The 72,089-nt window shown below is 37.5% G+C and overlaps 3 protein-coding genes and 1 long non-coding RNA gene across 4 annotated transcripts; all 4 read left to right on the top strand.

Moving 5' to 3' along the window:
• Nucleotides 1-23,953: 23,953 nt before the first annotated feature.
• Nucleotides 23,954-24,744, top strand: LOC117278714 (uncharacterized). Its single transcript, XR_011412396.1, has 2 exons — nucleotides 23,954-24,079; nucleotides 24,399-24,744. It is a non-coding gene; the product is annotated as an uncharacterized lncRNA (long non-coding RNA).
• Nucleotides 24,745-38,715: 13,971 nt separating this feature from the next.
• LOC138901952 (protein PXR1-like) lies at nucleotides 38,716-39,587 on the top strand. Its single transcript, XM_070189753.1, has 2 exons — nucleotides 38,716-38,885; nucleotides 38,951-39,587. Exons 1-2 carry the CDS (start codon nucleotides 38,716-38,718, stop codon nucleotides 39,585-39,587), a joined length of 807 nt encoding a protein of 268 aa, XP_070045854.1.
• A 7,056-nt stretch (nucleotides 39,588-46,643) lies between these two features.
• LOC104104174 (alcohol-forming fatty acyl-CoA reductase-like) lies at nucleotides 46,644-51,310 on the top strand. The gene is made up of 10 exons (XM_009612178.4): nucleotides 46,644-46,824; nucleotides 46,996-47,099; nucleotides 48,087-48,289; nucleotides 48,410-48,510; nucleotides 48,717-48,909; nucleotides 49,117-49,278; nucleotides 49,383-49,464; nucleotides 49,978-50,250; nucleotides 50,726-50,856; nucleotides 50,989-51,310. Exons 1-10 carry the CDS (start codon nucleotides 46,746-46,748, stop codon nucleotides 51,134-51,136), a joined length of 1,476 nt encoding a protein of 491 aa, XP_009610473.1. The 5' UTR covers nucleotides 46,644-46,745; the 3' UTR covers nucleotides 51,137-51,310.
• Nucleotides 51,311-58,916: 7,606 nt separating this feature from the next.
• Nucleotides 58,917-59,318, top strand: LOC138901951 (uncharacterized). Its single transcript, XM_070189752.1, has one exon. It carries the CDS (start codon nucleotides 58,917-58,919, stop codon nucleotides 59,316-59,318), a length of 402 nt encoding a protein of 133 aa, XP_070045853.1.
• Nucleotides 59,319-72,089: the final 12,771 nt, after the last annotated feature.

Raw genomic sequence — 72,089 nt, 5'->3', positions numbered from 1 at the left:
CGAAGGCTTGGTCACGAACGCGAAGTGGTGGGGGATTTAACCTTCGCGAACGCAACAGGCTCATCGCGAATGCGAAGCACTTGGGTGCATGGGGGAGGGTTGGTCTTTCCTTCATCGTAAACGCGAGCAATATCTCACGAACACGAAGTCCGGGGGGGAGTAACCTTCTCGAACGCGAGCAAAGTCTCGCAAACGCAAAGGCTTGTCGCCCAGTGCATAAAACAAAATCAAAATGGGACTTAAGCCATTTCTTCAACATTTTCAAGAACCAAACGGTTAGAGGCGATTTTTCAAGAGTCATTTTCTTCCCCAAAGTATTGGTAAGTGATTCTAAACTATTTTCTTTCAATTACCCATTTCATTTCATAAATTTTCAACCTAAAATCTAGAGTTTTCATGGTAGAATTAGGGGTTTGGGTAGAAACTAAGGATTTTAGAAATTTGGGGATTTAGACCTCAATTTGAGGTCGGATTCCAAAACTAATTATATATCCGGGCTCGGGGGTGAATAGGTAAATGGATTTTGGTCCGAACTTTGGGTTTTCACCAAACGGGCCCAGGGTCGATTTTCGAGTTTTTGGAAGAAAATTTGGGAAATCTAAATTTATGTAATGTAATTGATTCCTTTCGCAATATTTGATATTATTGAGTCTTTTTGAATAGATACGAGTGGTTTGGAGGTGAATTCTAGAGGAAAAGTTGTGATTGATTATTGAGTGGCCTTCGGAACGAGGTAAGTATTGTGATTAACCCTGACTTGAAGGAAATAGGAACCTCAGATTATCTGCTATGTGAAATTCATGTGAGCGGCGTATATGTGAGGTGACGAGTACTTATGCGCTGCCAATTTACCTGTTTTCCCGTTTTTCTTATATTGTCTCCTTCCCATGCCTAATTGCTACATGTTTAGTCTAATATTGTTATATTAATCGTTCTTATCATATTTACAGATCTTCTGGTGATAATTGAGTATTTATTTCGAAGTTGAGATTGATATTGTTGAAATCAAATATTAAAGTAAATCTTGTACGTGTTATTCTATCTCCATGTTGTTATTTATTCATTGCATTATGGTAAGGGAGAGTGTTAATGAATGAAGGTGATGTCGTGCCATATTGTGAGTGTTAATGCACGAAGAGTGATGTCGTGCCATATTATGAGTGTTAATGCACGAAGGGTTATGCCGTGCCATATTGTGAGTGTTAATGCACGAAGGGTGATGTCGTGCCATATTGTGAGTGTTAATGCACAAAGGGTGATGTCGTGCCATATTGTGAGTGTTAATGCAAGAAGGGTGATTCCGTGCCATGTTATGAGAGTTAATACACGAAGGGTGATGTCGTGTCGTTTCTATTGTTTTTATGGTGAGATTGAAAGTAAAAGCACGAAGGGTGATGCAGTGTATTTTTCCTTTACTCTATTTGTTGTTTCTGTTGATAAATAGTATATTGGTTGTTCCAGTTATCATTCTGAAGTAGTTCCTTATCTCGTATTTCCCCCAGTATTATCCCCCTCCCGATATTTCCTGTCTAGCTCTTCATTACTGTTATTTGTATATATACTGTTAAATTGTACAGGTTGATTTGTAGGTGCCTTGCCTTAGCTTCTCCGGATAGCTTTCTGTGCAGATTTGGTACCGGCTCGGATTGATCGAGATTTTGCTATTGGACCGCTATCCGGAGGCTCAAGGTAGATCTGTCGGCGTTCACAGACCTTGAAGTCCCCGTCTATCTTTTCTGTTCTATTGTTTCTTTCATTCAGATATTTGTATTTCTTTCAGACTATTACTTATAGTGAATTCTAGAATGCTTGTGAATTATGACTCTAGATCCAGGTGGTAGAAATTAATGCAGTTTTTATATTATTTCGCACTCGCTATATTTCATCTTAGCTAATTGTTGTTATTTACTTAATGGAATAAGGATTGGTTTAATGATTCTCTTACATTTGCTTGCCTAGCAAGTGAAATGTTAGGCACCATCACGGACCCGATGTTGGGAAATTTGGGTCGTGACAAGTTGTTATTAGAGCACTAGGTTACCTAGGTCTCACAATTCACGAGCAAGCTTAGTAGAGTTTGGAGGATCGGTACGAAGAAATCTGTTCTTATCTTCCAGAGTCTATAAAGTTTAGGAACAAATTTCAATTCTATTCTTCTCTGTCGCGTGATTTTGTTTTCTCAATACTGATTGAACTCTTCTACTCTTATTCTCTCGCAGATGGCGAGAACACGTACCGCTTCCTCAGCTGAGCAGCAGCCAGAGCCCCCAGTGGCAGCTCCTACGAGGGGCAGAGGTCGAGGCCGAGGCCATGCCAGAGGCTGAGGCAGGAGCAGGGCTCAGCCTAGAGCTCGAGCAGCAGCCCCAGCAGTGGAGCCTCAGATAGAGCTTGACGAGGAGGTTCCAGCCCAGACTGTTCCTACCAGACCAGCTTAGGTTCCGGAGGGGTTCATTGCCACCCCAGTACTTCAGGATGCTTTGGTCTGTTTGGTGGTCCTTAAGGAGAGTGTGGCCTAGACTGGCACATTTTCCTTGGCACCAGCAGTCTCTCAAGCTGGAGGAAGAGCCCAGACTCCCACTACTCCTGCTCCGGAGAAGATAGCTCCATAGTATCAGGTTCCAGTAGCTCATCCAGTCGGAGTAGTTCAGCCGGTTGCTGTGCCACAGATTGGTGACAGGTCAGCTATGTCTTCTGAGGCTTTATGGAGGTTGGACAGGTTTACCAAGCTCTTCCCAGTTCACTTCAGTGGTGCTCCTTCAGAGGATCCCCTGGAGTATCTCGATAGCTGTCAAGAGGTTCTACAGAATATGGGTATAGTGGAGACCAATGGGGTCGATTTTGTTGCATTTCAGATGACTGGTTTCGCCAAGAAATGGTGAAGAGATTATTTGTTGACCAGATCAGCTGGGTCGCCTGCTCTTACTTAGGACCAGTTCTCTCAGCTCTTCCTAGAGAAGTTTCTGCCTATCACATTGAGAGAGGAGCGTCGCAATCAGTTCGAGACCCATTTTGTGGATTTGGCCCGCCATGCCATTCTTCTGCTTCCTATCGAGAGAGAGAGGGTGAGGAGGTTTATTGACGGACTTGCTCAGCCTATCAGATTGCAGATAGCTAAAAAGACTAGGAGTGAGATTTCTTTTCAGGTGGCTGCTAATGTCGCCAGACGAGTCGAGATGGTTCTTGCTTAGGGAGGTCAGGCGTCTGACAAGAGACCTCGTCATTCCAGTGAGTTAAGCGGTGCCGCATCTAGAGGTAGGGGTACTTTTGGTAGAGACCATCCTTCCATACCGTTTCATTCAGCACTCTAGGCATCTCACGGTGCCTCGGGTGGTCATGATCCTCATATGCCTTATTCCGACCAGCTAGCCTACAGTGCACCACCAGCTCCTATTAGTGCACCTCCACTCCAGAGTTATCAGGGTGGTTACTCAGGTCAGCAGGGTCATTTTCAAGGTCAGCAGTCACAGCAACCGAGGTCATGTTATACTTGTGGTGATCCGAGGCACATTGCTAGATTTTTCCCTCAGGCAACGGGCAACTCACAATATCATAGTTCTCGTGCCATGGTTCCGGCACTAGTTACTGCACCACCTGCTCAGGCAGCCAGAGGCAGGGGTCAGGCAGCCAGAGGTAAAGGCTAGACTGTTAGAGGTGGAGACCATCCAGTTAGAGGTCGTCCCATGGACGCAGTTCAGGGTGGTAGGGCCCAGCCCCTGTATTATACTTTCCCAGCCAGGCCTGAGGCTGAGTCATTTGACCCTGTTATCCCAGGTACTATTTCAATTTGCAGTAGAGATGCTTCAGTTCTATTTGATCCGCGATCTACTTACTCCTATGTGTCATCCTATTTTGCTTCATATTTGGTTGTGCCTCGTGATTCTTCGAGTGCTCCTGTTATGTGTCCACACCTGTGGGAGATGTTATTGTTGTAGATCGTGTTTATCATTTATATGTAGTCACCATTGGGAGTCTTGATACTCGTGTAGATCTTCTACTTCTTGATATGGTTAATTTTGATGTTATTCTAGGTATGGATTGGTTGTTACCTTATCATGCGATATTAGATTGTCATGCCAAGACGGTGACCTTAGTCTTGCCGGGGTTGCCTCGATTAGAGTGGAGAGGGACTCTTGGTCATTCTACCAGCAGGGTTATCTCTTATGTGAAGGCTCGGCATATGGTCGAGAAGGGGTGTCTGGCTTATTTGTCTTATGTCCGCGATTCTAGTGCGAAGGTTCCTTCCATGGAGTCAGTGCCGGTTGTTTGTGAGATTCCAGAGGTGTTTCCTGTAGATCTGTCGGGGATGCCACCCAACAGGGATTTGGATCCGGGCACTCAGCCTATTTCCATTCTGCCATACCACATGGCCCCGCCAGAGTTGAAAGAATTGAAGGAACAATTGCAAGGTTTGCTTGATAAGGGCTTTATTAGTCCTAGTGTCTCGCCCTGGGGTGCACCTGCGTTGTTTGTGAAGAAGAAAGATGGATCGATGAGGATGTGTATAGATTACCGGCAGTTGAACAAAGTCACCATCAAGAACAAGTATCCATTGCCGAGGATTGTGATTTATTTTATCAGCTTCAGGGTGTCCATGTGTTTTGGAAGATTGATTTGAGATCTGGCTACCATTAGTTGAGGATTAGGGCATCCGATGTCCCTAAGATAGTTTTTCGGACTCGGTGTGGGCATTATGAGTTTCTAGTGATGTCATTTGGGCTGACAAATGCCCCAACAACATTCATGGATTTGATGAACCGGGTGTTCAAGCCCAACTTGGATTTCTTTATGATTGTGTTTATTGATGATATCTTAATCTACTCTCACAGCCGAGAGGAGCATGAGCAGCACCTTCGGATTGTCCTTCAGACTCTGAGAGACAACCATTTATATGCTAAGTTCTCAAAATGCAAGTTTTGGTTGAGTTCACTTACTTTCTTGGGTCATGTTGTATCAACAGAGGGTATTCAGGTGGATCCTAGGAAGACTGAGGCAGTTAAGAACTGGCCTAGACCCACATTAGCTACAAAGATCCGTAGTTTTTTGGGTATGGCGGACTACTACCGTCAGTTCGCGGAGGGGTTTTCATCCATAGCAACCCCGTTGACCAGGTTGACCCAGAAGGGTGCCCCGTTCAATTGGTCTGACGAGTGTGAGGTGAGCTTCCAGAAGCTCAAGACAGCTTTGACAACGACACCGGTATTGGTGTTACCCACAGGTTCATGATCTTATACAGTATATTGTGACACATCTTTTATTGGTCCGGGTGCGGTTTTGATGCAGGGTGGCAAAGTTATTGCATATGCTTCACGGCAGCTGAAGATTCACGAGAAGAATTACCATGTTCATGATCTAGAGCTGGCATCCATTGTTCACACGTTGAAGATTTGGAAGTACTATCTTTACGGCGTGCCATGTAAGGTATTCATGGATCATCAGAGCTTGCAGTATTTGTTCAAGCAAAAAGAGCTCAATTTGAGGCAGAGGAGGTGGTTAGAGCTATTGAAAGACTATGATATCACCATACTGTATCATCCCGGGAAGGCCAATATGGTGGCCGATGCTTTGAGTAGAAAGTCATCTAGTATGGATAGCCTTGCTTATATTCCAGTTGGTGAGAGATCGCTTGCATTAGATGTTCAGGCCCTGGCAAATCAGTTCGCGAGGTTGGATGTTTCTGAGCCCAACCGTGTTCTAGCTTGTACAGTTGCTCAGTCTTCCTTGTTTGAGCGCATCGGAGATTGGAAGTATGACGATCCTCAATTGCTTGTCCTTAGAGACATAATGCGGCACGGTGGTGCCAAGCAGGTTACTGTTGGAGACGATGGAGTTTTGAGGATGCATGGTCGTATTTGTGTGCCTAATGTGGATGGACTTCATGACTTGATTCTTGGGGAGGCCCACAGTTCCCGGTATTCTATTCATCCGGGCGCCGCCAGGATGTATCAGGACGTGCGGCAGCATTATTGGTGGAGGAGGATGAAGAAGTACATAGTTGCATATGTAGCTCAGTGTCTAAATTGCCAGCAGGTAAAGTTTGAGCATTAGAGACCTGGTGGTTTGCTTTAGAAGATAGAGATTCCTGAGTGGAAGTAGGAGCGTATCACTATGGATTTTGTTGTTAGACTCCCATAGACTCAGAAGAAGTTCGATGCAGTTTGGGTCATTGTGGACAGGCTGACCAAGTCATCGCACTTCATTCCTATGGCAGTTGCCTATTCTTCGGAGCGGTTAGCAGAGATTTACATTCTTGAGATCATCCGTCTTCATGGTGTGCCCGTGTATATCATTTCTGATCGAGGTGCGCAGTTTACCTAGCACTTCTGGTGGGAAGTACAACGTGAGTTGGGTACGCGGGTTGAGTTGAGCAGAGCATTTCATCCTCAGACGGACGGGCAGTCCGAGCACACTATTCAAATCTTGGAGGATATGCTCCGCGCATGGGTTATAGACATCGAAGGATCGTGGGATCAGTTCTTTCCCCTTACAGAGTTCACCTATAACAACAGCTACCAGTCGAGCATTCAGATGGCTCCCTATGAGGCATTATATGGTAGGCGGTACAGGTCGCCAGTTGGGTGGTTCGAGCCGGGGGAGGCTCGGTTGTTGGGCAAACACTTAGTACAGGATGCCTTGGATAAGGTCAAAATTATTCAGGATCGACTTCATACAGCTCAGTCAAGGCAGAAGAGTTATGCCGGCCGCAGAGTTCGTGATGTTGCATTCATGGTCAGGGAGCGAGTGTTGCTTCGGGTATCACCCATGAAGGGTGTAATGAGGTTTGGAAAGAAGGACAAGTTGAGCCTTAGGTATATCGGACCTATTGAGATTCTAAAGAGGGTAGGAGAGGTGGCTTACAGGCTTGCATTGCCATCGGGGTTATCATCAGTTCATCCGGTGTTCCATGTGTCCATGCTTCGAAAGTATCACGGCGATCTGTCCCATGTGTTAGATTTCAGCTCAGTCCAGTTGGACAAGGATTTGACTTACGAGGAGGAGCCGGTGGCTATTCTAGCCCGGCAAGTATGCCAGTTGAGATCAAAGAGTTACCCTTTAGTTCGAGTGCAGAGGAGAGGTCAGCCTGTTGAGGCGGCTACTTGGGAGTCCGAGTCCGATATGCAGAGTAGATATCCCCACCTTTTAACCAGCTCAGGTACTTTTCTATGTCCGATCGAGGACGAACGGTTGTTTTAGAGGTGGAGAATTTGATGACCCAAAAAGTCATCTTATGTTTTAGAACTCGAATCTGCGCTCTTAAGCCTTAAAAATCTCATTTTTACCCTCCTCGATTTGCGTGCGCAGTCCGGTCGTGTTTTCGAAAAATATTTATGTTGAAAATTGATGAAAATAATATTTTTTTGCCTTAAAAGTTGATTTTAGTTTATTTCGGTCAACATTTTTGGTAAACGGGCCTGGGTCCGTATCGAATTATGGGACCTGAGCGTATGCCCGGAATCGAATTCGGAGGTCTCTAGCTAGAGTTATGAATTTTTGATGAAAATTAATTATTTTTAAGAATTGGTTGGTGTTTGGCCTTATTGATACCGGGTCCGTATTTTGGTTCTGGAGCCCGGTATAGGTCCAATATAATATTTATGACTAATCTATGAAATTTGGTGAGAAACGGAGTTGGTTTGATGTGATTCGGACGTACAGTGGAGAAGGTAGAAATTTTAAAGTGTCCTTGAGAATTTCATTTGATTTGGTGCTAAATTCATAGTTCTGGGTATTATTTTGGCGATTTGATCTCGCGAGCAAGTTCTTATGATTTTTTTAGACTTGTGTGCATGTTTGGTTTGGATCCCCGAGGGTTCGGGTGAGTTTCGGATAGGCCACGGGATGTTTTGGACTTGGAAAAATCTGGTATTTTGCTGCAGCAGGTGTTCTGGCATGTCCTTCTTCGCGTTCATGAGGGTACTCTCGTGAAAGCAAAGAGTAAACAGGTCAGTCTGAATTTCTTCTTCACGAACATGAAGGCCTGGTCGTGAACGCGAAGTGATGGGGGATTTACCCTTCGTGAACGCGACAGGCTCATCGCGAACGCGAAGCACTTGGGGACCTGGGGGAGGGTTGGTCTTTCCTTCATCGCAAACGCGAGCAATATCTCGCGAACGCGAAGTCCAGGGAGGAGTAACCTTCGTGAACGCGAGCAAGGTCTCACAAATGTGAAGGCTTGGCAGCTCTGCTCTTCGCGTACGCAACAGTGGCCTCGCGAACGCGATGCACACTGTTGCCCAGTGCATAAAACAGAATCAAAACGGGACTTAAGACATTTCTTCAATTTTTTCAAGAACCAAACGGTTAGAGGCGATTTTTCAAGAGTCATTTTCTTCCCCAAAGTATTGGTAAGTGATTCTAAACCATTTTCTTTCAATTACCCATTTCATTTCATAAATTTTCAACCTAAAATCTAGAGTTTTCATGGTAGAATTAGGGATCTGGGTAGAAACTCGGAATTTCGGAAAATTGGGGATTTAGACCTCAATTTGAGATCGGATTCCAAAACTAATTATATATCCGGGCTCGGGGGTGAATGGGTAAATAGATTTTGATCCGAACCTCAGGTTTTGACAAAGCGGGCCCGGGGTCGATTTTCAACTTTTTGGAGGAAAATTTGGAAAATCTAAATTTATGCAATGTAATTGGTTCCTTTCACAATATTTGATATTATTGAGTCATATTTGAATAGATACGAGTGGTTTGGAGGTAAATTCTAGAGGAAAAGTTATGATTGAGTATTGAGTGGCCTTCGGAACGAGGTAAGTGTCATGGTTAACCCTGACTTGAGGGAATTAGGAACCTCAGATTATTTGCTATGTGAAATTCATGTGAGCGGCGTATATGTGAGATGACGAGTACTTATGCGCCGCCAATTTACCTGTTTCTCCCATTTTTCTTATATTGTCTCTTTCTCATACCTAATTGCTACAGGTTTAGTCTAATGTTGTTAAATTAATTGTTCTTATCATATTTACGGATCTTCTGGTGATAATTGAGCATTTATTTCGAAGTTGAGATTGATATTGTGGAATCAAATGTTGAAGTAAAGCTTGTACTTGTTATTCTATCTCCCTGTTGTTATTTATTCATTGCATTATGGTAAGGGAGAGTGTTAATGCACGAAGATGATGTCGTGCTATATTGTGAGTGTTAATCCACGAAGGGTGATGCCGTGCCATATTGTGAGTGTTAATGCACGAAAGGTGATACCGTGACATATTGTGAGTGTAAAAGCACGAAGGATGATGCCGTACCATATTGTTAGTGTTAATGCACGAAGGGTGATACCGTGACATGACATGAGAGTTAATGCACGAAGGGTGATTCCATGCCGTTTCTATTATTTTTATGGTGAGATTGAGAGTAAAAGCACGATGGGTGATGTCGTGCATTTTTCCTTTACTGTATTCGTTGTTTCTGTTGATTCATAGTATATTGGTTGTTCCAGTTATCATTCTATTGTAGTTCCTTATCTCGTATTTCCTCTAGTATATTTCCCCCTCCTGATATTTTCTGTCTAGCTCTTCATTACTGTTATTTGTATATATACTGTTAAATTGTACAGGTTGATTTGTAGGTGTCTTGCCTTAGCCTCGTCACTACTTCGTCGAGGTTAAGCTCGACACTTACCAGTATATGGGATTGGTTGTACTGATACTGCACTCTGCACTTTCTGTGCAGATTTTGGTACCGGCTCGGGTTGATATAGATTTTGCTATTGGACCGCTATCCGGAGACTCAAGGTAGATCTATCAGCGTTCACAGACCATGAAGTCCCCGTCTATCTTTTCTGTTCTACTATTTTTTTCATCTAACAATTGTATTTCTTTCAGACTATTACTTGTAGTGAATTCTAGAATACTCGTGAATTGTAACTCCAGATCCGGGTGGTAGAAATTAATACAGTTTTTATATTATTCCGCACTCACTATATTTCATCTTAGCTAATTGTTGTTATTTACTTAATAAAAAAAGGATTGGTTTAATGATTCTCTAACGTTGGCTTGCCTAGCAAGTGAAATGTTAGGCTCCATCACGGTCCCGACAGTTGGGAAGTTCGGGTCATGACACGGACCTATAAAAATTTTCAGAACTGGATTCCAACCCCGATATCAAAAAGTTAACTCCCTAGTCAAACTTCCAACTTAAATTTTCTATTTTCGTCATTTCAAGCCTAATTTAACTACGGACTTACAAATAACTTTTCGGACACAACACGCTCCAAAGTCCAAAATCACTATACAGAGCTATTGAAATCATCAAAACTCTATTTCGAGGTCGTTTACACATAAGTTAACATCTGGTCAACTATTTTAACTTAATCTTTCATCCTTGAGACTACGTATTTCAATTCTTTCCGAAACCTTACCGGACCCGAACCAATTAACCCGGCAACTCACATAACAACTATAAAGCACAAAATGAGCAGTAAATAGGGAATGAGACTGTAATACTCAAAATGACCGGCCGGGTCGTTACAGAGTGTTAATGGGAGGAGACTTTGAAGGGTCCCGTAGCTAACGTCGAATTTGTTAGACCTGGTGCACCTTATATTTACCGATTACAGAGTACAGTTATAGCCCTCGCTAGTGGGAAGGTAGAACTAGCATACACTTATAGTTTTCCCTCAAGTAGGGACCTAAAAGTTATATTTGAATCCTTTTAGGAAGGGGTCCACACATTGATATAGATTACATGATCCTTTCTTGGAAACCTCCCAAATATAAAGATTTGCTATGATACAGTATTTACCAAACTTATTATCGATTTGTTAAATTGATTTCTTCTATAGGAAGCACATGAATAAACTGATTATATTTACCGTTTTTGAGAGGGCATTTTATTTTTGTGATAGTTCAGATTATTATTATACAAGCATGTTTTCTAACTTGTCCCCAAATAAAAACGGTTTTGATCAAGTGTTATTACTCACTGAGCTAGCGACTCATTCTTCGCTATTTTTTTACAGAGACGACAGTTGATGCAGACGAGGATTTCGTTAATTAGAGCACGCATGTTGATAGTTTTTGGTGAGCCTCGCACTTGTTCGTGTGGGCGAAGATTTTATTTATTGTTATGGTCCTTTCTTTGAACTCTAAGAGTCACTCCATAGTCATTCTTTTAGTGTCATGAGTATTTTTTCGTTATTATAGACTTATGATAAGTATTGCACTTTCTGATTTGGAGATAAATTAATATTTATGGTTGTTAGTGGGTTAATCATTAACGGTGGAGAACGAATAAACTGTTCGTACACTATTTATAATTGTCTAAAGGAAAGAGTATATATTTTTTTGTCACTAAAGTTATTAGTTACTGATTTTAGAGAATGACCTGCTGGCTGCAAGCCATACCACAGGCATAGTTACATTAAAATTATCAACACATTTTAATGCAATATGGCGAGCTCGAAACTCACATTTAAATATGCTAGCTAGTCGAATATAGTATAATATAATATCGTATTCACAAGGATTGGAGTTAAACATTATTATCGTAGTTTGTAGCTAGATTGCTATCCAAGATGATCAATAATTTAGATTTATGTAATTAATACTTAAATTAACTAAGAATCTAGAGCTAATTGACTAATGACAATCGAAGCAACGACTAAGCAAAGGAAGATATCAATCAGAGAAAATAAGGCTTTGATAGGATAGGTGCAAGATATTTGTCTGGAATTTAACACTAGATAATTCATTTCTAATGTTCAAGTGAGTCTCTCGAATTCACTTAATTATCAGTACAATTATTTAGTAGAAACTCCTCTCTCGATTAAGTCTCAACCTCTCAATATGAACCAATTTAAGCTCTGTGAAAATATGCAAGAATGCGTAGTGGATTGGTGTTTAGGAAAACCTTTTTCGATTATTCCCCTAATTAGGTTTAATCAATAATTCAACTAGTCTTTTTCGATTACTAAGAAGAATTAATGAACTCAGCAAACAATATAATGCAACGATATCACAAGTTATGCCTCTCTCGATTACATGAACAAGTGAACATAGATGCAACAATTAAATCATCCAAAATGATTCAATACATAAAACTAGAGTTATAATCTACAAATATTATCAATACACCAAATCCATCAAACCCTAAAGAAAACTACTCCATAGACATGGAGCAATTCATCACAAATATGTTTAAAGTAAAGGAAAACATAAAACGATCAAAACTCAGATCTTGAGTGAGGATTGAATGATGAACTCCTTGTGCTTTTGCTTCTCCAACTCCTCCTTAGCCTCCCTAGGTCTCCAATGTATCAAAAGTCAAGAAAATAATATTTTTTCATGTATTTATACCAAGTAAGATCGGGTCCAAATGAAATCACCTTTTCCTACGCGAAATAGGACAATTACTATGTAAAATTTGCACAAACGCGCTGCATGGGGTGACGCGCCATGCAGGGCGTTAGTGGAAAAATCCACAGAGTTGAAATCTGTCAGGCAGCAGAAAAATACATACGCGTGGCGCCCCACGCGCCGCGGCTGTGGGAATTTCTCAGAGTACGGAATTTTCCTCGCTTTTTTATATCCAGATGTGGTTTTTGACCCCCGAACGCAATCCCGGCTTAATCCCTTGGGCTTTTACTCAAATTTCAAAGCTCCAAATCACTCGAATTCATTCCATAATATCTAAATTACTCGGAATCACTCCTACAAGGCATAAACACGCAATAAATACAAAACACTAGTGATTAAAGTTCAAACACAACAAAAGTGTAATAAATTAAAGTATAATAAGTGACTAAAATACGAGATTATAGCCTACCATCACAATGTAAATCCATAATTGAACTGTTAATCCGCCCCCGAAATCAACTTTTTTAGTGGCGACTCACCTTAAATATATAATTCTACTACTTGACTTAAACCCAATGGAATTAGCTTTAACTAAAACCAAGCTAGGATACTCTATACCACTTCTCAATAAAAACAAAAATCCTAGCTATCCATCTCATTTTCAAGCTTTATCTTAAATCCTAACTTAGATTTTCTACTAAACCATGACGAAGTCAACTAAAATCATAGATTTCTAGTACAAATTTTTTATACATATCAAATAATTTTTTTAGCACAAATATATGATTTGAGCCAATACTACTAGGCATTCCTACGACACTTGTTTTGCAGATATGTAGCAAGAACATTCACTCTTGTATAGTATGGGTGGTCCGTTCTATAGAACTTTAGGTACGTATCGTTATACTACAAGATATTCCAATAGCACTTCTCGTTTCAACTTTGCTGTTTTAATTTAATGTATAGCAATGTCATCTATCATATCATTTTCCAGTAACATCGAGCCTTAATATCTAAATTGTCTGCATTTCGACACCGTAACCTCACCTAATAGATCTCTCAATTTTACTCTTCTCATGGTAGGCAAACTTGCGGTGCATATATTCAATCTCATTTCTACTTGTCCTAAACCCCATACTCTCTATAGAGTGTTTCTTATATATACTTTAACCTTTTAGTTGACACATGGAAAAGTAAATAAAGGAGATACAAAACTAATTGGCACATTAAGGGTGTGTTTGGTACGAAGGAAATATTTTCCGAAAAATATTTTTCAATTTTTTTATGTTTGGTTGGCTTAAATATTTTGGAAAATATTTTCCTCACGAACTCATTTTCCTCCGATTGGAGGAAAATATTTTCCCTATCAAAAGAAAGAAAAACATTTTCCAAAATTCTTCTTCAACCTTCCCCACCCTATTCCCTATCCCCACCAACCTCCCCCCTCTCACACACACACCCCACCCACCCCACCCATAACCCACCCCTACCTCCACCCCACCATCCCCCAATCCTGCCCTTACCCCACCCTAAATAAAAATATTATTAAGAGTACTTTCTTTTCATGTTATAGATAAAGTACTTTCTTTTTAATTTCTAGAAAATAATTATTTTTTTCATAATGCAAAAAGTTTTTTCATTCATTTCAAGTAAAAAAATTACTTTCTTTTCATGATGTAGAAAAAATATTCTTTCATTTTAACAAAAAAAAGTAATTTCATTCATGATGTAGAAAAAGTAATTTATTTCATTTCAACAAAATTGTACTTTCTTTTCATGATGTATAAAAAGTATTTTCTTTTCTTTTTATTCATTTCAACAAAAAAGTATTTTCTTTTCATGATATAGAGAAAGTATTTTCTTTCATTTCAACAAAATGAGTAATTTCTTTTCATGATGTAGAAAAATTATTTTCTTTCATTTCAACAACATGATGTAGTAAAAATTATTTTCTTTCATTTTAACAAAATGAGTATTTTCTTTTCATGATGTAAAAAAGTATTTTCTTTCATTTCAACAAAAAAAAGTACTTTCTTTTTATGATGTAGAAAAAGTATTTTCTTTCATTTCAACAAAATGAGTCTTTTTTTAATGATGTAGAAAAAGTATTTTCTCTCATTTTAACAAAATGAATACTTTTTTTTTCAACCAAAAAAATAGTATTTTCTTTTTAGTTATGTAGCACAAATTTCAACGTTATTTTTGCGTGAAAAAAGTAAAACAGCACATTAGTTACTTTGGGTTTGTATGAATTTTTAAAAGAATAATTAAGCTCTTGAAGAAAATAGAGTCCTCAAAATATTGGGTATTTGGGGTTTTGGGGAGGGGGGGAGGAAGTAGCATAAAAAATTATTTTTCTAAAAAATATTTTTTGCTCTCTAAACAAACACTAGAAAATATTTTTCGAAAAAAGTTTTTGTCACGACCCAAAATCTAACTAGCTGTGATGGCACCTAACCTCACCCGCTAGGTAAGCCAAATAACAATAATCCGATTTAATTAATATTTAATTGACTCTAATACACTCCCTAAGGACTAGTAGTATAAATCATGAGCTTTTAAGATTCAAAATTTACAAAGCTGGTGTGAAATAAAATACATCATCTGTTTGAAAATACATGAACAAATTTTTAAATCTAAAGCTACCAAGATTAAGAGGCAGCTATGACCGGAATGCAGGTACATCTCCAATGTCTGCTCCCGCCATACACAACAACATCAACATCCAAAATCTGCACGCAAGGTGCAAAAGTGTAGTATGAGTACAACCGACCCCATGTACTCAATAAGTAACAAACCTAACCTTAGGTTGAAAGTAATGACGAGCTGGGATAAGGGTCAGAGTCCAACTTTAATAACCAGCAACAGTTCATAACAACATAAATAAAATAATACAAGTAATAACTCAAGATATGATGCTCTGTTTTTTCACAATTTCCGGAAAATCAACATTTTCGTTTCAAGTATAACGATAAAACTCAAATCTTTTGCCGAAAATTACCAAAAATATGAGTAAGTCTTAAATCTGTGATTTTTCTCAAAAAAAATAATTTAACGACAGATAAAAAATTTCATTACTAGATGGCATGAGGAAAAATACTTCTCTATGCCTATATATCAAGTATGCATATCTAATGCAGTGCAGCACAGTGATGAACTCATGTACTCACACTCTCAGAGTACTCAATCTCATTGTCTCACATTTCTATTCATCACGCTCAATATTGAGCACACTCAATCACTCGGCATTGTACAGGGCAAATCTAACCCAAATATAAATGACAACTTACACACAGTCACTCAGTACTGTATATGGTCAATCCAACCCAAGGAAAATCCATCCCAAATATATATACATAATAATTGACACTCAGCTACTCAGTATTGTACAAGGCCAATCCAGCCCAGGAAACTCCATCCCAAATATAAAAAAAATAAGGCAACTTCATGCCCAAGGAACTCCATCCCAAATATAAATAAATAAGGCAACTCCATGCCCAGGGAACTCCATCTCATAAGTGAATATATATGGCAACTCCATGCCCAGGGAACTCCATCCCAAATATAATATCCACTGCACTCACTGTGGGGGGTGCAGACTCCGGAGGGGCTCCTTCAACCCAAGTACTATAATAAGCCAATCTGGCCTGCTGCAGCGTGCAGCCCGATCCCATAATAATAAAGTAAATAAAGTCAATATGGTCTGTTGTGGCGTGCAGTTCGATACCATAAATATCTTCACAATCAGGCCCTCGGCCTCACTTAGTCATCAATCTCTCTAGTCTCTCGAACTCAAAATGTTATGAAATATAGCCCAAAAATAATAATATGATGTATCAATAATTAGCAACAGATACTGAGATATGATATGAAATGAAAGAACATGATTGAGTATGAAATTATAATTTAAACAAATAATTCAACAATAATATGACCTCTGTTGGTCTCAATAATAACGGCATATAGCCTCAGCATGATTTTTAACATGATTCACATCTCAATTTCTTTAACACATGAAAGTACATGGATAATGCCAAGATTAATTGATTACAAAATTCTACGGAATTAATTACGTCACAAATTTCTACGGTGCACGCCCACACGCCCGTCACCTAGCATGTGCGTCACCTCCAAACAATTCATATAACACGTAATTCAGGGATTCATACCCTCAGCTCCAAGTTTAGAAATGTTACTTACCTCAAACCGTGCAATTCTTTATTCCAATAAGCCTTTTCCTCTAGATTCGGCATCCGAACGCCTCGAATCTAGTCACAAATAATTCGATACAATCAACATGTGGTGTAAGAATCAATTCCATATAAAAATGCTAAATTTCATAATAAATCCAAAAAGGTCAACAAAAAGTCAACAGTAGGGCTCACATCTCGGAACCCGACAAAACTCATAAAATCCGACAACCCATTCAATTACGAGTCCAACCATACTAATTTCATTCAAATTCGACTTCGAATCGGTGTTCAAAGCTCGAAAATTCATTTTATGGACTTATAAAAAATTCCTCTCTCTTGAAAAATCAATAATCTAACGTCGAAAACGAAAATTAATTCATGAAATATAATCACAAAGAAGTCAAGAACACTTATCCCAAGTTGTGTGGTGAAATTTGCCTCTGACAATCGCCCAAACCGAGCTTCCCAACTCTGTTTTTGTCAAAAATGGTGAAACCCCCCGTTTATAAGGATTTAATGTTTGTAGCTCCACAAGTGGCATGGTGTCACGACCCAAAACCTAACCCGTCGTGATGACGCCTATCGTGATACTAGGCAAGCCGACCTTTCCAAAACACTTTCAACATTAACAGAAATAAATTAAGACATTTAAAATAACTAGAGTTTTTCATAAAAAAGGGCAAACCCAAAACATAAGTGCGGAAAAATAGCCCGACATTGGGGTGTCACTGAGTCATGAGCATCTAGATATCCAGTCTAATACAAAAAGTGTCTAAGTATCAATACAGAAAAGAGAGAAAACATAGAAGGAGAGACAAGGTCTGCGGACGCCGGCAACTACCTCGTAGTCTCCGATACTCGATCGCACACGAACTCAACGACCTCTGTGATCAAACACACCTGGATCTGCACATGAAGTGCAGGGTATAACATGAGTACAACCAACTTAGCAAGTAACAGAAATAAATAAGGAACTGAGAAGGTAGTGACGAGCTATACAAATACAGTTCATTTTCAATAATTCCAGCAAAGAGTAGACATACTTTCAAATCTAACAGTTCAAGTCAAATCAGTTTATACAGTTACAGTGCAAGTAATCCGGATATAGAATCTTTCAGAAATTTTACAACAATGACAGATAGCAACTAAGTGCATCAACAAATGAAAAATAAGTACAACCTCTCAGGGCAACAGACACTCAACTCGTCACAACAGCTCAATCACTCGACTCTCAGCCCTCAGTACTCACACTCAATAGGTACCTGCGCTCACTGGGGATGTACAGACTCCGGAGGGGCTCCAAACACTCACATCATACCAATCATCAGGGTTTCATACTCTCAAAACCAGATTTAAGACTGTTACTTACCTCAAACCGCGCAAAATCCTACTCCGCAATGCCTTTGCCCCTCGAATCAGTTTCCAAATTCCCTGAATCTAGCCACAAGCAGTACGAGATAATTAATATAGGCTAAAGGAATCAATTCCACAAGAAAAATACGAAATTTCAAGCCAAAATCCGAAATTGGTCAAAAGCCGACCCCGGCGCACATCTCGAAATCCGACAAAAGTTATAAAACCCGAAAGCCCATTCACTTACGAGTCCAACCATACCAAATATATCCAAATCCGATGTCAAAATCCCAATCAAAATCCAAAATCTTAGTTGAAGAACTTCTTCCCATTTTTAACCCAAATCCGAAATTTAAATGATGAAATTAATGATAGATTAGTGGGATATAACCAAAATCAAATATAGAATCATTACGCAATCGATGTCTCTGAAAATCCCTAGAAATCTCGTCCAAATCCAAGTTCCCAAACTTAAGTTTTGATAAAAATGGCCAAACTCTCGTTTTTGAATCTTTATATTTGCCTAGTTAATTCCTTCTTCGTGAACGCGACCGTCCTCTCGCGTTCGCATAGACCAACTCAGACTGCCTCTCAACTTAACTCTTCGCGAACGCGTATGCTTTGCGAACGCGAAGCTTTGCAAACTCAGACCTTCGCGAACGCGTCCCTCACCTCGCGAACGCGTAGAACAAAAGACTGGGGGGTCCCCAGCTGCCTCACTCCCCTTTATGAACGCGATGCTACTCACGCATTCGCGATGCACACACTGCCCTACCTTCGCGTTCTCGTCCTATCCTTTGCGGACGCGTAGAGCAAAATCTCACCATCTCAGAAACACTCTTCGCGAATGCATAAGAGGAGACCAAAAATAAATGCAGCAGCAGATATCAGCTATCTCACCAAGGCCAAAAATGATTCGTTAACCACCCGAAACTCACCCGAGGCCCCCAGGACCTCAACCAAACATACCATCAAGTCCCAAAACACTATACAAACTTAGTCGAATCCTCAAACCACCTCAAATAACATCAAAAACACGAATCACCCTCCGATTCAAACTTAATAAACTTAAAACTTCTAATTTCTACAACCGATGTCGAAACCTACCAAACCACGTCCTATTGACCCCAAATTTTGCACACAATGTCATAATTAACATTACATATCTACTCCAACTTCCGGAATCGGAATCCGACCCCGATATCAAAAAGTCAACCCCCCGGTCAAACTTTCCAAAATTTGACTTTCGCCATTTCAAGCCTAAATTAGTTACAGACCTCAAAGTCAGAGTCCGGACAAGCTCCTAAGTTCAAAATCACCCAACGGAGCTAACGAAACCGAAGGAACTCCATTACGGAGTCATCTTCACATACTTCTGACTACGGTCAAAATTCTGAGACTTAAAATTCCGTTTTAGGGACTAAGTATCTCAAAACACTTCGAAACCAAAAACAAGACCTCCCGACAAGTCACTTAAGCAAAAACAGATACGGGAAAAATATTAAATAAGGGTTCTAGGCTAATACACTCAAAACGACCGGTCGGGTCGTTACACATGGGGCGCAGCCTGTGGCGCTGTTTCCAGAACCTAAAAAAGTCCCAGCACCAAGGCTAGCGCCCCACGCTACCCTGGGCACTGGCGACAACAAATCTTTCCTGACACGAAAATGGACATAACTCTCTCATACGATATCCGAATTCGACGATTCTTTTTTATATGGCTCCGAAAGTTTAATACGGATCTAATACTTCAATCAAAATTGAATTTGGAGCTCATTTACTTAATATGCTACTACTTATGCTTGAAGAAATGACGTCGAAACATTATAGAAATATCCAAATTAAATTCCAGGCATACACCCGACTCGAAAATTACCATACGGACCTAACAGAATCATCAAAACTCTGATCCGAGGTTGAATACAAATATTCAAACCTGGTCAACTCTTTCAACTAAAGTCTTCCAACATGAAATTCATTCTTTCGAACTAATCCCGAAACACCTGAAAACCAAAGTCGACAATATATACTTGTCATAATACATCATATGAAACTACTCAAGATTTCAAATAGTTGAATGGGATGTAAATGTTCAAAACGACTGGTTGGATCGTTACAGTTTTACACTCACCAACCAAATAAGGGAAAATGAGTGATAAAATAACTCATTTTCCAGGAAAATATTTTCTAGGAAAATATTCATACCAAACACATCCTAAGATCTAGAGCATATGTATAGTGTTAATTAGGGGTGTTCAAACTGAACCAGAAAACCGCACCAAATCGAAAAGTCAAACCAAATCGATTAAAATATCGATTAGGTTTGGTTTGATTTGGTTTGGTATTGAGTAAAATAAAATCGAACCAAATCGACATATAAATATATAATTTTTATATATATTTTTAAGACTTTATATGGAGTTTTTTTAAAAAAAATATCCACAAATATTTGGAATCTTCTCATAGGATATAATATTTAATAGAACTATGAAGTGCATTCATTTTTATTTACTTTAAATAATGGATTGTGTCACTTTTTTATTAAGTGCTATTGAAATGTGTCAATCATCTCTTTCTTCTTCCATATTCATATGTCAAGATTTCTTATATTTTTTTCGAATTTGAAATGGTATTTCGATAACTTAAATTTAAATATAACATATCACTATGTAGATATCATATTGATTTTTATGTTTAATTATTAAATTTGGTAAACCTTGAAAGCGTACATCAACGAAAAACTATTGTTAGACGACTAAGAAAATAACTATCATGTGTCACTAAAAATATTCTCCCATAAGAATATTTTTATAGATCATATGTTTGTCAATTTTTCAGCTTTTACTAAATATATATTCTATTAAAACTTTATCTATAACTTTAACAAAGTAAGCATGAAATAATATTCATTTAACGAAAAAATCAAAAAATCCGACGAAACCGAACAAATCCAAACTGATATAATTGGTTTGGTTTGATTTTGATAAAAACTGAATCAACCCGATCCATATACTCTCCTGGTGTTGATTGTACGGAATTAAGATAGAGTGAGCTAGAAATTATTAAAGGGAACTTTGGCCAAACCCTGTGTTAATTGTACGGGATTAAGATAGAGTGAGCTAGAAATTATTAAAGGGAACTTTGGCCAAACCCTTTCGTAAATTGAACCCCACAAAATTGAGTTTGTTAAAAAGTAAAATATGGACTTAAACTATTGTTTCCCTTCTGGCGAAGCATCCAGGTCCGCTCTACTACCACATATTATTAAGGAGGTTTTAGGCCTTTTTGGCCTTTTAATTATTAAGGTAGTAAGGTACTGGGTTTGTTATATTTTAATTATTAAAATATTCACAATTTCAATTTATAGCAATTTGACATAAGATATTTGGAGCAACTCTTCCCTCCATATAACATAAAAACAAGTATTAGACACTTGTGCGTTGTGCCTACCCACTATTTTGTAGTCCAGATATTTTATGAACCAATATTAAATATTTCTTCAGAAAACTTCAAAATATTTTTGTCCTTGTTATGTTTTAAGCGGGGAGGTGTACGAACAAATGTTCTTAACACCAATTTTCGAGGGACAGGTTAAGTAATGGAATTCTTTTTTCACAAATTAAGAAGATCATGTAGTTTCCAGATACTAACAAACTACTTAAAAGAACTCGAACTAGCTATGAATTTCGTCGCTGATCTAACGATAAATCGCTCGTACCTAATCGAATTTTTCCGTTGCTAAGCAGAATCAACAACAAATTTTGCTGATTAACTATAGACTTTATCCGTCGCTAATTACTATTTTTTTTAAGTAGTAAGAGAATCAGCAGAAAACATATGGAGTAATATATTTTGATTGGTCAGCACAAATCTCCCTCTTTATATTATATATATATATATATATATATATATATATATATATATATATATATATATATATATATATTATATAATTCAATCTATCTGGCATAATTAATTTTGCATGTAGTTTAAGAATAGAAAGATTTTTGGAATTTGTGATCTGTAACATATCATGAGATTTATGTGGCCATAAAAATACTCCTTTAAAAATAAAATAAAAAGCTTTAAGTTAAATTATTTCTATAGAAAAGTGTCTTTCGGAGCGAAACAACAACAACAACAACAACCCAGTATAATCTCTCTAGTGGGGTCTGGGGAGGGTAGTGTGTACGCAGACCTTACCCCTACCCTGGGATAGAGAGACTGTTTTCGATAGACCCCCGACTTCCTTCCTCCAAAAACCCCCTCACCTTACTCCTGGGATGACTCGAACTCACAACCTCTTGATTAGAGGAGGGTGTTAACCACTAGAGCAACTCACTCTTGTCTTTCGGAGCGAAAGAATAAGAAAATTCCACATAAAATGGAACGAACGAAGTATCACATTCAACAGGTGGATAAAAAACGAAATCAAAAATGGTTTCTATACTAATCTAAGATGTTTTTTTCAAATATTCAGAGTTAATAACAAAAATACACGATCAAAGATATGTAGAAGAATGAAAGGTTGTTAGGCTCTAAGATTATTTTTCATATATTCAGAATTTTCTAGTAAGATAAGTGCTAGCTTCCGGTGGCGGAGCCACCTTTACCAAAGAGGTATCAATTGACACATTTTCGTCGAAACATTACAGTATAACTATAAATAGATAATTTTTTTTATGCATATATACTATTCCTATATGTTAAATTCCTTTTATTACTCATTCGTCTATTTACTTTTTTTATATTTTGGCTCTTCTTAGTAAAAATCATGACTCCCCTGCTTACTTCTAACTCCTTTCGTTTACGTAATTTTTAAAAATTTCTCTTATGTGAGGGAATGAGAAGGGGGGACATAATCAAGAATTGTACACATATTAATTTGCATTAAAAACTCCCACAAGTACCACTAGGATTCAAGCTCTGGTTTTACTAGCAGTACTTTTAGCTGCAGCTTTATTAATTGCTGAAAGAAGCCTATCCAAATTTTGCTTGGTAGTTTTTGCCTATACATATTGGGAGATAACTGCATGAATTCATATCAGATGCAATTTTCAATATCACTATATATTGTTAGCTGGGAGATTAGATAATCATCTCATCATATACACTTTGCAGTAGAATTTAGCTGCCCAATTTTTACTCTATGGAATCAACTGAAATTGATTATACTAGATTAGCTATGACCCAGCTGCACATAGCTGCTTCTTTTCTTTTCTTTTTTGTATAGATTGGATACTACATATTTCATGGCAACTATTGAGTTATGTATTCACATACCCGACGCATTTAATTCATCTCATTTTGTAACTAGAGTAGTGGAAGCTATTTCTCATGGTCACTATATATAGGTGTTGGTAGTATAACAACCCCTCTGCCCAAATGTAATTGCTGTTTTTTTTTTGGGGAGATGAATAAAATGCTCAGTTGATTAAAAAAATAAAAATAAATTACCTATATGATAGAAGTTATTTTCTTGAATGCATTATTGTGGAGAGAAAGACATGAATAATATATTACAAGTTTCATTCACAGATTTTGCAGGCTGAATTGTTTAATGTTCTAAGAGAAAAGTTAGGTGCAAAACTAAACAATCTCATAGAAGAGAAGATATTTCCAGTAGCTGGTGACGTTTCATTCGAAGATTTTGGGATTGTGAAAGATGAAATGTTCAAAGAAATTGATACTATCATACGCTCAGCTCCAAGTACTACATTTGATGAGAGGTAGTAGTTGTTGTAAAATGGAAGTATTTTACAACAACTATCTTTAACTATAGGTGTTGCCATGTTGGTAGTATAACAATCCCTTTTAAGTTACTAGGTTCTAAATTAAGGATTTGTACATATCCAATAAATTTCATAAGTTACTTGGTTTGGCCGAACTCGTAACATATATACTACCTCTGTCCTTGCTTAAGTTAAGCAACTAAACAGGAAAATAATTAGTTTTGAATTAAGAAACTCAACTAATTAACTACAAAGTGAGTTTTTAGTTAGTAATTAATCTAGATTTGTCATGGAAGTGCTAAGTTAACATTATCCTTTATGGTTATAAGCTAAAATTTGTTCCTAAAAAGCTTTTTTTGTGCTGATAAAGGTTCAGTTTAATTCAATAACACTAACGTGCTCTTTCCTTTGCTCTAGATACTACAAATTTGCAAAGGAAGATTGATAGGGCTATACGTGTATCTAAACTGTATAAACCTTACTTAATTTTCCTTGGAAGGTATGTGCATGTTATATTTTCTCTATCTTCCCCCACTTTACTACCAGTATTAATTTTCAAGTGGTTTTTGCATTTCTAATTAATTATACTATAAGAATACGAAGAATTAACCCAAATAACCACTCACCCAACCACTTAAATTAAAAATAGATGATGGATAGATAATATGCGCATAATTTATGTACTATACATGTATAATTGTATATAATCAATGTATAATCTATATATATGGTTAGAAAAAGTAAATAATGAATATGACCAACTATTTGTGCAAAGATCCCTAAGAATATACCTTATTTATAAACATATATACTTTCAGCTTCGATGAAGCCAATGCTGAGAGGTTGAGAATGGCAATGAACGAAGGAAGCATGGATGATGTCCTCAACCTTGATCCAAGATGCATCAAATGGGAGGATTACTTCATGAAGACTCACATCCCCGAGATTATGAACCGATTAGCCTAAGGTTCATATTCTTAAGCTGTTGAAAATATAATTACGTAAATAAAAGTGTGATCTCTCTAGTAACTTAACTTAAAGTTTTAGATGAAATGATCACCCATTTCAACCTAGCTCCAGGTATTAGTTATTCTTTAGCATATATACGCAAGGCTTTCTTCGAAGAATTTCTTCATCAATATGTATGTTAATAGCTTCCCATGAGATTCTTGGCATTGGCTCTTGCGATTAGTCCGCTAGGCATGGACAACTCATGTTATGGTGTTTAACTTCTCGTTTCGCTATCTAGCACGTGCTTTCTCTCTCATTAACACAGGCCCACCTGCATCCATACAATTTTTTTTTCTCTTTCAATCTCTACTTTGAATATTCTAAAGTACTAAATGTTCGATATAACCCTTTCTGCGGCCAAACGCAACACCCAAGTATACGCGATCGTCAAGTAATAAGGTGACTAAAAGTTGGATGTCAAACTCACGAGTACTTATTATTAACTATTAACTAAATTAGATTATCCTAATTATCTAAACAAGAATTAAACCCAGAAGTTAAGCTACCAAAAGAAGTTATTTATAGCTATTACTTCTATTAGTAGTTATTTTAGAATTAGTAACATTATAACCGATTAAGCAAAGCAGGAAATTGAAGCAGTCTAAAGTCATTAATTAAGCAGAACTTAGGTAAGAGCAGATTTGTTCAAGTAGAAAATTGAAAAATATGTCATAAGTTCTACGTTTCACAGATCCTAAGAGTTAAGAATAGCAAGAAAAAGATCATGCAAACCATAATTACTTTTTAAGAAAAGCTTATGACAAAAAGTAAGGATGTAGGAACATATTGGTAGTTTAAATAGTTGTTCCACTTAGTACATATACATGAGCAGTATTTGACTAAGGAATTGAATATGTTTTAGAAGTGTTGGTCATTTCAGAACTGAGATGAGACTGCCATATCTCTATGTAAGTGTAGTGATATAGTGTAATATTAGTAGCTTTACCTACAGTTTCGCTAATGACAGACAAACGAAGGAATTGCAAGCAACCGGTGCAATTTAACTACTGCTATTCCATTCGTTTGATTCTCATCCAAAATGTGACATTTGTTCAAAGTTAATGGCCAGTAGAAAAAATTTTGGCTTAATACATAGTTTAACCCCCGAGCTTATAGCCAAACTATGATCACTGACATTTTATCTTATCTGAAACAAGATTGAGAACTATATAACCTGCCTCATCTTCACACCCATAATACCAGGAAATAGATAAAAATGATTATTCTTAACAATGGAATCAACCTATGTACAATCAATCATCTCAATTTCTTTGGAGGAAAAACATACGGATGTTTGCATCCAAGAGTATGGCCTAGTGGTAAATGAAGTGGATTGAAAGAGAGGTAAAATTTAGTTAAAGTAAATAAGCTGACCCAAATACCACAATTATTGTAACGACCCGACTGGTCGTTTTGAGCAATTGCGTCTGGTTCGGCAGTTTGAGGTCATGAGTAGTTTCACATAGTGTATTATGACTTGCGTGTATCATCGGCTCTGGTTTTTGAGGGGTACGGGAATGATTTTAAGAGGTGACTCTCATTTGAGAAGCTTGAAGTTGAAAGAATTGACTAAGTTTGACTTTTGAATATTTGACCTCGGATTGGAGTTTTAATGATTCCGATAGGTCAGGTTGATGATTTTGGACCTGGGCGTATACCTGGATTTGCATTTGGATATTTCTAGAAGGTTTCGGCATCCTTTAGAGGAAGTTGGCAATTTAAAGGTTTGGAATTTTTCTAAATTTGACCATGGTTTGACTTTAAGGCTATCGGGTTCGAATTTTAGTTTCGGGATTTGGAATGGATCCATTTCATCATTTGAAACTTGCTTACAAAATTTGGTGTCATTTGGAGTTGATTTGATATGGTTCGGATGTTTGGTTGTGATTCTAGAAGTTCTTGAAATTTATTGTGATTTTCATGCGTTTGGCGTCAGATTCATGATTCTAGAGGTTATTTTTGGTGTTTTGATCGCGTGACCAAGTCTGTGTTATGTTTTTAGATTTGTGTGGATATTTGGTTTGGAGCCCCGAGGGCTCGGGTGGGTTGTGGATTAGTTTCGGAGTATTTTGTTGAGACTTGTGTGTGCTGATACTAGTGTCATCGCATTTACGATGAAAGGTCGCAAATGCGACCATCACATTTGCGGACACCTAGTCACTTTTGCGATTCTGTGTTGCTGGGGAAGAGTTCGCATTTGGGAGTGTTTGCTGTCCGCTTTTGCGAAGATGTCTGTTGCTTTTGCGATTACGGCTTTAACATTAAGTCCCATGATTCGCTTTTGCGATGAAATGCTCGCTTTTGCAGGGTTCGCATTTGCAAACCCCAGGTGGCAAATGCGACATCAGCAGCTGGTCTATAGGTGAGCACTTTGAGACTTAGCTTCATTTTAATATATTTTGAGCCCTAGACTCGGTTGGAGGTGATTTTGTGGAGATATTTTCATACCAAACTAGTGGGTAAGTAATTTTAATCAAATTTCAATTATATTTCATGATTATATATTAGATTTAACATCAAATTCATGAGAATCTATGAGAAAATTTAGGGATTTTGTCAAAGTTTTGAAAAAATAAAAATTGGGGATTTGAGAGTCACATAGGACTTGGATTTGGAAACAAAACACATATATGAACTCGTGATGCTATGGGTAGTCAAGACCTACCATTGGACCTGGTTTTTGAATGGGCGGGCCCTAGGTTTACTTTTGTTGACTTTTTAAAAATTGTCTAAAGATCATAGCTTTGTTAATTGAAATTATTTTCTCTTGCATTGTTTGATGTATTTAAGTCGTCTTTGGCTAGATTTAGCCGAGCGGAGACGAATTTGTAAAGGAAAAGCTAATTTGAGTATTGATTTGGTCAAATTGAGGTAAGTGTCTTGTCTAACTTTATATGGGGGAAACTACCCCTTAAGATTTGAGTTGATTGTGCTATTTGTGTCATGTGAAAGCCAAGTACGCAAGGTGACAAGTGGGTACACATGCTATATGTGATATTTGACTGGTTTAGGTTATCTAGACTATTTCCATGCCTTTAATTGAATTGTCATGACGTGTTATATCTCTCATTATTAATCTATTCTTACATGCTCTATTTGTTATTGTTAGCACTTATTGTACCTCTTACTTATTATTTTTCCCTTATATGCTTTAGTTGAAGTTATTGCCTTCCTTATTGTCTTGTTACCTCTTAATTGTCGAGTCCCTTCCATGACTCCGTGCCTATTTACTACTTGTCTTAACTGTTTTCCTTGCACGCCCTAGTTGTCACTTGCCTTACTTGTCCTGTCATTTTTGTAATATTTGTTGCATTCCTTTGATTATTACGTGGTTCCTTTATTGCCGTGTACTCGTACCATTTGAGTGTAAAAATTCTTGTAAATTGAGTTATTGGATTGTTGTTGTTAATTTAAATTGCTTGTGGATCTGTGCTTCTGTGGTTACTTGGTGAATTAATTTTCAAGATGAATTTACTGCACATAGTCATTATGTCATACCCTGCTGAGTTGTTGGTAACATAACGGTTTTAAATAAAAGAACTATTAATATGCTCACCTTATATGACTCTTAAGTTATAACTCATCGTTTCATTCGGCACTTTACTATTCTTAATAGTTGTCATATTTCACTTTAATTGATTTCTCAACTTAAACTTCTTACTCTGCCTGGCATTTTTACTTTACTTAAAAACATCGTTATTATGTTTTAAGTTAAGAAATTCTATACTTAATTCAATAGCTTATTCGATGCTATCTTTTATTTGAAAATATTATTTTCTTCACCCAAATGATTTCTAAAATAAACTAATGTTCTCATATGATTCCCTACTTTATTCAAGTTTGTTATTAAGCCTTATCGTATATAAATAAACCTTTTGAACATTTTAATTAGCATTTGACATGGATACAATGTACGGGGTAGCACGTGGGTTTTGCCGTGCGAAAGTGATTTGGAAACAAAGTGGGCACGAGGTGGCATATGTGTATGATTTGGAAGTTTTGATTTATGATTTGAGATTACGAAGACTAGTACCTCGAGTGATTCTTGTTGTAAATTGTGCATTAGGAATGATTTGATTGACTGAGTTGTCATCCGTTTCTTTATTACTCTTTCATTTCTTGTTGCTATTTGTGCTTCTATTATTTTGCACGGTTGGTTGTAAATTTGTGATTCTTCTGTTGTTGGTCTTACATTGATATTCTTTCCATAGTTAGCTTTAAGTTATATCCTGCACAGGTTTACATGTCTGGTAGGTATCTTGACCTAGCATCGTCACTACTCTATCGAGGTTAGGCTTGATACTTACTGGGTACCGCTGTGGTGTACTCATGATACGTTTCTGCACAATATTTTGTGTAGATCCAGGTACTTATGATCGAGTTGGTTTGAGACTTATGTCTGCGCGGCTGGAGACTTCAAGGTATACCTGCTTGACGATCGTAGGCTCCGAAGTCACCTTCTGTTGTATTTTATTTCCATTATTTCCTATAATTCTGAGACAGTGATGTATTGTTATTTCTAGTGACTCTTAGAAAAGCTTATGACTTATACTACCGGTTGTGAAGATTTTACGATCGACGTTGGCTCAGTGTCACGATCCCAAATTCCCTCCGTAGGATGTCGTGAAGGTACCTAGTCTCTAAGACTAGGTAAGCCTATCAATGCGGAATAAAAATTTAAATCTGAATAAATAATTAAATAAACTACGATTCAAACAATTTCAACTCCCAAAATCTGGTAGAAATAAGTCACTAGCTTCTAAGAATTTATCCTCAATGTCTCCATATATATATCAAGGTCTAAAGAAAATAAAGAAGCAACACAATAATGATAGAAGGGGACTCCGAAGTCTGCGGACGCTGGCAGATATGCCTCGAAGTCTCCGTGCACAGGTAACTCACTGATGTCGGGACTAGTAAGGAGTACCTGGATCTGCACAAAAAGATATGCAAAAGCGTAGTATGAGTACACCACAGCGATACCCAGTAAGTGCCAAGCCTAACCTCGGTAGAGTAGTGACGAGGTCAGGTCAGTCCCTACTGGAAAATAATAATTGCATGGTAAAATGTTTAATAATATAATAAAATAAAATGGCAATGAAAATGAATCAAGTAGCATGTCACCATTTAATTACACAAAATAATGGTAAATAATATCTCGTGGAATCAAAATAGAATTCCCTTCAACTTTATAAAAATCACAATAAGTAATCAAAGGCAAATATGGTCATAAATCAATATCAACAAGGGCACTCACGAGGTACCGCCTCGTAGTCCCAAATCATAAATAAATTCACAATATCTCATTTCCTTATCTCACCGCGGGAGCCTTCACAATTTATTTTAAAGAATTTTTTTTTTTCGAAATAGCATCCCGCGTTTTAGCCATCCTTATCACACCGCATGATATCTAGTAGTTTTCCCTACTAGCCACGCGTATCAATCCACCCTTATCTCACTGCATGCATTTCAATACTCATACCTTATACCACCGCATGCGTATCAATGTCACAATATATTACAATTTGCACCTCAAGTGCTCAAATAATTTAACTTGCTAACATAATTCAACAACAATATTTTTCACAATAAAGAACTCACAGCTCATACCAAAATAAGTCATCAATAATATTTTTCCACAATAAAGAGCTCACGGCTCATGCCGAAATAAGTCATCAATAATATTTTTTTACAATAAAGAGCTCACGGCTCCATCACAATGAGTACGAAAATCTTACACAATTATTCAGGAATAAATAATTCAGAAAAATAATATTTCAAAATCTTTAATACGTTGCTTCAATACCAAATTTAAAATGTCAAATACTTCATATTAATAATATTTAAATTTAAAAAAAATGAATTTCAAATAATGCACAGAATAAATGAAATCAAGTTTCAACTAAACAGTTAAAACAATTAGCAGAAAAAGGTCAAGCAAATTTAAAGTATACAAATCAAATCAATGATGGAGAATATAACAAAATTTAATAATTTAATTAATATGCAATAGTGATCTTCCCAATGTAGAAATATAATTCTTCACATTTAGTCCGTATACACACTCGTTACCTCGTATACACGACTTTCATCATATTACAATTAATACCAATCCTAGGGAAAATTTCTCCCCCACAAGGTTAGACAAGTCACTTACCTCGACTTGCTCCAATTTAACCAAGTAGTATGCCTTTTCCTCGATTATCTGACTCTGATCAACTCGTATCTAGTCATAATTAATTCGATACAGTCAACAAAAATTATAGAAATCGATTTCATAAGAATATACTATATTTTTCAATAAAATCCGAAATTAGCTCAAAAATCGCCTGTGGGGCCCACGTCTCGGAATCCGGCAAAACTTATAAAATCCAATAACCCATTCAATTAGGAGTCCAACCATACCAGTTTCACTCAAATCCGACTCTGAATCGACACAGAAATCTCAAGATTTTGTTTCTATGAGATTTCTAAAAGTTTCTCAAAATTTCAATCTCAATACACTAATTAAATGGTGAAAATAATGATATATTCATGTATATAGACCAAATCCGAGTTAGAATCACTTACCCAAATATTTTTCCTTGAAAATCTATCAAAAATCGCTTCTGCTCAAGCTCAAGTTCGTCAAAAATGGCAAATGGGACGAAATTCCTTCTTTTATAAATCTGCCTAGGCAGCTTCGGAATTGGGCCTCGATCGTGGCTTCGATCATGGCCCTCGAATCTAGGCCTCGATCGTGGCTTCTATCACAGGCTGGAGCCAGGGCATTCGATCATGGCATCGAGCCTGGGCCTTCGATCATGGCCTCGATCTTGAGCCTTCGATTAGTGGCCTTCGATCATAGCCCTCGAGCCTGCCTTCGATCATGACTCTCGAGCATGACTTCGATCCTCGGCTTGATTTCTGGGCTCGCTTTCTGGGCTTCGATCTTTGGGCTCGACTTCTGGGCTTCGATTTTTGGGCTCGACTTCTGGGCTCAATTGCTCAACGGGAAGAAAAATTGCAGCAGCTGTTTAAGTCCCATTTTTGATCCGTTAACCATCTGAAACTCACCCGAGGCCCTCGGGACCTTAACCAAATACACCAATAAGTCCTAAAACATCATACGAAATTATTTGAAACCTCAAATCACAACAAACAACGCTAAAGTCACGAATCATGCTCCAATTCAAGCTTAATGAAACTTAGAATTTCCAACTTCTACATTCGATGTCGAAACCTATCAAATCAAGTCCGATTGACCTCAAATTTTGCACACAAGTCATAATTGATATAACAGAGCTGTGAAAATTTTCAGAACTGGATTCCGACCCCGATATCAAAAAGTCAATTCCCCGGTCAAACTTCCAAACTTAAATTTCTATTTTAGCCATTTCAAGCCTAATTTCACTACGGACTTCCAAATAAAATTCCGATCACGCTCCTAAATCCAAAATTACCAGATGGATCTGTTGGAATCATCAAAATTCTACTCCGGGGTCGTTTGCACATCCAGTCACTATTTGAACTTAAACTTTTAATTTTTCATCAAAATTTCATATCTCGGGCTAGGGACCTCGGAATTTGATTCCGGATATACGCCTAAGTCCCATGATACAGACCGACCGGAACTGTCAAAACACTAATCCGAGTCCGTTTGCTCAAAATATTGACTAAAGTCAACTCAGTTGAGTTTAAAGCTCTAATATATATTTTAATCCATTTTCACCTAAAAACTTTCCGAAAAATTTTACGGACTGCGCACATAAGTCGAGGAATGATAAATAGTGCTTTTCGAGGTCTTAGAACACAGAATTAATTATTAAATTTAAAGATGATATTTTGGGTCATCACATTCTCCACCTTCAAACAAACGTTCGTCCTCGAACGGAGTTAGAAAAAGTACCTGAGCGGGTGAATAAGTGTGGATAACAGCAGCGCATATCATGCTCGGTCTCCTAAGTCGCCTCTTCGACCGGATGACCCGTCCACTGAACCTTCACAGAAGCAATATTCTTTAATCTCAGTTTTCGAACCTGCCTATCTAAAATAGCCACTGGTTCCTCAACATAAGATAGATCCTTGTCCAACTGAACCGAACTGAAGTCTAACACATGATACGGATCGCCGTGATATTTTTGAAGCATAGAAACATGGAATATCGGATGAACTGCAGAGAGACTAGGTGATAGTGCAAGTCTGTAAGCCACCTTTCCAACTCTCTCAAGAATCTCAAAAGGCCCAATATACCTAGGGCTCAACTTGCCCTTCTTCCCGAACCTCATCAGACCATTCAGAGGCGAAACCCGGAGCAATACCCACTCACCAACCATGAATACAACATCACGAACCTTCCGATCCGCATAAATCTTCTGTCTAGATTGGGCTGTACGAAGCTAATCCTGAATCAACTTAACATTTTTCAAGGCATCCTGAACTAAGTCTGTACCCAATAGTCTAGCCTCCCCCGGTTCGAACCAACCCACTAGAGACCGGTACCGCCTACCATACAAGGCCTCATACGGAGCCATCTGAATGCTCGACTGATAACTGTTATTGTAAGAAAACTCCGCAAATGGTAAGAACTGATCCCAAGCACCCCCAAAATCTATCAAACATGCACGAAGCATATCCTCTAGTATCTGAATCGTGCATTCGGACTACCCGTCTATCTGAGGGTGAAATGATGTACTTAACTCTACCCGAGTACCCAACTCACGTTGAACTGCACTCCAGAACCGTGATGTAAACTGCGTACCCCGGTCAGAGATGATAGATACGTGTATGCCGTGAAGTATGACAATATAATCTCGCGAATATAGATTTGAGCCAACTGCTCGGAAGAGTAGGTAGTCATCACAGGAATGAAATGAGCTGACTTAGTCAATTTATCCACAATCACCCAAGCTGCATCGAACTTCATCTGAGTCCGTGGAAGCCCAACAACGAAATCCATAGTGATCCTCTCCCATTTCCATTCTGGAATCTCTAACTTCTGAAGCAATCCACCCGATCGTTGATGCTCATATTTCACCTGTTGGCAATTTAGACATCGAGCTACATACTCTACTATGTTTTTCTTCATCCGTCTCCACCAATAGTGTTGTCTCAAGTCTTGATACATCTTTGCAACACTCGGATGAATGGAGTACCGTGAACTGTGAGCCTCCTGGAGAATCAACTCATGCAAGCCATCTACAATGGGTACACATAGCCTGCCCTGCAACTGTAGTACACCGTCATCTCCAATAGTGACTTCCTTGGCATCACCGTGTTGAACTGTATCCTTAAGGACAAGCAAATGGGGGTCATCATACTGACGTTCCCTGATACGATCATAAAGAGAAGACTGAGAAACCACACAAGCCAAAACTCGACTCGGCTTGGAAACATCCAACCTGACAAACTGGTTGGCTAAGGCCTGAACATCCAAGGCTAAAGGCCTATCTGCTACCGGTAAATATGCTAAGTTGCCCAAACTTTCCGCCTTACGACTCAAGGCATCGGCCACTATAATGGCCTTCCCAGGATGATAGAGAATGGTGATATCATAATCCTTAAGCAACTCTAACCATCTCCGCTGCCGCAAATTAAGATCCTTCTATTTAAACAGATGTTGTAGACTCTGGTGATCGGTGTAGACCTCGCAATAGACACCGTATAAGTAATGCCTCCAAATCTTCAAGGTATGAACAATAGCTGCTAATTCAAGATCATGTACATGATAATTCTTCTCATGCACCTTTAACTGTCTAGACGCGTAGGCAATCACCATACCGTCTTGCATCAACACTACGCCGAGACCAATACGCGACGCATCACAATACACAGTATAAGACCGTGTACCTATAGGTAATACCAATATTGGGGCTGTAATCAAAGCTGTCTTGAGCTTTTGGAAGCTCTCCTCACATTCCTCGGTCCACCTGAATGGAGCACCTTTCTGGGGCAATTTGGTCATAGATGCAGCAATAGAAGAGAAACCCTTTATAAATTGGCGATAATACCCTGCCAAATCAAGGAAACTCCAGATTTCTGTAACTGAGGACGGTCTGGACCAACTCTGCACTGCTTCAATCTTCTTCGTATCTACCTTGATTCCCTCGCACGAAACTATATGACCCAAGAATCCCACTGAATCAAGCCAGAATTCACACGTTGAAAATTTTGCATATAACTTCCTTTGTCTCAAAGTCTGAAGCACAGTCCTCAGGTGTTGTTTATGATCTTCCCGACTCCGGGAATACACCAGAATGTCATCAATAAATACAATGATGAAAGAATCAAGATGGGGCTAAAATACACTATTCATTAAGTGCATAAATATTGCTGGGGAGTTGGTTAGCCCAAATGACATTACAAGGAACTCATAATGACCATACCGAGTCCTAAAAGCAATCTTCGGGATATCTGTCTCCCGAATCTTCAACTGATGATAGCCTGAACGCAAGTCGATCTTAAAGAACACTCTGGCACCTTAAAGTTGATCAAATAGGTCATCAATACGTAGCAATGGATATATGTTCTTCACTGTAACCTTGTTCAGCTGGCGGTAATCAATACACATCTGCATAGAACCATCCTTCTTCTTTACAAATAAGACAGGAGCACCCCCAAAGCGATACACTACTCATGCCAAAATAAGTCATCAATTCAACAACAAATTTTTCCACAATAAAGAGCTCACGGCTCATGCTGAAATAAGTCATCAATAATGTTTTTCCACAATAAAGAGCTCACGGCTCCATCACAATGAGTACAAAAATCTTACACAATTATTCAGGAATAAATAATTCAGAAAAATAATATTTCAAAATCTTTAATACGTTGCTTCAATACCAAATTTAAAATGTCAAATACTTCATATTAATAATATTTAAATTAAAAAAAATGAATTTCAAATAATGCACAGAATAAATGAAATCAAGTTTCAACTAAACAGGTAAAACAATTAGCAGGAAAAGGTCAAGCAAATTTAAAGTATACAAATCAAATCAATGATGGAGAATATAATAAGATTTAATAATATAATTAATATGCAACAGTGATATTCACAATGTAAAAATATAATTCTTCACATTTAGTCCGTGTACACGACTTTCATCATATTACAATTAATACCAATCCTAGGGAAAATTTCCCCTACATAAGGTTAGACAAGTCATTTACCTCGACTTGCTCCAATTTAACCAAGTAGTATGCCTTTTCCTCGATTATCTGACTCTGATCAACTCGTATCTAGTAATAATTAATTCGATACAGTCAACAAAAATTATAGAAATCGATTTCATAAGAATATACTATATTTTTCAATAAAATTCGAAATTAGCTCAAAAATTGCCCGTAGGGCCCATGTCTCGGAATCTGGCAAAACTTATAAAATTAGATAACCCATTCAGTTACGAGTCCAACCATACCAGTTCCACTCAAATCCGACTCTGAATCGACACAGAAATCTCAAAAAATCGTTTCTATGAGATTTCTAAAAGTTTCTCAAAATTTCAATCTCGATGCACTAATTAAATGGTGAAAACAATGATATATTCATGTATATAGACCAAATCCGAGTTAGAATCACTTACCCAAATGTTTTTCCTTGAAAATCTATCAAAATCGCTTCTGCTCAAGCTCAAGTTCGTCAAAAATGGCAAATGGGACGAAATCCCCTCTTTTATAAATCTGCCCAGGCAGCCTTCGGAACTGGGCCTCGATCGTGGCTTCGATCATGGCCCTCGAGTCTAGGCCTCAATCATGGCTTCTATCACAGGCTCGATCCGGGGCATTCGTTCATGGCATCGATCATGTCATCGAGCCTGGGCCTTCGATCATGGCCTCGATCATGGCATCGATCTTGAGCCTTCGATCAGTGACCTTCGATCATGGACCTAAAGCCTTGCCTTCGATTATGGATCTCGAGCCTGCCTTCAATCATGACTCTCGAGCCTGCCTTCGATCCTCGGCTCGATTTCTGGGCTTGATTTCTGGCCTTCGATTTTTGGGCTCGACTTCTGGGCTCGATTGCTCAATAGGAAGAAAAATTGCAGCAACTTTTTGTAGCAGTTGTTTAAGTCTCATTTTTTATCCGTTAATCATCCGAAATTCACCCGAGGCACTCGGGACCTCAATCAAATCCACCAACAAGTCCTAAAATACGATGTCGAAACCTATCAAATCAAGTCTGATTGACCTAAAATGTTGCACACAAGTCATAAACGATATAACGGAGCTGTGAAAAGTTTCAGAACTGGATTCCGACCCCCATATCAAAAAGTCAACTCCCCCGATCAAACTTCCAAACTTAAATTCCTATTTTAGCTATTTCAAGCCTAATCTCACTACAAACTTCTAAATAAAATTCTGATCACGCTCGTATGTCCAAAATGACTATACGAAACTGTTAGAATCATCAAAATTTTATTCCGGGGTAGTTTGCACATAATTCGATATCCGGTCACTATTTGAACGTAAACTTTTAAGTTTTCATCAAAATTCCATATCTCAGGCTAGGGACCTCAGAATTTGATTCCGGGCATACGCCCAAGTTCCAAATCACGATATGGACCTACCGGAACTGGCAAAATACCGATCCTAGTCCGTTTGCTCAGAATATTGACTAAAGTCAACTCAGTTGAGTTTTAAAGCTCTAATTTACATTTTAATCCATTTTTCACCTAAAAACTTTCCGGAAAATTTTACGGACTGCGCACGTAAGTCAAGGAATGATAAATAGTACTTTTCGAGGTCTTAGAATATAGAATTAATTACTAAATTTAAAGATGATATTTTGGGTCATCACACTCATCTAAGTAGTATTAGTTGTTATCTAATGTATTGTAGTTAAATAGTAAAATTTTGGTAATAATCAGCATATGTTAGGCTTACCTAGTCTTAGAGATTAGGTGCCATCACAATATTCTAAGGTGAGAAAACTGGGGTCGTGACAGTTATATTTTTAAAAATAACATATATACTGACATCTAACTCTCTATATTAGATTAGACAATGACTTACTTATTCTAACATAGGATGGAAAATCTAACAAAATAAAATTATTTATCAAAAAGAAAATTTACTAGAAATAGAAAACAAAAGTTAATGAAAGAAACAAACATTACTCTCCACCAACCACCTAGACTGAGATTAGTATCATATGGATAATATAGGGCAGCCTGATGCACTAAACTCCCATTATGCACGGGGTTCTTGGAAGGTCCGGACCACAAGGGTCTATTGTTCGCAGTCTTACCCTGTATTTCTGCAAGAGGTAGTTTTCATGGCTGAACCCATGACCTCCTGGTCATATGACAATAACTATACCAGGTACACCAAGGCTCCCCTTCATCAGTTATGGATATATGATAATATGAAAGCGTAGAATAGAAGTATCAAGAATTTTTCAAGAGAGTGCCCAATTTTGTCCCTAAAAATCGTAAACATCAACCAAAGAAGAAGGAAGAAAAGTACTTTTGGATTGGCTCTCTCTAGAAACTCTCTCCGTACATTATAACCATTGGCTTCCTCATAAGTTCTGTTCAGCACATCAGTGCCACGCACCACCTCCATGGCCCCGTCGGACTATTGCCAATCAATGCGTATAGATACTCAAAATGATGCTACTATTTGTGTGAACAACCCTACAGAATCAATTCCCAAAAATTCTTTATATGCAACTGCAATCACCACCGCTACTTCTCTACCACCTCCCAAAATTAGACACCCAAGAGAAGCTGTTATTGCTCGATATACCACATACAATTGGGTGCCAGCAGTAATTTTCAAGGCTACAGATTATTATGGGGTTATGGCTGAGGAATGTAAACTCACTATTGTGGGTCGTTTCTTGAAACCTAGGCCCCAAATCGAGAAAATTAGGGCTACATTCAGAGAACGATTCCTAGTCAAAGGCAGGGCCAAAATTGGGGTGTATGACAACTACAATGTCTTTTTAGACTTCACTAATGAGGATGTCTTCAATTAGATTTAGTAAAGAAGAATGTTGGAAATTGACGGGCTTCAGATGTGGCTTCAAAAATGGACCCAGACTTCCGACTAGACGAAGACATTCCCATTGTGCCGGTATAGATTCTATTACCTGGTCTTCTATTTAATATGCATACATGGCATTTTGTTAAACAAATCTGTATGGAGCTTGGAACTCCACTTAAATTGTATGTTGCCACCAATGGTAAGACTAGACCTAGCATGGCTAAAGTTCGAGGTGAAAGTGATCTGCTTAAACCTTTAGAAGACAACGTGTTTTTGGGATTGGAGGATGAAAATGCTTTACTCATTGGCTTTACTCAAAAAGTTGAGTATGAGGGCATCCTAAATACTATAAGCAATGCAAGAAACTGGGGCATAATCTTATCAACTGTAGAGTTATGGAAAAGAAAAGAGCTTCAGAGATAGAGAAAAACAACAAAGAGGAAGGCTTGACACAATCAAAAGAAGGCACTATCAAAGATCAAAATGAAAAGGGTGAAGAAAAAATGGATAATCAAAAAAATGTAAATACACAAGCTGATGACAACAAGAAAGAGAAGGCTACTAAGGCTCAGAGCAACAAAAAAGGAGACCTCAGGGGCGACAAAATAATTCCGGAGACACAACACAAGAAGGAAGTTGCACAAGACCATCATACTCAACAAAGAGGAGGAAATTTAGCAATAATTTCAGAAAGAATTAGAAAGAAGAAACAGAAAAGCATGAAGAAAAAAATGCCAAATAAGAAAAGCAAGGTGACCTTCAAAACTGCTCAAAGATACAAAAGGAACAAGCAGGATGATGCCTCCAGAAGCTCCTCAAATCACAACTATGAACTCATAGAGGGGTTGAATGATAAAAACAACAGTTTGGAAGCAAAACAGACTACTGACATTCAGAGTAATCAAGCTTCCTCTATGATTAAGGGAAGCTCTTCACATAATCTGCCTAATGATATCCACAATTCTGCACATGATCCTACAGGGGAGGATACAAGTGGTTACAATGAGCTGACAAGGAGTAGAAACTAACAGGAGGTTTCTATTGATCAAAAGAAAAAGAAAAAGACATTGAAGTGGAATCGAATTCATGTTCTACATGTCTTCCAACCAATATAATTGAACAACCGGGTATAGAATTAGTGGTTGAGTTATATGCAGACCAACAACACTCTGGAGGAAACAACATAGTGAAAGAAACTGATCACACTATGCTTGACCCACATCAAAGAATAGGAGTACGACAACAAAATGAAGGTAACAAACAAAACAAAGAGAACCTGGATGTTGAAGATTACTTACTTGAAGGCAGGGGAAGAAGTAGGTCCAAAAAGATTCACAAGAAGCACAAAAACAGAAATACTTCCTCTGTGAAAATGTTACAAAAGAAGGATACTACCCCCCATTTATCTATGATTAATACAATCTTTTGGAATATTGGGGGTTAAGGTCCAAGAAGGCCATCCATAGGCTAAAACAATTGATAAACATCAATAATATCATCTTTGTTGAAATCATAGAACCAATGGTTAGCAAAGCAAAACCGAAGGTTACAGGAAGTTTCTGGATTTTCAACAGTGTATATCCAATGATAATGGGAACATTTGGTATTTATGAAAAAATATCAGTCAAACAACTGTCATTGAAAATCATGAACAACATATTTCTTTCAAAGTTGAAGATGGTGCAAGCAATCTCCCCATTGTCATCATAGCTATTTATGCTAAATGCACTATTCTAGAAAGAAGAGAGTTGTGTATCAGCCTTGAATACATCAGCCTCTCTATTAGTAGTCCCTGGTGCATTGGAGGGGACTTCAATATAATTCTTGATCCTGAGGAGAAGCTAGGTGGAAGACCTCATAGGATGCACAGAAGCTTGGAATTCCAGAACTGTATGGATAATTACGGTACTATTGATATCGTCTATTATGGTTCTAAATTCACTTGGTGCAACAATAGAAGACCAAGAAAAAGAATCTAGAAAAGACTTGATAGAGTGTTTGTCAATGATAAATGGACTCAAAAATTTTAAAATACTATTGTCAAGCATATAGTGAGGACATGATCTGATCACATGCCACTTTTGATGAAATCTTCTGATACTTCTACCAGTCACATTAGTTACTTTAAATTCCTTAAATTTTAGACTAAGCAGGAAGGCTTTCTTAATATAAGTTAAGGAAGTATGGGATACTGATGTCAATGGAAATAGTATGTGGAGACTTCAATCCAAATTGAAATTACTTAGTAAAAGATTGAGTCAATGGTCTAGAGAAGAAATTGGCAATATTCATGCTCCTGCTCTTGAATGGAAAGAAAAAATTCAAAATCTTGAGGAAATTGAAATTACCAACAATACTGAAAATGACAGGGAGGAAACCAATAAAGCTCATGCAGAATACATCAGATGGTTGAACATGCAAGACTCCTTACTTAGCCAAAAAGCTAATATCCAATCATTTGAGGAAGGAGACAGAAACTCTCTGGTTTTTCATAGCAAGCTTACAGAAAAAAAGGAGATTGCAATTGAACAAGATTAAAAACCACAAAGGCAATTGGGTTCAAGGTGAAGAGAAAATATCCAAGGTGCTATTAGGAATTTCAACTCCAACTTCAATCTTCTGACTCCTACTCTTGACCCTTTTATACTAAACTGCATCTCCACTAAGATCACTCAAGAAGATAGGGACAACTTTGATAAAGAGCCTAATGTGGATGAAATAAGACATGCAGTCTTTAGCTTGTCTGCCACCAGTGTTGCTGGACCTGATGGATACAATGCCACTTTCTTCCATACCTGTTGGGACATTATCAAAAATGACATCAATGAACTTGTTTGGGACTTCTTCAAAGGCACCCCTCTGACTAAGTATTATACTCATATTTGCTTGGTGTTTATTCCTAAAATTAACTCTCCTATATCCTTTAGTGATTTTAGGCATATTCGTCTGTCTAATTTCAGTAACAAGATTATTTCAAAATTTCTCTCTACTAGACTCAATCCTCTATTGCCTAGATTAATTAGTGCTAATCGGAGTGGTTTTGTTAAAGACGTGCTTATTTCTGAAAATATCCTCTTAGCACAGGAAATTGTTCAATACATTACTAAGAATAATAATGGTGGTAATGTTGTTTTGAAACTTGATATGGCTAAAGCATATAACAAATTCTCTTGGAATTTTGTAACTTCAGTTCTTAGGAAATTTGGTTTCTCAGAATATTGGAATTGCATGATCATGAATCTATTGTCTGGCATTTGGTACTCTATTATTGTAAATGGTAATAGAAAATACTTTTTTACTTCAAGTCAAGGTTTGAAACAGGGAGATACCCTATCTCCTACCTTTTTCATCCCATCTTCCGAGGTACTTACTTGTTCTCTTAATGACTTATACATTGATGCCTCTTTTACTCCTTTCTCTATGCCTACTAGAGGTCCACAGATCAGTCACGTTGCCTATACTGATGATATTGTTATATTCACTAGTGGCAACAATGATTCTATTAATTTTATCATGAAGATCATTAAGAATTATGAAAATAGCTCTGGTCAGATGGTCAATAGTCATAAAAGCTTCTCCATAATTGCCCTTAATACTTGTGCACATAGAATCAATAAAAGCAGAACTGCTACTGGTTATATGGACAAGAATTTTTCCTTTACATATCTAGGTTGTCCAATTTATGTAGGAAGGAAAAAGATTAAATATTTTAATGGTATTGTTAATAAAATTATTAAAAAGCATAATGGCTGGCATGGTAAGATTCTATCTTATGGTGGTAGATTGATTTTAATTAAGCATTTCCTTCAAACTCTTCCTATTAAGCTCTTTCCGACATGTTCGATCCCCCCCTAAGAGTACTTTTAACTTGATTGAGAAGCATTTTGCTAACTTTTTTGGGAATCCACAGGAGATAAAAAAAAATACCATTGGAGATCATGGAAAAAATTATTTTTTCCATGTGATGAAGGAGGCATAGGTTTTAGAATAATGATTAATTTTGATAATATTTTAGACAATAAAAGATCGTGGAGACTCAGGATCATTTCATCCCTTTGGGCTAATTTTATGACTCAGAAATACTTCTCAAGATCTCATCCTGTGAGTAAGAAATATGCACCAGGAAATTCACATGTATGGAAAAATAATTGAGGAAAATAAGAGACAAAGTCGAGCCACATATTCATGGGATAGTAAATTCTGAAAACTCTAACATGTGGTGGGATAATTGGTCGGGGAAGAGCCCTTTGGCACTTCTTTTCCCAAATGAAAGGAAGAATCCAAAAACTCTTGTGAAAGAGTACATTCACAATGGTGAATGGAACATTGAAAAGCTCAAAGATACAGTCCCAGATGATATTGTAGACCACATCAAAGGCATCAACATTGGAGACTAAACTTCCCCAGATCAAGCTATGCGGAATCTCTCTGAGAATGGTAGGTACTCCAATAAAACTACTCAGAACATATTCAGAGCTAATAAAACTAAGGATCAATTCCTCAGTAAGGTATGGAACTTTAGCATTCCTTTTAAAATTTCTTTTCTAACTTGGAAATTATGATTGTCAAAATTTCTATTTGATGAAGTAATCCTTAACTTTGGTAGATAAATTATTTCTAGATGTGTTTGTTGTACTAACCATGTCAATGAGTCTATTCAACATGTGTTTATGGAAAATGATGCAGTAAAGTTTATTTGGAAAGAAATAAGTGCTCCCCTGGGAATTAAGCATGCACTGATACCTATTAGAAAGTGGTTGAACCACTGGTGACAACAAAAGTCCAACAATATTATTCACAAACAAGCTTTCAGATCATCCCAATCATCACCTATTGGAAAATTTGGAAGAATAGATGCTCGTGTAAATATAGAGATCTAAAGAAGTTCAACTTGTACAAAATGAAGCAACAGATCATTTGGAATGTCATGGTTGCGGTACAGAGGTCATTTCCCAAATGCAAGTTGATATTGCCTTAAGTCAAGTATTGTGATGATATGACCAGATTACAACGCATCCTTGAAGCTATTATGGTAATATGGATGAAGCCACCTCAGTGATAATTCAAATTGAACACAAATGGAAGTTTTATCCGTCAAAATGATAAAGCAGGACTCGTAGGTGTTTTGATGAATGAGCATGGAGATTTATGTATGGCCTACTCTCGGTCAGCAAACTGTAGAAGCAAAAATGAAGTAGAAGATTTTGCAGCTTTGGTTGGAATTACATGGTGTATTTAGAATGGTATTTCAGACTTCATACTTGAAATTGACTCTTTGCTCATAGTCAACATGATCAAAGAAAGATATACTGGAAATTATAAAATAAAGAACACGGTCGATGATATCTCACACTGTATGAACTAACCCAATTCACTCCTATGCATTACTATAGGGAAGCTAACGAGGTAGCAGACTACTTAGCAAAACTGGCTTCCAACACCTCGGAGAGTAAGATGTACATGTCCTTCTACCTTTTGCCCGGGAAAATCAAAGGAAAGTTCATTTTTGATAAATTTCACATACCTAGCATTAGAACAAAATATGATAAGGCTAATTTCTTTATAAGTTAAGCCTTTCCATCTTGTAATTTTTGGCATAGGGGGTGTGTTTTACACCTCTGTGATTTTTGGTTAGGGCGGGCTCCCTAGTGTTGTAATCTTGGAGGTAAGGCAATCTCCCCCTCCTTTCTAAAGATAATACAACACACCCAGTGATACTGAAAAATTATAAAATAAAATAAAACAAAGAAGAAGTTGAAATAAAGCATGGTGATACCTGATTGTAGCACAGAAAGAGAAATCCTTAGTGGCGGAGGCCGGGAAAGAACGGCGGAAGCGCTATGGTAGACGAGAAGAAAGAGTGCAACTGCATATTAAGGAGACCTAAGAGAAATTGCAAAAAATTTCCCGCCTTAATTGTAATAAAAGACGATAAATACCCGTTAATATTGTGTCATTTAAATCGAATGTTATAATATTCCTATCATTTTTAGTCAATGTTATTATAATTTAAATAAATGTCGCTACACTAATTAATTTCTGACATTTTTCTTCGATGTCGTTGCAGCTTATATTTCTCGGAAACAACCTCTCTACCTATATAAGGTGGGGATAAGATATGCGTACGCATTACTCACCTCAAATTTCACTTGTGAGATTTTACTGAATTTGTTGTTGTTGTTGTTGTTGTAATATAAAAACTAATCTGTAAAAACTAAATTTAAAAGCTAATTCACTTGGTGAGCTTACTATGCCTTGTACAGTCGCATTATTTTTTCCTTTTTGCCTTGCTCCACCATTTGATGTAAAACTAAATTGAAAAAAAAATTAAAAAAATAGCACATTAAGATATTGACCATATGTATTTTAATTGTACAGCATTTTAGAGATAGAGTAGTGTGCTAGAAAGGGAACTTTTAATTTGGCCAAACCCATAGGTCAACTGAACCATACAAATAGAGTTAGCTAAAATAAATAAATATGGACTACTACTACTGCTTGTCAACTTTGTCTTCCTTTCTGCAAAGCATCCAGGTCCGCTCCATACTACTCACATTATGGTAGTAGGGAGGCCGGTGGGTTGTTTTATTTTAACTATTAAAATATTCACAATTTAAAGTTATAGTAACAAATTGACCTTAACGATAGTTGAAGCAACTCTTCTCAACATGACATAAAACGAATTGTTAGACACTTTGTTGCGGTCGTTTTATGAACTAGAATTTACCTTAATTATCTAGATACGGAGTTTGAGAAAAAGACAATTTTGGAATATATGATCTTAAATATCCATAAATTTATGTGGCATAAAAGCATGTAGAATAAAATAAAATATTTATAGCAAAATTGTTTCGTACTATAGAAATGCAACGTTCTTTTCGAAATGGATTAATAAAGAAATAATGCCACATAAAATAGAGTAGAAGGTTAATATCGAATTTAACGGGTTGAATAAGAAACAAAAGCTTTTCATGCGAACAAATAAATGTGTTCTCTACTAATTCCCTAAGATGATTTTTCAATATTCAGAATTAATAAGAGAATCAAAGATACGTAGAAAAATAAAATGAAAGGTTGTTAGGCTCTAATAGTGTGTTTTGCAATCTAGCTTCTAGAGCAAGATCTTTTGAGGATGATCGCAAATGCTCTTTTTCTATAGCATGTTTTTGGGCAAGTTTATAAAATTAGTTTATTTTGAAAAATATTTTTCTCAAAAGTGTTTTTCGAAAAAGTATTTTTCGTGAGAAGCTGTTTGTATTTGGCTAATTAATTTAAAAATCACTTTTGAGCATCAATTAGTGTTTGACCAAACTTTTAAAAAGTGTTTCTAAGTGTATTTTTCTTAAAATTACTTTTTTAAAAAGTATTTTTAGAAAGAAGCTATTTTTTCTGTTTTTTAAATACGACTTCTGTTTCTACTCAAAAATACTTTTTTTCTTCTAGCTAAAAGGGGTCCCTTTCTTACTTGATTGAGACTGAGAGTCAGGGCATTAGAGGGAGTAACTCAGAGCGAGTCTAGGTTCTTGTAGGATCGGTGGATTCGAACCTATGCTCAGCCTGATTTTGACCTTCTAGGTTAGGTGGCCGGGTTAGCATCCTGTAATAAAGCACATGCTAATACAAGTCGACCAAACAAGTAAGGCTTAGATTATTAGATCCTGGACACAATCTTCCTAGAAATGGAGGGCTTGACCAAACATCTTAACTTTAAAAAAAAAAAATTGACAAAAAAATAAAAATAAAAAACTTTTGGCCAAAAAAAAATAATCTTGGCCGCTACTATTAATTTTAAATATTTGCTTCCACTCCTTTCATTTATTTATCTTCTTAAATATTTCTATTATATTACGTGAGGGAATGAAGAGACTAACAAGAATCATTTATTGAGTGAAAAACTCCCACTAATACCACTAGGATTTTAGGCTCCTGCACGTACGGATGATTAATTGTTAAGGTGACCTAAACTTTAGGTAAGGAACAATCTACAGCATTATTAATTGCAGAACAGAAACATAACCAAATCATTTACTCTGTTAATCTTCTTGTTTGCCTATAAATATTGGGAGATGAGTGCATGAGTTCATATCAACTATCATTTTCAATATCAGTGTTTTATTTTGTGAAATTAGATAATCATCTCACAAAGTCTTTCCACAAAATTTAGCTGCCCAATTCCTTAATTACCCATGGAATCATCTAAAATAGAACAATTTCTAGAAGGAAAAACTATTTTCATTACGGGTGCTACTGGTTTCCTTGCAAAGAGTGCGGATACTCTCGCCCTCTCTCTATATATATGTTATATATGTACTGATAATTCAAATTATTTTAAATTATCAATATAATATAATCAGGTTATTATGTCTATTCCAAATTACTGTACCTATTGCCATATGTCAATTAAAAAATTTATACATCCTTTATTTTGTAATGCAGTTCTGGTGGAGAAGATACTCCGAATTCAACCAAACGTGAAAAAGCTATTCCTTCTACTAAGAGGTTCGGACACCAAATCAGCCAGAATACGCTTTAAAGAAGAGGTACTAAATATCTATTTTTTTAATTTAGAATTTGATTATTACTTGCTAGTACCAACTTAAATAGATCATTTGGTTTAAACAAGAATTAATGTTGTGGTAAATGTTAAATATTAAGGGCAGTGTTTCTTTCTATTTAATGAAAGTCTAAATTTTAATTACCCAGATTTAAATCCATTAACTGCATTTAGTTTTTATTTTAATTTTTCCTCGATCACTTATTATTTATTTTGGTCTTCTATAGACTTTTAAAGTTATTAATATTTTTTTAATAATGATGGTATTTGGGCACTTCAACTATTTCATGGGACTTTTTTTTTTAAAACTCCTCCTAATTTAGGAGGATCTATAGTGTTTCCACACTTCCCCTCCAGCGTGACTCGAACCCAGGAGCTAACGGTCGTTATGCATAAAATAAATATTGTTAATTAATAATACATAATGAAAATAAACATAATCTAAAATTACTAAGTCATGCTAAAATAAGTACTAAGTATTAATTACATGACTAAATAATGATAAAAATAAGTTATGCATTTTCACTATCTAAACCAATGCAAAACTAAAAGAATAAATGTACAATACTATTGTCATTCCTACTTCCTAGTATAGATTGATTTTTTTTTAGCATTAGTATTGATTTATTTTGGTATGACTTAGCTGAATATAGCTCACATCTTTTGTATAGATTGGATACTACATATTTCATGGCAACTATTGAGTTATGTATCCACATACCCGACGCATTTAATTCATCTCATTTTGTAACTAGAGTAGTGGAAGCTATTTCTCATGGTCACTATATATATAGTTGTTGGTAGTATAACAACCCCTCTGCTCAAATGTAATTGCTGGTTTTTGTTTTTTGGGAGATGAATAAAATGCTCAGTTGATTAAAAAAAAAATTATCTATATGATAGAAGTTATTTTGTTGAATGCATTATTGTGGAGAGAAAGACATGAATAATATATTACAAGTTTCATTCACAGATTTTGCAGGCTGAATTGTTTAATGTTCTAAGAGAAAAGTTAGGTGCAAAACTAAACAATCTCATAGAAGAGAAGGTATTTCCAGTAGCTGGTGACGTTTCATTCGAAGATTTTGGGATTGAAAACATGGAAATGAAAGATGAAATGTTCAAAGAAATTGATACTATCATACACTCAGCTGCAAGTACTAGATTTGATGAGAGGTAGTAGTTGTTGTAAAATGGAAGTATTTCAATGCATGATATTTCATTTATTCCTCACCCCCCCCCCCCCCCCCCCAAATATTTTTCACTGTTTTCCCTTCTTTTTTTTTTCTCGTGTAGGTATGATATTGCTATGAAAACCAATGTCCAAGGTGCAGTCAATGTCCTCAAGTTCGCTAAAAGATGTGCAAAGTTGAAAATTCTTGTTCACGTATCCACTGGTCAGTCTTAAATCATAAGATTCATATATTATCATAATTATGAGAAATATTTATCTCAATAGTCTAATTACTACAGCATAATTATGAGATATATTACACCAAGTATGGCATTTTTTATCTATAATTTTGTTTATTTATATCTTTAATTGCTAAGCTTCTTGAAACTTGTAATAATAGTTTAATCTTTTTCATTCTTTCTGTCGCAGCTTATGTTTGTGGGGAAGGGGAAGGAGTTATAGCAGAGAAATCATTCAGATTAGGTGAGACCCTCAACAAAGACTTGTACTTAGACATTGATGTGGAGAAGAAGGTGATAGAGGACAAACTTAAAGAACTTGGAGCTCAAAACCTGACATCAAAGGAAGTGACAATGACCATGAGAGATCTAGGCATTCAAAGGTTTGCAAAAGTCACAACTCATGATAGCGCGGATTTCTAAAATAATATTTTAGCTTTTTATGATTTCACTTATATATAGTGAAAATGTAAAAAAAAATGATACTTTTAGGATCTTTATAAACGTTAAACTCGGATCTTTATTGATGCAACAACTTATAGCAATTATTTTAATTACCCAAATTAACATGGCTTATATTGATCATTTAGGGCAACTTTGCATGGGTGGCCAAACACATATTCCTTCACAAAAGCAATGGGAGAGATGCTTTTAGGACATTTGAAGGAAAATTTACACCTTGTTATAATACGTCCAACAATCATAACTAGCACTTATTATGAACCATTTCCCGGATGGATTGAAGGAGTAAAGTAAGTCTGTCAATTGATGTTTATTATTATTTTGCTTCTAAAGCACAGTATATAATTAAGGCAGAATATGGTTATATATATATATAACTTTGCAACGACCGCAGAACAGTGGATTCCTTTTTTTTGGCATATGGTAAAGGTATATCAAATATCTTCCTTGGTGACCCAAACACAAATGTAGACCTGGTATGTGCTTTCTATACTTGTTCAATCTATACTGTCAAGTTCAAGTTACTAGTAATACACTTTTTGCATTTAACAAGGCTATATTTGACTAGGTTCGGAGTTTAAGATAAACTAAAAAAAAAAGACTTTTAGAACATGATAAATATCCGTAGAATTTATTCTTAAATATGTCATGAAATTTCTATAGTTATAAGCAAATGCAGAGTTAGAATTTTAACCTTATGGGTTCAGAATTTTACAACGACGGCTTCAAGTGTTAATGACTAGGTTACTAAATTAATATGCGTACATATTTAATAATTTATTTAATATAAATATATTATTTGAGCAAAAACTACTGAATTTGGTTAAACGCGTAGCTTGGCTTCTGCCTCCTCCCCTTTATATAGCATGCCAATAATGGTTTTTACATATAGAAAGGTAATATAATTTTACCAAACTTATTAAAAAAAGAAACGTGCCTTCTAAAATGGAACAGAAGGAATAATATTTTTAACCTTTTGCCAATTACAGATTCCAGGTGACATGGTGGTGAATTCTATCCTTGCAGCAATTGTAGCTCATGGAAATATTGAATCATCTCAAGAATTCATATATCACATCAGTTCGTCTAAAAGAAATCCCTTAAAACTAGTAAATATTCCACTTTTCTTACATCATTATTTCACCAAAAATCCATGGATCGACAAAGATGGGAACATCATCAAAGTGAAGGAGATTACAACATTTAACAACATGGATAGCTTTCGAACATACATTTCAAGATATTATTGGCCATTGTTAAAGGTTTATTCTCGATACAACGTTGTCAATATCTGCATATTCTTATTTACTTAATTATTTATTCAATACCCCTCTCACTTGTTGGCTTAGATCTTTTATATACGAACCGAACACATGAAAATTCTTTTTTTTTTTTTTTTTTATATAATGAGTGACATTGAAACTTGAACCTAGAACCTCTGCCTGTTTTGATACCATATACGTTGAAATGCATTATCATCTCAACCAAAGCATAAAATGTTAGAGAGGTCACACTTCTTATTTACTTAATTATTTCTTCAACACAATCAAACATGAAATACTCGAGTTCAGAAACTTGACTGATTACATAATGAGTTTATATATGGTTAGTCGTCCAGATTTATGGCTAAAATGTTAAGTTAATTAATATGACCCTTTATGGTTATAACCATATATGTGTTCCTATTCTTATGAGACACTTTTAGCACTAATTAACTTGTTTTTTCATGTGTATTAGATTCTAGAATTGGCAAATCTATTATCATGGTACTATCTTATTGATGGAACCTACCAAAATTTGAGAAGGAAGATTGATAGAGCTATACGTCTATCTGAACTGCACAGACCATACTTAATTTTCCTTGGAAGGTATGTGCATGTTACAATTTCTATATCTTCACCTCTTTGCCTAATAATTTTCCAGTGGTTTATTATTTAATTAACTCTATTATTAATACAACATGTATCATAATCTGTAAACAAACATATACATGTTTTCAGCTTTGATGATGTTAATACCGAGAGGTTGAGAATGGCAATGAAAGAATGCAACATGGATGATGTGCTGAACTTTGATCCAAGATGCATCAATTGGGAGGATTATTTCATTAATATTCACCTCCCTGGGGTTATGAAGCGATTAGCCTAATCGAGAATCATATTTTAAATTGTTGAAGACATAATTATGTAATAATACTTTAAACTAGCGCTTTTAAATGAAATGAATAATGATCGCACACTTCAGATAAAGTTTCATATATTGGTTATACTTCAACTAATTATGCTGAGATAATAAAGATTTTATTACAATCTCTTTCTACCATGATTGTCATCTTAATCGAATGGAACATTGTAGTTACTTTGGCAATCTATTACGTTATTTAAAAGGGGAAAAAATTGAATGATCATATTGGTGTTGCGATCAGGAGGTCACGGGTTCGAACCGTGGAAACAGCCTCTTGCAGAAATGCAAAGTAAGGCTACGTACAATAAACCTTTATGATCCGGTCCTTCTCCGAACCCCGCGCATAACGGGAGCATAGTGTATCGGGCTGCTCTTTATAATGATATTATTATAATAGTTTTTTTTGTCTCGTTCTACAATCATTTTGCATCATATTAGTTTTTTCTCAAACCATGGGCTGGCTAAAGAGTAAAGAATGCATTTGCAACTAGACAAAACCAGTTGACCGAAACTTATGTTCGGGTACTCAGCTTAATTAAGGCAAATCACAATCAATTCAACTGCCCAGAAACTTTTAATTGGTTGTTTCGTGGTAGCTATAAAGAAGGAATACGTATCGAAGTGCAAATCAAGGTGACTCAAGTAAAAGAAAAAGCTCAAAAAGGGAAATAGAAAGATAGCTCTTCATTAGCTTTAGTGGAGTGGTAAAATGTTGAGCTTGTTCATTATTCTGTATGTCTCAGATATCGTTGCGGTTTTACCTTTATCATTGAAGTGGGTCATGGCCCTTTTCTGTCTTTCTTTCTATCTTTCTCAAAAGTAAAACCAAAATGAATGGTCATCAACCGAGGTTTCTGCTGCCAAGAATGTACAAAAAAGAAGGAGAAAAGGATGGCATACCAAAAAGACCCGGGCGGGTGAAAGGGTGTTCGTTGGTCGACACGGTACGATACGGTATTTAGATATTTCGGTTCGGTATTTTCGGTATTCGGTTTCTTAAAATGCAATACTAATACCGTACCTAATTAAATTCGGTATGGTTCGGTTTTTCTCCTTTCGGTTTCGGTTTCGGTTTCGGCTTATTCGGTTTGGTAATTTCGGTTTATTGGATTTGAATACTAACTAGTACAAAGAGTCATAGACTCTAATATTGTAAATTAAAGTACTTAAAAGTACAAAACTAAAAATATTTGTTGACAAAAGTTTTGTCCAAAACTAACAAATATCAACATAGAGAGAGAAAACTGTACATAAAAGAATAAATGTGATCATTAGAAATGTCTTGTTACTTGCTTAGAGTTAATTGATGAACTTAGAGAATAGCGAAAAGTAAAATTTTAGATTTTTATATTTATGTTATAATTAATAATATGTGTATTGTGTAATATAATATATATTTCGGTACGGTATTGGTATTTTAGTATTTCATTTTAAAATACCAAATACCATACCTAATACCCATATTTTTTAAAACTTAAACCAAATACCATACCGAATACCAAAATATCGAATACTAAATATCAAAATTTTTGATTTCGGTACGGTAATTCGGTATTTATCAAATTATGCACAGCCCTAGCTGGTGACCAGACTTTTTGGTTTTACTTTTCGATGAAGATAAAAAAATTAAAGACAAAGAAAAAGGTTGTAATGACGTGTTTCAAGGTCATCACTCCATGAAGCTAATTAAGAGCTTTTTTTTATTTTGCCTTTCTTGAGCTTCTTTGATGAGTTTTGATGTTTTGAAGCAGCCAAGGCAAAAGATTTATCAAGATTAATTCAAGGGAGACATCAGACATGTAAAGTACTAGTATTATCTGAATTGAAGATGATATCAATTCAAATCCTTATAATTGGCCTCAATTTTTGAACTATATAATGGAAAACATATGCTTTTTTTATGGGTAAAATTGGCTTATAATAAATGGTCAAATAGTAGCATGACACATGGAACCGAAGATAGGCAAAAGGCAAGTCAAGTAGCAACCAATACCGGATACAACAATTGCAGACATCATCGGGTAAAGCCCAAAGGGAACGTAGTCAGCGGGAGCAGATCGAGTATTTTACCATTGGATAACATTCAATGAGAGAATATTCTCTAAAATTAAATGAGCAGCCATTATAGAGAATATTTACATTCATGGCCTGTCATTACATACTCATCAATGTCTCTTTTATTATTATTTAAGTGGGGCTTGATCCTAGGATCTTGTTTCCCTAGGTATAGCTATAAATAGGAGGCTCAGCAGCCATTGTAACACACGAAATGTTTTGCAAGCATATGCTATATTTTACTTTCGTTCTCAATTAAACATCTTTACTTGTTCTTTATCATTGCTTTCATTCTTGCCCTCGTAGACATTGCACTCGGAGCTGGGCTTGTCATCTTCTTCAATTTCAATTGCTAAGTCTCATTTTTAATCTTATTTCTTTATTATTTTTGGATCAAATTAGTTCGCTTGTCTATAAACCACGTAACAAATTTAATTGTACCGTTTTACGGATAAACAATTTGGCGCCCATCGTGGGGCTTAGACAGTTGCATAACTGTTTTGATCCTTATATTTATTACTAAATCGTTTGATTTTTTCCTTAGTAAGAAATCAGAAATGGCAGCTAATGATATCAACATCACACATAACGTTGAGGGACGCGAAGATTTGTCTCAACATGAAGACTCAATCAACGACACCCGTAACAAAGGGGGTGAAGCAACCCCGGTTTGTGAAGGGCAGTACCCCCGACATGTGCGGGATCCAACTCCCAATGAAGTGGAAGAGGAACATGTCGTGAAAACAGTAAAAATCTTAAGAGAACAGCAGAAAGCAATCATGAGTCACCTCTCAAGGCAGGATCGGGTAATGACAAAGTTAAAACAAGCATTGTCAGGCGCTTCCAATAATGCAAACGGAAGGGGCCCGGTTCCTCCCAATTTTCCTGCAAATCAAATGGCTCAAAGAGTCGATAATAACACCCCAAGGGTGAAGTCGGCTTCGACGATGCTAGAGGGACTGATAGCGGATTTGGTAATGACAACGGGAACGATCCCTTCAAAACTGAGCTTATTAGGTTTATACGGGAAATGAACGAACGAATAGATCAAAATATGAAGAATTTCACGCCCGAATGGATTAGATTCCGGGCACAGAACCAGTTCTGAAAGGCCCAGATTCAAAAATATACACACAATTGTCGTTTAAACCGAGCGCATCACCAGAATTAATTCTGAAGAGGTTCAAGATGTCGGACATACCAAAGTACGATGGGACCTCGAATCCGTAGGAGCACATCACAACCTACACCGCAGCTGTAAAAAGGGAGCAGTTTGGCTCAACATGAGATCAAATCGGTCTTGCTGAAGAAGTTTGGTGAAACCCCCACAAAGGGGGTCCTGACATGGTATTCACTATTACCCGAACATTCAATTGACTCTTTTAAGATGCTTGCAAATTCATTAATTAAGGCCTATGCTGGGACAAGAAAGGTCCAAGCCAGGAAGGTAGACATATTCAGGATTGCACAGGGTCAGTCTAAATTGCTGCGAGAATTCGTGATCCGATTCCAGAAAGAGAGGATGCTGCTACTGGCTGTACCGGATGAGTGGGTAGCGGAGGCGTTCACAAAGGGTTTGAATCCACGGAGCTCTGACTTCTCCCGAAAGTTGAAAGAAAGCCTGCTCAAATTCCAAGCAACCACATGGGTGGATGACCATAACTATTATGAGTCAGAAATAAGAATAGAAGCCGATCAACTCGGGTTCCTGATATCAACCAAGGGACGGGACCGAGACGAGAACCTGGACAAGTTCAAAAGCGACTTCGATGCAGATCGACGGTCTTCAAAAGGTTGTTTTCTACCATATGAAAGAACTGAGGGACACAACAGCAAAGGGTTTCGGCCGGGGACTCCACATATCCTAGGTTATCGGATTATAACTTCAACATCAGCTTAGTGGAGTTGGCATCGGCGATGTAGAATATCAAAGAAGCACAATTCGTGAAGCCAATAAGATCTGATCCCAGTTAGAGGGATCCCAACTTGTGGTGTGAATATCATGGGACTCACTACCATAGAACTAGGGAATAGCGACGACATTATTGAAGAATGGCCATCTCAGGGAATTTTTAAGTGATCGAGCCAAGAAAAACTACGGCCGAGGCCGGGACAATGCAGAACCTTGAAAGGCGGCAGGAGACTCCTCTCGGTTGACTATCAACATGATTCTCTGAGGGAGAGATATCAATGGTGTCACCTTCTCAGCGGCCAAGAAAACAAAGATATCGGTGACTCGCAATAAGAGACTCCGGGAAGTCTCGAAAGATGATATCACCTTCACGAAGGAAGACGCTGACGGACTTCTTCTGCCTCATAATGATGCTCTAGTAATATCTCTTAATATTTTAGATTTCAAAATTAAGCGTGTTTTGGTTGACCCAGGAAGCTCAGCCAACATCATCCAATGGAGAGTGCTGGAGCAAGCAAAGCTGGCCAGAAGTGTCATTCCAACAACAAAACGCTTAATTGGATTCAACTTGATAAGTGCTACAACCCAAGGAGAGATCATGTTTCCCACAAACACCGAAGGTGTAACCAATACCACCTTATTCGAAGTGCTAGATGGCGACATGGGCTACAATGTAATCCTCGGGAGGCCATGGATACACGAGATGAAGGTTGTGCCCTCAATGTATCATTAGTTGTTGAAATTCCAAACCCCGAAAGGAATCAAGAAGATAAGAGGAGATCAATCTACAAGGGAGATGAACGCAGTAACTATTTCTAGAAGCAGGGGAAATGAGCCCACCAAATAACAATCACAGGAACCAATGCTTTCTCCCTTTTGGAACGAAGACGTTAAAAGCGAGGAGTCATCGGAATCTTATCAAGTTCCAAGATATTTTTAGGTACCGGGGGAGACGGATGCGACCAAGTCGACCACAGAGGAACTCAAGCTAGAGGCCTTATTCGAAGAGTTCTTATGAGGAAGTTCTATGTGGGGACAAGAAAAAACCCCGAGCTCAGGTTAGGGTTTGTAAATTTTCTTAAAGCTACCGTTGGTTGTTTTGCAAGGTCGCACTCGGATATGATGGGTATCCCATTAGAGGTGGTCATACACATGCTAAGCCTGGATCCGAACTTCCTACCAGTAAGACAAAAGAAATGATAGAAGAGGTCAGAAATAAGTTTGTTAAAGAAGTGGTAACCCGATTACTCAATATCAGTTCCATACGAGAGGTAAAATATTTAGAATGGTTAGCCAATGTAGTTGTAGTTCCAAAGAAGAATAATAAGTTTAGAATGTGCGTAGATTATAAGGATTTAAATAAGGTGTGCCCTAAGGACTCATTTCCATTGACAAACATTGATCAAATGATTGATGCTATGGCCGAACACGAGTTGATGAGTTTCCTTGATGCTTACTCTGGGTACAATCAAATCAAGATAAACCCGGAGGATCAGGAAAAAACTTCTTTCATAATGAATGTTGGTACATATTCCTATAATGTGATGTTATTTGGGCTTAGGAACGCTAGAGCCACTTATCAGAGGCTCGTTAATAAAATGTTTCAAAATTAGATAGGCAAGACAATGGAGGTATACATTGATGACATGCTAGTCAAGTCTTTGAATGCAGGAGATCATTTGAAACACCTCCAAGAAACCTTCAATATCTTGAGGAAGAATAACATGAAAGTCAACTCGGAAAAATGTGCATTCGGGGTTAGTTCCGAAAATTTATTGGGGTTCCTAGTCTCACAAACAGGGATCGAGTTAAATCTCGACAAAATCAAAGCTATCGAGGACATTCCGAACCAATTGACAAATGCAAAGGAGGTGCAGAGGTTGAACGGAAGATTGGCGGCTCTAAGTAGATTCATCTCGAGATCCTCTGAAAAGTGCCATCACTTCTCTTCACTTCCGAAAAAGAAAAAACAATTTTGAATGGACTTCAGAATGCCATCAGACCATGAAAGACCTAAAAAGGTACCTATCAAGATCCTTGTTAGTGTCAAAACTGGGGGATGTCGAGTAGTTGCTATACCTAGCGGTCTCAGAAGTAGCGATAAGTGCCGTTTTTGTCTGAGAGGAAGAAAGTATGCAATTTCCCATTTATTATGTTAGTAAAGTATTGTCGGAGCGGAGACTCGCTATCCAGACCTCAAAAAGCTGGCCCTAGCTCCCGTAGTCGCTCTCGAAAGCTCAGGCCTTATTTTCAGTGCCACCCAATAGTCGTTGTGACAACTTTTCCCTTAAGGAATGTCCTTCACAAGCCTGAGTTGTCTGGCCGTTTGGCTAAATGGGCAGTCGAAATTAGTGAGTTCGACATTAAGTACAAGCTCAAGACTGTGATCAAGTCACAAGTTTTGGCCGACTTTGTGGCCGATTTCAATCCCGGATTAATGCCCTTGGCTACTAAGGAAGCAGTGCTCGTGTTGGAAATGACATCACGAGTTTGGACCTTGTTTACGGATGGAGCTTCCAATGTAAAAGGGCCCGGTCTCGTGGTAGTTTTAGTCACACCCTTAGGAGAACCCCGAGGCAGTCAATTAAGACTGTTCCATTAACTAACAATGAAGGCGAGTATAAGGCTTTGGTTGCAGAACTTTAATTGTCCCGGGGACTTGGCTCCGAGGTCATCGAGATAAAATGCGATTCCCAACTGGTAGTGAAACCAATTGTACATGATTTTTGACACAAAGGAAGAATGCATGCAACAGTATATGAATAAGGTTCAAGCATTGCTTGAACGATTTAGGGAATGTTCCATCATACATATTCCGAGAGAAGAGAACGTGGAAACAGGTGCGTTGGATAATTTGTGATCATCTACGAAGATGAAAGGATCTGACTCTGGTATTGTTGTTTCAACTTCTAAATTCGGTATTGGATGTGGATGGTTACTGCGAAGTCAATTTATCCAACCTAGTCTGGGACTAGAGGTATGAGTTCGGCGAATATCTTTGGCATGGCAAGTTACCCGAAGACCCGAAGGCGTCCCTGACACTACGAACCAAAAGCGACTCGTTACTGCCTCGTAGATAGGCAATTATATAGAAGGTCGTACGTAGGTCCGTTGGCCCGATGTTTGGGAGCCTCAAGGGCGGACTACGTGATGAGAGAAGTCCACGAAGGAATTTTCGGGAACTATTCCAGTGCAAATTTGTTAGTTCTAAAGTTGATTAGGGCAGGCTACTATTGGCCCTGGATGGAGCAGGAAGCAAAAGCATTCATTCAGAATTGCAACAAATGTCAATTCCATGCACAGTTGGTACAACTAGTAGAACTCTTGCATTCAGTATTGTCCCCGTGGTCATTCATGAAATAGGGAATGGACATAGTCGGTCCTCTACCACCGAGCCCCGTAAAGGTAAGATTTCTTTCAATTTTAATTGACTTCTTTACTAAATGGGTTGAAACAGGTCCTTACAAAAATATCGGTGAGCGTGAAGTGGTTGACTTCATATTAGACCATATAATATGCCGATTCGGAATACCGAAGGAGATTGCTTGCGACAACGTACCGCAGTTTATATGCTCAAAAGTCATAAAATTTTTGGAAGATTTGAAAATCAAGAGGATTACTTCCTCACCATACCATCCAAGTTCTAACAGACATGAAGAATCAACTAATAAGGTGATTATCTAAAACCTTAAAATGAAGTTAGAAGTTGCTAAAGGAAAATGGCCGAAAGAGTTACCAGGTGTGCTAAGGGCATACCGGACAACGGCGAAATGAAGCATGGGAGAAACACCTTTCTCTCTCATATATGGAGCGAAAGTACTAATACCGATGAAAGTAGGGGAACCAACTTTATGGTTTTCCCAAACAAATGAAGAAGCAAACAATGAAGTGCTGCTGGTGAGGTTGGACTTGCTAGAAGAACATAGGGACTTGGTGTACATGAGGATGACAACTCAAAAGCAAAGGATGGAGAGATATTATAATTGGAGGGTCAATCTCTGCTACTTCAAATTAAGAGACTTGTTCTTGAGAAAGGTGACTCAGAGCACTCAGAAAGTCAACGCCGGGAAGCTGGGTCCAACATGGGAATGTCCTTACCGGGTTTCAGCTGTTACCGGCAAAGGATTGTACGAGTTGCAGAATCAAGATGGGTTAAGTTGCCCAGCAATTGGAACGTGACTCACCTCAAAAGATATTATTGCTGATGGATGCTACCAGTATTAAAAGTATTTGCTACACTCTTTTTTTCTTCAACCAGTTTTTATCCCAATCGGGTTTTTCTGGCAAAGTTTTTACGAGGAAGCAATGAAAAGCATACTACGCAAGGGAGTGTCATTAGCAAAGAAAAGAGCTTTAAATATCAAGGCACGGAATTTCACATCGGTGGTGAACGACTATGTGGATGGTTAAATAATCTTTGGCTCGGCGACAAGCTTTGTCTTCAATCACTAAAATGGATTATTTAACCTTTCACAAGTTGTTTACAGCGATGAAGCAAGACTTCCTGTGTTCCAATTCGCATACTTTGCATTCAAACACCGGGGGAAGGGAGATAGTATAAGATACGGCAACAAGAATGGCACAAAAATCGGGGACTGCTATAATCTGGAACAATTATGTCTCATCAGGACCGGGGACTGCATGATCGGCCTCGTAGAAATAAGTTGTACAAAGTTAGCCACATGTATTGGTAGTTTTCACTTTAGCAAATGTATGCTTATGTACCTTAAAGATAGAAGGAATAAAGTAAACTCCTTTTGTTTTTATCTTATTTCTTGTCTAAATAATGAATTAATTTTATCATTTGAAAGTTAACAAAAATTTCAAATGCTTGTGCTAGAATGAATAGGAGACGTCCTCTTCTAGAGCACCATAAACATAAAAGAGTCGTCTCTTATGATTCTTCATAGTAAAGGGTCGGTTCCAGAAAAATTTACGCTCGAAATCAAAAGATATCGGATGAAAATATACACGTAGTTTTGATCAATTCCACGCAAGAGAAATATATTTTGCACAATACTTAAGCAAAAAACTCTTTATTTATGAAAGTGCCAAACTCGGTGAAAATTTGGCATAATTACGAAGTACAAAAAAAAGAGAAAAACTAAACTAAGCATCATTGTCGTCGGAGCCTAAAGGGAGAGAAGGATATGCGTTTCCCCGGTCAAGGAAGATGGATCAACTGTTGGTCTGGGGTATTCATTTTCCTCTTCCTTGATCCCCCCTTCGGTCCCCAAATACTCAGAGCCAGTATTCGAAGAGTCAGTTGCAGTGGGCTGAGCTGGAAGGTGTTCATAAGTAGACAACTCTAGTTCTCGGGCCTGGGCAATACAATCATCTATATTAGCGATGCCCATTTTGGCCTCTTTCAATGTTTTCCTCCTCATGATATATAGCATAAGTCTTTTAAAAATGAGGGAATCTTCTTGGTCCTGGAGCTTTGCTTGAAGCCTATCAATTTCGGCCTGAAGGCCATCCCTTTCGAATCTTAGAGCACTAGGGCGAGAATCGAGCTCATCATTTGTAGTTGAGTGAATTTGATTCTGATCCATGGCCCTCTTGACCCTTTCCTCCATATTGGCTCTATTCTCCTCGGTAGCATTGGCTTCATCTATTTTGGAGCTTAAGCATGCCTTCAAATTATTTATTTTCTCCTTAAAGGCATACTCGCGCTCGGCAGAAGCAAGTACAACGTCGTGAAGCTCGGTCAATTTAGCCTTAGCCTCTTGAAGTTGCTCATGTAATTAAGTGGCTTCTTGGCTGTGGGCCATTTTTTCTTGTTCTCTTTGCTGCAGCCGGGCCTCGAGCTCGCCTATTTTGGTAGCTTTTGCCTCCAACGCCAGGAGGCGCGCAACAAGTTAGTTCCTCTCGATCAAAAGTTGATCCCGCTCAGAACCCAGCCATGCTTGTCAAGAATAAACCTTTGTAGGCCTTCAGAAGTAAGAAAGTTGGCCTGAAAAAAAAATATCAAGGTTAGGATTTCCATTACAACAGGTGAATATAAAAGAAGATACGAGTAAACTAGTTTGGTACCTGCGCCATGTTGTCCATTACAACGGGGGCAGTATTAATTATTATTTGCTCAGTGATCAAAGATAGAAGAGGCCCAAGGTCCGATCTCCCTGGATCGGAGGTAGAAAAGGGGGCCGGGAAACGAGAATCAACATTCCCGACCAAGTTCATCTCGCCTCAAAGCGCGTCAACTTCATCCGACATTGGGTTTTAAAGCTCTCCCGGCTGAACCTCCGGTTGAGCTGATGAAGATATTTTTATCTTTTTAAGGGGAGCCACTTATTTCTCCTTTGAAGGAGAATATTACCTTTTTGGTTGCTTGTTCTGGTGCTGGGGACTCCGAGAGGATACACCATCACCGAAAGCAGATCCGTGGGCACTGCTTCGAGCAAGGGCACTCTGCAACACCCTCTTGGCCTCTTCGGGGTCAGCTAAAATGTCGACCTCGGGACAAGTGACAAATCCCTACGGAAGTCCTAAATCAAGTAAAAAATGGAGTTAACAACTTTTTTCATGAAGTTACCTCTTTTCGTACAAAGATTAAAAAAGAAGGACTCAGTTTACCATGATTTTTAGCCTTTTACCCGTATTTAAGGGCCATTTTCTTCCACCAGCGGAATTTTTGTGTTGTGATTTTCAGAATTTTCTGAACTTACTGGTCCAAGACTTGAACCCGTGGTGGTTCCTATCGGGTAGATGGAACAAAAGAAATAAGAAGATCATCAATAACAGAAAACAATCTTTTCACGAAAGAGAGGAATGGATACATCAAAAACTTATGAAAGCGATTCCAGGACTTAGGAAAAGATAGAGTTGTGGTAGGGATGATGTCCCTGGTGGAGATGATGAATAATCTCTCCATCCATCTGTGGTCATCGTCATCATCCACGTTGGTGAGAAGAGCGTGATGGCCACGTTTTTTGAATTTTATTACTTCCCCACAGAAAATTTTGGGAGAGTAAAGATTGATCATGTGTGCAAGGGTTAGGGTCTCCCCAGTCTCCGTGCACAGTTGGCGAATGCAAGCTACCGTTCGCCATACCGATAGGCCTATTTATGCTAGGAAGACCTGGTACCGGTAGCAAAGCTCCAAAATAATGGGGTAGACCCCTTAATTCGACCCCAGGAATAATAGACCTAAGGTAAAGGGATACGTATAGACATACGTAAAACCCTTCTTGGTAAAGGTAATCCGTTCTATCATATCCGGGGAAAGGATTTCAAGATTAAGGCAGTTGTAGTCTTCCTTCACAATTGGGATACTAGAAGGACGAATGGAGGAGGGATCCCTGGTAACAGCCCATGTCCGTGAAGACACAGAAGGGGCTTTATCTTGGAAGTCATGAGCAATACTGAGATGTTTTGCTATGATGGTGCTCACAGTGGGAGTTCATAATCGACGTCAGCTTCATTTTCCTTATTTTTATTTGGTCCTCCATCTAAAAGAAGACTAGAGTTTTCAAAGAGTGCAGTAAAAGAAGTCATGGAAATAAAGGGTTAGTAAAAAATTTTGCAAAGAGAGTTGGAGAAGAGGGAAAATATTTTGAGCAGATGCAGAGAAGAAGAGAGACTTATGATAATTTTGGAAGTAAATAAGTGAAATAATGAGTATAAGGGAAGTATTGTAGCCATGTTCTCCTATTTATTGCTTATTTTATGTTCACTTGTAGTTACGTGATTTGCCGGGGTGGTTGGTTTGGTTCTTGGGATGTTTCGGAATGAATTGGGGCACCTAGCCCCAAGGTTAGAAGCTTAAGTTGAAAGAGTTGACCGGATTGACTTTTGTATAAACGACTCCGAAATAGAGTTTTGAGGGTTCTGATAGCTTTGTATGGTGATTTTGGAATTGGACATATGTCCGGATTTGGATTTGGAGGTCCGTAGGTCATTTTGGCTTGAATTGGCGAAAGTTGGAAAGTTCAAGGTTTGGAAGGTTGAGAAGTTTGACCAAGAGTTGACTTTGTTGAGACAGGGCTCGGATTTTGGTCATGGAAGTTAGAATAGGTTTGTTGTCTCATTTATCCCTTGTGTGCAAAATTTGAGGTCAATCGGAGTTGGGTTGATATATTTCGGTATTAGTTTTAGAAGTTGGAAGTTCAATAGTTCATTAGGCTTGAATTGGGGTGTGATTCATCATTTCGATGATGTTTGATGTGATTTGAGGCTCAACTAAGTTCGGATCATGTTTTAGAACTTGTTGGTATGTTTGGATGGGGTCCCAGGGGCCTTAAGTATGTTTTGGATCAAGTTCGGTCTGATTTTGGAGAAGGACGCGATCGCGTCAAGTCTTTTCTGGCAGTTGGGCATTTGCTCTATGCATTCGCGAGGTTGTGGTCGCGATCGCGATCACAAAATTCTAGGATTTTGTGATACGCGAACACGTGTGTATAGACGTGTTTGTGAAGAAGGTAAGAGAGATCTGGGATTTTCAGATGCGCTGTTCTTTGCGGTCACGTGAGGCTGTCCGCGATCACGTAGGTTTGAAAGATTGGTCACCGCGTTCGCGACCTTGAGGGTGCGTTCGCATAGAAGGGATTTTGATCACTAAAGATTTTGTTCTTCGCGATGGTGTGGAATTTTCCGCGATCTCGATGTGTAATCACTGGGCAGCAACTTTAAAATTCCAAATCGAGGGTTAGAATATTATTTTTACATTATGAGTTGGAGAGCTCGGCTTTGGGCGATTTTGGAGGGGATTTTCACATCTTGGATCAAGGTAAGTATTTTTGACTCGGATTCATCATTATTCCATGATTCTATCTTTATTTTAGCATTTAATTAGTGAATTAACGTGAAGAAATGGGGGATGTTTTGGAAACTTTGGAAAAATAAAAAATGGAGGTTGGAAAGTCGATTTGAGGTCGGAATTGGATGATTTTGGTATGGTTGGACTCGTATGTGAATGGGTGTTCGGATTTTGTGAATTTTGTCGGGTTCCGAGACATGGGCCCATGGTTGAGTTTTTGGGTTGACTTTTTGATTTTGGTTAAAGATCTTAATCTTTATCATTTGGAATCAATTGCTATAACTTTCATTGATAATATTACGTTATTTTGACTATATTTGAGCCTTCTGGAGGTTGATACGTGCGTGAAGGGCTTGTTAAGGGAGTAATTTAGCTTGCTTGAGGTAAGTATCTTATCTAAACTTGGTTGAGGTATTAGTTGCCTGAATTATTTGTGATAGCTATGTGCTATGGGTGGCGTACATGTGCGGGGTTGAGCCCATATGCGTGCACCGAGGTACTAATTCCATGTTCGAGTAGTGTTTAGGCTATGACATGCCTTGAAATGACTGATAAGCTTCAAGTTGAAATGTTTCTCCTACTTGTACACCTCTATGACCTATTTGTGCCATATTTAAGATTTCATTGAGGTTATTCTTCTGATTGAACCTGATAACTTCTATTCTTGATGGAAATTATCTATTTTATCTGTCATAGCACACACTGCACATGCCTACACTATAGCATGCTAGATATACCAGTCCAGGAGTATGAAATCGATAACTATTATTCATGTACGTATACTCTCGCATATTTGCTTTTTCTATGTTATGAGCTTGACTGGTAGCTTGTGACCACGCCAGGGGAATTATGATTGTTGGCACGTGAGTTGTCCATATGATTGATATTATTGTCATGTGACTTGTCCGTGCAGCACGTGAGTTATCCGTGTTGATCCAAATATTGATGTTATTAGCATGTGAGTTGTCCGTACAACACATGAGTTGTTCGTGCAATATGTGAGTTGTCCGTGTAGTGTGTGGATACGGATCCATCCTCCTAGGGTCACCCTTTCATGTTCCTCTCTTGATGGTGTACACGCGGTTATTGAGAAAAACTTATCAATGAGTTGGTACGGATATGGAAAGGTTGGGAAAAGTCTGGCCAGTGTTATTTTGCAATTGCATTTCATCTTTACTTGCAATTTACATGGTTTTCTATCTGATTATCTGATTATCATCTTATATGTTGTATCTGTGACTGAGTAGAGATTATGAGTAATTGTACATACACACACATATAGTCCTCTCAGTATCTTATACATGTTCACATTATTGTTCTGTACTTGTTGAATTATATGAAACTGTACAGGTTATAACAGGTATCATTTATAATTCTTGTTTTTTTGCCTCTCCATGGTTAGTTACGATACTTATTGAGTACATTGGGTCGGTTGTACTCCTGCTACACTCTGCACTTAATTGTGCAGATCCAGGTGTGGGGACCAGTTATCAGAACTCACTTGTTGGACTATCTACGAGAGGCGAGGTAAAGATACATCCTTGGTCGCAGTTTTGACTTGTCTTTTCCTTTCATATTGTTGTTATAGTTCAGACAATGTTATTATTGTTTAGTTTCATACTAGTATTCCGTTATAGAGCTCATGACTCCGTATATATCAGATTCTGGGGATTTACTTTGTATTAGCAGTATTTGTTGCATTGAGATTTCTGACTTAAGTTATTTCTATGAGTTTCGTTGATCTGTTTTCCTTTATTATCATGTTTTGCCTAGCTGGTATGTTAGGCGCCATCACGACGGGTTGGGATATTGGGTCGTGACAATTACATTAAAAACTAGTAAAAATATTTGATGAATCGTGGGCAACACGTGTTTAGGGTATTAACTGCGAGAAGACGTGCGTCCTTTCAAGCGTCAGAGACTGTTGAGGAACTTTCCCGCCAAGAAAAGGATCCTCACCAACTTCGCGGTAACACAAAGATATGTCACCGAAAGCAAGGGAACTATCTGGATGGGGTAAAATTAGTTTATAATAAATGGTCGAATGGTAGCACGACACGTGAAACCGAAGATAGGCAATGTCAAGTCAAGTAGCAACCACTACCGGATATAACAATTGCAGACGTCATCGGGTAAAGACCGAAGGGAGCATTGTGAGCGGGAGCAGATCGAGTATTTTGCCATCGGATAGCATTCAATGAGAGAATATTCTCTAACATTAAATGAGCAGCCATTACAGAGAATATTTGCATTCATGGTCTGTCGTTACATATTCATCAATGACTCTTTTATTATCATTTAAGTGGGGCTTGATCCTAGGATCTTGTTTCCCTAGGTATAGCTATAAATAGCAGGCTCAGCAGCCTTTATAACACACGAAATTCTTTGTAAACGTATGCTATATTTTACTTTCGTTCTCAATTAAACAACTTGTTCTTTATCATTGCTTTCATTCTTGTCCTCGGAGACATTGCGCTCGGAGTGGGGCTTGTCATCTTCTTCAATTTCAATTGCTAAGTCTCATTTTTAATTTTATTTTTTATTATTTTTGGATCAAATCATTTCGCTTGTCTATGAACCACGTAATAAATTTAAATTTAACTGTACCGTTTTATGGGTAAACACTTTTCTTGAACTAATTTCTTATTGAGTTATTAATATTCAAGATAGGGGTCAAAGCTAAACCACCCCATCTCAGGAGATGAAAGCCTGTGTGGATGGAATGAATAAAAAAATGTTTTTCTTGAACATTAAACAATTTTGGTAAATACTGTTGTTAGTAATGACACTTCTGTAATCCTTACATTCATTTTATCATCAGCTCAAAATTATCACAGTTCGCTCTGTCTATCGTAGAACTGTATAGATTTACAACAAATTTTCAACAAAGATGAGATGTAACTTCTATTTCCGTAAGTATGATAGTATACTCATGACATTTTAGTAATCTTGCTATTCTTATTAAAGAGTACTGTAATTCAATTTTGTTCTTATATAGAAATCATTGCTGTCCAAATTAAGCTACCAATGGAAGTTATTTACCACTCCAATATTACTAGCTTCTCTAACTAGTTATTGTAGGATTAGTACTACAACAAAAACCAAATCAGGAAAAGAAGTCCAAAGTCATTAATTAAGAAACATATATATACTCTGGTAAGAGCAGATTTGTTCAGGTAGAAAATTGAGAGTGATAATATATGATATTGATTGTTTCATAGTTCCTACAAAGAGTTAAAAACAGTGAAAAAGATCATATGCAAACTATAAATTACTTTTAAGGAATGCATATAACAAACAATTAGAATGTAGTGATCAACTTGGTAGTTTGGTACTTCTAGTAGTTTCGGTTAGTACTCATACATGAGCAGTTGTTGAATTAGGAATTGGATATGTTACTATTGCCAACTGTTTAATCAGATTTCACACAGAAACGAGTAGGTGTTTGTCCTGACTTTTTTATCATATTTAATTTTCCTATCTCTGAAAGGAAAGGACAACATATTTACCTTAATTGAATTTTCCTCTTCTTAGAAGGATATTATAAATCTCCCATATTTATTTGGCTAGTTCTTTTTCTTGGAAGAAAAAGTTTTTACTTCTATAAATTGATGATCATTCCTTCTCATTTAGTAACATCCACAATGTAGCCATAAGGGACTTAAGAGTCTTGTTTAGGGGGAGAACTTTTGGAACAAGTGTTAGCCTGACACTTGTGTGTGCCTCTTTGTGAGGTTGTTCTTTCGATATTTTGTACTCTCTTTTATATAGTGGATTGCTCATCTCTGCCCGTGGATGTAGGTCAATTGACCGAACCACGTTAACTATTTGTGTCTCCTTTGGTATATTTCTCTTTTATTGTCTGATTTATCGTCGTTCAAAATTTACTTTACTAGCTTTCGCATGACACCTGATTATTTCGGTTATAATAGTGGTATCAGAGCCTTGGTTATTTATCCGGATTTTTACGAAATGGAAGCAAATATGAGCAAGATGGTATATTTAAATGGGAGCAATTATAATATTTGGAGAAGCAATATGAAAGATTTATTGTTCGTGAACAAGATGCATCTACTAGTGTTTGCAGCTCATATACCCGAGACTATATTTGATGAAGATTGGGATTTTGAGCACCAACAAGTATGTGGATATATATGACAATGGATTGAAAATAATGTTCGCAACTATATTGTGAATAAGATACATATGAGATCATTGAGGGAAAAGCTAGAGACTCTTTATGCTTCAAAAACTGGGGACAACAAGTTATTCCTACTAAAGTAATTGATGACCTTTAAATACAAGGAGGGCAGTCCTATCCTTAATCATACAAATAATTTTCAGGGTGTCATTGATCAACTGTCTGGAATGGGAGTTAATTTTGATGATGAGATACAAGGACTTTGATTTCTTAATACTCTGCCAGACTCTTGGGAAACGTTTTATGTTTCTTTGACAAATTCAGCTCCTGGTGGTAAGGTGACCATGGAATATGTCAAGAGTGGTGTGTTGAACGAGGAAGTAAGGAGAAAATCTCAGGGTTCGTACTCACAAGCAGATATCTTGGCTACAAAAGACCGAGGAAGATATAGAATAAGAGGTTTGAGGAATAGAGGTAAAAACAAAAGTAAGTCAAGGTCCAAATACCGTAATATTACGTGCAACCACTTTGGCAAGAAAGGACATATCAAAAGGTTCTGCCAAAAGTTGAAGCAAGACACTAAAGAAGGAAAGAAAGTTAAAAATAACGAGAACAATGTTGCTTCTATTGTTCGAGATGACCTTCTTTTTGCTTTAGTATCCCATGAGACGAGCTGGATAGTAGATTTTGGAGCTACCTCACATGTCACACCAAGAAAAGACTTTTTCTCATCTTATACTCCTGTTGATTCTAGAGTGTTAAAGATGGGCAATGCCAGTGAAGTTAAGGTGTTTGTGTTGGCACAGTTCGTTTGAAAAATAATAACGGTTCAACGCTAGTTCTTTAGAATGTCAAACATGCTCCAGACTTTCCTTTTAATTTATTCTCCGCGGGAAGATTAGATGATGAAGGTTACCATAATGCCCTCTGTAATGTCCAATGGAAGCTCACCAAAGGCTAGTTAGTATTGGCTCGAGGAGTCAAGTCTTTTCATTTATATATGAAACAGGGCTCTATTCTTAATGACTCCTTAAATCTGGTAGAAAATGACACTTTATCAGAATTGTGGCATAGAAGACTGTGTCATATGAGCGAGAGAGATTACGTGTTTGGCTACGAAAAGTTTGCTTTCTGGAGTGAAACAAGCAAATCTGAATTGGTGTATCCATTGTTTAGTTGTCAAACATAAAAGGGTTTCCTTTCATAGCCATCCTCCTTCAAGAAAGCCCGAATTATTGGAGCCAGTACACTCTGATTTGTGTGGTGTCACGACCCGAAATTCCCACCCTCGGGACCGTGATGGCGCCTAATATTTCACTTGCTAGGCAAGCCAACATTAGAATAGTTTTTAGCCATTTTAACAATTTAAAGTAAATGATAACCAAGAAACTGAATAAACTGAAATAGAGTGAGTAAACTAAAATAACAGCGATATCTAGATACAATCCTAGAACTGGTGTCACAAATACACGAGCGACTAGAGTACTACAAATAAAAGTCTGAATGAAAGCATAACTGTCTGAAATGAAATAAACAACTAGAATGATGTAGAAGGGGACTTCAGCGCTGTGAACGTCGTACAGTTATACCTCAAGTCTCCGTCAAGCACCGAATCCGAGAAATCTACTGACCACCACTAGGACCGACTCCAAAAGCTGCACAATAAGTGCAGAGTGTAGTATGAGTACAACCGACCCCATGTACTCTGTAAGTGCAGAGCCTAACCTCGACGAAGTAGTGACGAGGCTAAGGTGGGTAACTTAGTAACTTGTACACAATATAATGATAATAATAGGAAGGCAAAACAGGAAATGACGGCAAAACAACTAACTAATGAAAACAAACTCAATCCTCAAAATCAGTCAATCCAGAAATATCATTCCTCCGAATATTATATGAAAATACTGAAAGCTAACACAATAAAACAATGAGTACAACACACACAATCCATTGCGTCGTGCACCCGAACCCACCGTATAATCATAATCAATATCAATATCCTCCCTTATTTCACCATATCAATATCAAATCACATGTAAAATCTGTTGCAGCACGCAACCCGATCCCACCATATCAATATCAAATCCTCCCTTATTCTACCATATTACAACCATTATGGCGTGCAACCCGATCCATAAAAAATTTAATAAGTGTAATCAATCCAACAACTCAATTCACAAGAATCTCTACAATTAAAGGAATATGAAAGCAAAGTAATAAAGGAACCACGTACCAAATAAAAAAATGCTACAATTAATACAAAGCAACAAGACAAGTCAAATATATGACAGTTATACAAGTAAGACAATTAAGGCAAGTAGCAATTAATCATGGAAGAAATGAACATTTCAATACAAGGATAATTAATGACAAGTAACAAGTTACGGCGTAGAAAGCAATTAAACCATGTAACAGTTAAGACATGGAATAAGATAATTAATGAAATATGGGAAAGCATGGAAGAAATTATTTTGACAGCGTATATACACTCGTCACCTTGCATATACACTGTTACACACATAATTCACATAACATATAGTTCAAGGGTTCCTAATTCCCTCAAATCAAGGTTAGACCCAACACTTACCTTGCTCCGCAAGCAAATCAAACCTCAACCGGGGCCTTTCCTCTAAAATTCGCCTCCAAACCAATTGAATCTAACCAAAATTGACTCAATATCATCAAACAATTCTAGGAAAATCAATTACAATAGATAAAGTTAAGATCTTTACACTTTTCCCAAAAAGTCAACAAAAGTCAACCCCAGACTTGATTGGTCAAAACCTGAGATTCGGACCAAAACCCAATTACCCATTCACCCTCGAGCCCGATTATGTGATTAGTTTCGAAATCCGACCTCAATTTGAGATCTAAATCTCAATTTTATAAAAACCCTCAATTCTACCCAAATCCCTAATTTTCTACCAAGAAAGAGCATAAATTAAGGTTAGAAATCAGTGGGTGTTGATGGAAATGGAAGAAAACGAGTTAACGTATACTAACCTACGAAGTGGGGATGAAATTCTTCTTCAAAATCGTCTCTAGGCCGAGCTCTAATGTGAAGATGGTGAAAAATGAAGAAAATCCCATCTTTTGAACATTTAAGTCACTGGGCGTCAGGCCTTCTTCGCATTCGCGAAGGGCCTGACGCGATCGCGAAGTGCAGCGTCCTAAGTGGCCTTCGCGTTCGCGAGGAACGCTACACATTCGTGATGGCCTCCCTCCGGGCCTTCGCGTTCACGAGCCTGGGCTCGTGTTCGCATAGAGTTACTGACCAGCTCCCCCCAGTATCCCATAAACCTTCGCGTTCGCGAGGGTGTGGTCGCGTTCACGAAGGGTAAGTCCCCCAATGCTTCGCATTCGCGACCATTTCCCCGCGTTCGTGTAGAAGAAATCCACCCAACCCCAAGTTCCCCTTTGCGATCATGAATCATAATGCACCAGACACCAGAATCCCTGAAATCGGGAATTGCCTAAGTCCAAAAATCACTTTATAGCCTATCCGAAACTCAACCAAGCCCCTCGGGTTTCAAACCAAACATGCACATTAGTGTAATAACATCATATGAACTCGCTCGAATGATCAAAACGCCAAAATAACACCTAAAACTACGAATCAGACACCAAAATGAATGAAATTTTCAAAGAAACTTAAGAACTTTGAATTTAACAACCAGACGTCTGAATCACATCAAACCAACTCCATTTTGCACCAAAATTTGCAGGCAAGTCTTTAATAGAAAAATGAATCTATACCAAGTTCCGGAACCGAAATCCAAACTCGGTAGCAACAAAGTCAACCTACGGTCACGTTTAGGAATTCTTTTAGCCTTCAATTTACTAGTTTTCAACAAATCACATTAAATCAAGTTAGGGACTTCCAAATTCGATTCCGGGCATATGCCTAAGTCCCAAATCACGATACTGACCCACCGGGATTGTCAAAATACTAATCCGGATCCATTTACATAAAACTTTGAACGTAGTCAACTCAAATGAGTTTTAAGGCAAAATGTCACATTTTCTTCAATTTTTCACTTAAAAGTTTTTC

The sequence above is a fragment of the Nicotiana tomentosiformis genome, chromosome 11, assembly GCF_000390325.3.
Source record: "Nicotiana tomentosiformis chromosome 11, ASM39032v3, whole genome shotgun sequence".
Classification (NCBI taxonomy): domain Eukaryota; kingdom Viridiplantae; phylum Streptophyta; class Magnoliopsida; order Solanales; family Solanaceae; genus Nicotiana; species Nicotiana tomentosiformis.
Note: the sequence above shows the minus strand (reverse complement) of the source record. Positions and strands in the feature narration are given on the sequence as shown.

Bases quoted from the DNA above. Each gene is read 5' to 3' on its own strand.
- LOC138901951 (XM_070189752.1), top strand. From the start codon at position 58,917: ATGGGAGAAACACCTTTCTCTCTCATATATGGAGCGAAAGTACTAATA.
- LOC138901952 (XM_070189753.1), top strand. From the start codon at position 38,716: ATGGAGCTTGGAACTCCACTTAAATTGTATGTTGCCACCAATGGTAAG. The intron at 38,886-38,950 runs GTATGAGGGCAT...TATCAACTGTAG, and splicing joins GGCTTTACTCAAAAAGTTGA to AGTTATGGAAAAGAAAAGAG.
- LOC104104174 (XM_009612178.4), top strand. From the start codon at position 46,746: ATGGAATCATCTAAAATAGAACAATTTCTAGAAGGAAAAACTATTTTC. The intron at 47,100-48,086 runs GTACTAAATATC...TTTCATTCACAG, and splicing joins GAATACGCTTTAAAGAAGAG to ATTTTGCAGGCTGAATTGTT. The intron at 48,290-48,409 runs GTAGTAGTTGTT...TTTCTCGTGTAG, and splicing joins AGTACTAGATTTGATGAGAG to GTATGATATTGCTATGAAAA.